The sequence below is a fragment of the Semicossyphus pulcher genome, unplaced genomic scaffold, assembly GCF_022749685.1.
Source record: "Semicossyphus pulcher isolate SPU_LCO1_2020_fin unplaced genomic scaffold, fSemPul1.0.p SCAF_8, whole genome shotgun sequence".
Lineage (NCBI taxonomy): Eukaryota > Metazoa > Chordata > Actinopteri > Labriformes > Labridae > Semicossyphus > Semicossyphus pulcher.
This window is the reverse complement of record NW_027211759.1, coordinates 17177098-17248592: the sequence shown is the minus strand read 5'-3', so window position 1 is coordinate 17248592 and position 71495 is coordinate 17177098. Positions and strand designations below refer to the sequence as shown.

General features: G+C 42.9%; 1 protein-coding gene across 1 annotated transcript; it reads right to left on the bottom strand.

The window, feature by feature from the left end:
• Positions 1–20251: 20251 nt before the first annotated feature.
• On the bottom strand, positions 20252–51050 carry sema3d (sema domain, immunoglobulin domain (Ig), short basic domain, secreted, (semaphorin) 3D). The gene is made up of 18 exons (XM_069685624.1): positions 50977–51050; positions 42907–43165; positions 39268–39428; positions 36604–36666; positions 36387–36506; positions 36200–36293; positions 35738–35866; positions 33572–33708; positions 32080–32194; positions 31900–31969; positions 31674–31818; positions 30966–31188; positions 30662–30744; positions 30368–30409; positions 29571–29728; positions 28004–28068; positions 27741–27880; positions 20252–22672 (listed from the first exon to the last, which is right to left on the bottom strand). Exons 2-18 carry the CDS (start codon positions 43112–43114, stop codon positions 22220–22222), a joined length of 2406 nt encoding a protein of 801 aa, XP_069541725.1. The 5' UTR covers positions 43115–43165; positions 50977–51050; the 3' UTR covers positions 20252–22219.
• Positions 51051–71495: the final 20445 nt, after the last annotated feature.

The window sequence follows — 71495 nt, the reverse complement described above, 5'->3', positions numbered from 1 at the left end:
CAACAAAATAAGTTATCACATTTTCAGACGTAGTTTGGCATTAGAGGCTGCTTCCATGAAAACAAAGGGATGTGTTGTGGATAAATGTCAAGTTTGCAGCTCCAGCAGTCATATGTCTCCTGTTGAACAGCCCATCCATCAGCAGGAGTCAGCCTGGCTGCAGGGCTCTGGGTCACCTTACACCACGTCTCACACCACAATCCCTGGCTGTCTCTCTCCACTTTTTACCCTTGTCGACTTCTTTCTTCTCCATCTTGTATCAATGCAGCAGTCCTTCCTCCTTTCATCCCGCTAACTCTCTCCCTATCCATACCTCTGTTTTTTCTCTCTATCTCGCTCTCTCTGGGCGTCTGTGCTTCTTTTTTCCCCCAGGCGCCACCACTCTCTCCCCTCCTCCTTCCCACAGGCCGAGCAGTAAAACAGGAGCGGGCTCATGGGAGGCCATTAACCACTAGAAATGTGGCAGTAGAGCTCTGGTGCAGAGCAGACGACTTCTGACTCTTTGACACAACCACTAAACCAGGTATGGTAGACCAGCACTGTGCAACTCACAGGACCTCTGGCCCTGCAGCTTTACACTGTGGACACTGATCAGCCATAGATCAAGTGTGCATTCTTAAATCCAACCTGCTGATTAAAGCAGCGATATCAGAGATCCCAGGTCCTTCCTGTTTGTCCAGAACTAGAGCAATAAACTGTAAGTGCACACGTTTTTTCTGCACCTCTCTCTGTATTAGATCCAAAGACAACTGTTTTTCTGTTTCTCTGGGTTTGCACTTGTTTTTGAAATTTCCTCGTAGCAGTCATCAGTCCTGTCTCTGTTCCTGTTCGGCCATTGTAACCGTTTACACTCAACTCCGCCTACTCTGACCGGCAGATCAACCAACACTGGGTGAAGGGTCCTACTTGAGTTTGTCCTGGTAATGACGACTATATACACAGTACATAATACCAAAGAATACTGCAAACACAAGGGTTTCCATCAGTGGCAACAGGCTCATGTACAATAGTGTTAGCTGTTGGAACTCTGTAACGGTTAACTCTGTAGCCTTCTTAAAATGAGCTAAGCTAGCTGTTTTTATTCACATTAAATGGAAACCTTTGCTCTGATGGTGAAGTATGACAAGTTGAAGTGGACCGCAGGAATCAGCGCAGCACCTGATTGAGGTTTTCCATCTCGCCACTGTCAGAGTCCGTTGACGTTTCCTTTTCCATTTACCGTATTTAAACACCGCCGTATCCTGTACTGTGTTCTGTTTAATGTTTACGTCATGTGCCATCTTCAGTTTTGAGGATCTCTCAGTCGTAGCCCGCAGTTTTCGCAGCGTTTAACCTTTATTGTTATCTCTCCGCTATTTTTTTTCATTTACCAGACTTGGCAGATTGATATGATTACGGTTAGTCCTAAGGGTTGCGTGATTTAGAGCCGCATCCCTAGCAACAGTCTGTCCTTGATAGCAACAGTTTGTTACCAAGAAATAGCAGACCTTGTTCAGTCAATCAGAATCAAGTATTTAACACAGCCGTGTAATAATAAACATTTCTTTAACAGTCAATATTATACCTTTGAGGCAGTCTGTAGAAGGCTGCACTGAGTATGTCAGACACAAAATGATCTTAAGTTAAAACATATAAATGAAAATAAAGACAGGAAAGTCATGTTGTACCACAATGACTGTGGGTGAACATTAATAATGGGTTTTCTTTTAGTTCTTCATCTTGTGTTCCTGCTTCTTGCAAACACCACTGCTTGACACTGGAGGGCATGGAGCCAATGATCCTTTGAATCTGCAGTTGTGGTTTGTAATTATTTTCCTCTGGTTTGGGGTTTTTGTAGCAGATTGACAATCAACAGAATGTGATCCAGGGAACTGCATAAGGGCTTTAAGGAGAACATTGATTACTGCAAATGTGAGGCTCTTGCACAGATTTATTGCAAAAAGCTTTGGAATTTAATAAATCCCCAAATTTATTTGATTAACCACGAGACATTTTAAGAGACAGAATCATCAGTGAATGTAAATTATCTTTGGCAAATCTCATTTGGCCAAACTGCTGAAGTACGTTATTGGTATAATAAAGAAGCGCCGTCTCCAATTCAGTTTAAAGGCAAACAAATAAATCATGAGAAATTAAAACTCTAAGGGTGAAACTATTTTAGGGGAAATTATTTTCCTTTTGCTCATTTTTTCTTTGCACACTGTTGCATTTTTTTCACAGCTGTTGTCTCACTGAATTAAATCAGAATAACTGAACTACAAAATATCACGATGCTAACACAGCAGGATCCTTTTAAGTTCCCTCCTGTCTTTAATAAGATATCTTTGACGAGGACCTGTTGCACAGAGCATGCAGCATGTGTGTCGGGCTGTTCATGTGTGTGAAGTTGCCTGGATAACTGCAGGATCACTTGGCCCCTAACGGTCAGGACAGCTGCACTGAGGACTAAAGCAGACCTCGGTCCTCGTCGTGTCCCTTCCTCTGCCACACACAGAGACACACTGCCCTCTCTGAGGCTTTAGTTCCATGGGTGCGATCCTGCGTGTGGTCTGTAAGGCAATGCCCTTGTTATGAAGTGCTACGTGCTCGAGACGCTTACCTAAGGATTTACATGAGAGGAGTCTCCACTGTACTCCTGACCCGGACATGTGAAGCCACACACACGCTCAACTGCCACATGAAGCCAGGTGGTACTGTGTCACTGATGAAAACAGGCAGGCGTATTCTCACATAGTGTGTGATAGGAGAAACATATCTGCTGTACAAAGTAGATTAAAGTCACAGGAGGATTGAGTTACCGTATCAAGTTATGAAGGGTTGAAGCAGGGGCGATAGCATCAATTTTCAGTGTTGTAATGTGATTTCAAAACTTTACTAAAGTACTGAACTTATGTTTGAATCTGAGGCACTTTGCTCAACTCCTTTCATTTCATGTCAGTCTTCTTCCTACTCCAGGAAAGTATTGTACTTTTTACTTCACTGCAATTATTGTATTTGACAGCTTTCATTACTAGTTACATTACAAATTATGATTTGCAGACAATATGTTATAGTAATAAGTAATAAAAGAGTCATACATAACAGCTGTGTAGGTCAGCAGTTTGTAGAAAAGAAAACAAATAACAGAAAATGCAATTTTATGGAAAAAACGGAGTGCTGTTCACGGTGGGGACGAGAGGGTTTTCCTATGCATGCCGTGAAGTGTAGTGTGTCGTATGACAGCTGTTTGGGTCAGAAAGTGCCGCGGCTCGCACAGACTGAAATCAAACTTCACTTTTCTGAGATATCACAGTTGGTGCTTGTTTTCTGTGCAAACAAAGTGTCCTAGTTATCTTACAGATTACACAAAGTTCTGTTTAGGTGTTAGATAGCGGTGGCTAGCTGCTCTGTGTAATGTAACCAACACTCCACGCGCAATACAGAGATAACTCCCAAATAACGCTGAATAATCCATCAAAACATTCACTCGATTATCCAAAAAATAATTAACAGATGAATCCATTATTAAAATATTCACTAGTTGCAGTCATATAACAGCTACCACAGTAAAGTTCTGCTTTTACAGAATGTCTAATAAGAATATCATGATGTAAAATAGTGGGAGTCACAGGAGTCTTTGGACTGCATTCAGTACTTTCAATATGTCGAATACATTTTCTGGTCATACTGCATAGTTTTACTTGATACGAAGTGTTTTCACCGTGTGGATATACTTTTACACAAGGATCACTTTTTGTGTTGATAAATCAAATGCAGAACTACGCTGGGGCAGCCTTCTGCTTCAAGCTGTCAACCTTCACCTCAACAACAAAACCAAGCAGGTTGCAGTGAGGAGCAAATGTGTTGATACAACCTGAGGCTGTCAGGATGTGAGGATGAGCCATGACTGGGGTCTGCATTCTCACCTCAAATTCATGCAGCATTTTTACTACCTGTGCTACTTTGTTAGACTGAAAAAACAGTTGTAAAGTAAAGAAAAAACTGCTTCAAGCCGGAGGCCGTCACCAGCTACATGCCAACTTCAGGGCGCCTGCTGAAGCAACCCAATCTACATACCACTCAATTGAGTTTTCAGTTGTGCTGGAACACGATCTCATACTTAGCGGGCTGTTCTTCAAATTAGTTTTAGACTTACGGTGCTTAGTAAGAGATCAAATAGAGATGTCTCCAGACACCTGTGTCCATGTGTGTGTGTGTGTGTGTGTGTGTGTGTGTGTGTGTGTGTGTGTGTGTCTGTGCGTAACGTAACAGAGACCCCTTGACTGCTCCCTGGAGACAGGCTTGACACAGAAGCTAAGAATAGCCCCGACTGTGTTACCGCCAGGAGGGGGGCAAGTGACACTATGCCTCATGGGAAATGACTTGTAGACATGGGACCCTTCGTCCTTCGGTGGACATCTCTTTTACCTGGCATCAATACATACACACAAACTAATGACCCCTCTGACCTCCAGAGAGAAACACACACACACACAGTCCATGTCAGGCATGCTCGAGTTATGTCGTTTGGAGTCTAACCTCTTATTTTTAGACTATGTAAACAGTGGTCTGTGCTTGAGATGTCCATCATCACCGGGTGTGATGCCATGAATTGTGGGAGGTGGGTGGAGAAGATGAAGACAAGGAGGAGGGGAAGGGGGAAAAGGATTTGGCAGGAGGGAGGAGATGGATAATCATCAGGAAGTGGGAGCGCTTAGAAGCATTCTTGACTTTAGATTCATGAAGACCTCGGGCTGTTATCGCTGATTAAAGGACAGAGAAAGCAATCTGTAGGACTGCTGTCATCTAAAAAGAACTTTAATTCATCCCAAAAACCTTACAAAGACATTTCTGTTGGGGTTCGAGGACAGACGGATGGACAGAAACAACATACCAGCGAATGCCGAACAGTGTGACCTGTGCGTCTCGCATGTCGCACACACACGTACACACACACTCGTCTCACATGTCGGGTTAGAGGTCGTGACCCTGCACTAACAGCTCTGTTTCCTTTGCCATCCAATACGACAGCTTCATCCAGGATCCCCGAACGGGTCAGAAAAGGAAACACCGCACTGACTGACCTGTCAAAGTAAAGGCCTATGACAGCAGGCCAAGGACTAAATGCATGAGTGTGTGTTTGCGCGCGTGTGTCTCTGTGTTGACACTTGGAAAATAGAGACATGAATAGCTATATTCAGCCCGACAAAATAACTCTAGAGGTGACGCTAGAGCAGCATTGGTGGTGATGTCTGATAATCACCCATCATTTGAGATAATTGGGTAATTGGGTTAATGTGTTTCACTGTGGTCCTTTAAGCTCATCGTTACAAACAGGTATGGACGGCTATTTTTATGCTATCTACACTAGCTGTGCTGGAGGTAATGGCTGCCGGCTGAATACAAAGCTTACTCAGACAAAGACAAAACCAGGATTTGAGGGAGACAGAGCTAAACACATTTAACAGAATGAAAAATAGAGAAAAATAACCAGGGAGCAGCCGCCAGGTGGTTAATGGTGGCTCAGGGCTGTAAAATGTACAACAGAGGGAGAGACGGAGTGCATTACAAAAGCAGCCGAACATTAAGGTCCCACAGCCATTATGGATTTAATGGCACGCTGGGTGGTGTCCAACTACATTTAACGCGCTCATCTGCATAATAGAGCCGCCCTTACAACACTCACAGGGAAGTATCACCTCTCTGTGATCAATCTCCCTCTCTTTATCTCTCTCAGACACACACAATCACACACGGGGATGAATGAACATTAGCATACACTTTGCATAAACAAAGCCAGTGAAAAAAGGTGCTGAGGACATTTGTGTAGCTGTATGAAATATGATCAGGCAAAATTAAACGCTGTTAAAAATGATCTATTTTGCCATTTAGTAGTAGTTGTTTATAGGTAAGGGATAATGTATATTGAGCAGGTTATTGCGTAATGGAACCCCCGACAGTATGAGCAGGTCTTGTGTCACCCTGAAGGGTATACATTATGCCCCTTATTACACCCCCACCTGCTTACAAAATCAATATTTTTAAACAAAATATTGATTTGGAAATGAAAGTAATAATTTATAAATTATTTCAGTTACACTCACAGTGAGAGCTGCATCCGTAACAACGGTTAATTATGTAGCCGTCTTAAAATGAGCTAAGCTAGCTGTTATTACTAACATTAAAATGAGCGAAGCAAGCTGTTATTACTCGCATTAAAACAAGCTAACCTAGCTGATTTTACTGACACTAAAATATGCTAACCTAGCTGTTATTACTCACACTGAAATTAGCTAACCTAGCTGTTATTACTCACATTAACATGGGCTAACCTAGCTATTATTACTCGCATTAAAATGAACTAACCTAGCTGTTTTTACTCACGTTAAAATGAGTTAATCAAGTTGTTTACTCAAATTAAAATTAGCTAACCTTGCTGTTTTTACTGACGTTAAAATGAGCTTACCTAGCTGTTATAACTAACATAAAATTTGCTAAACTTGCAGTTTTTACTGGCATTAAATGGAAACATTTCTACTGATGGTGAACAAGTTGATCTGGACCGCAGGAATCAGCGCAGCACCTGATTGAGGTTTTCTGTCTCGTCATTTTCAGAGTCTGTTGACATATTTTGTTTTCTATTCACTGTCTTTAAAGACCGCCGTTATAACACTCAATCAATCAATCAATCAATCAATCAAATTTTATTTGTAGAGACACTCTCGAGACACTTTACAAAAAGAGCAGGTCTAGACCGACTCTTTGTTATGTTATTTAAAGAGAGGCCCAACATGAATCACCATGAGTAGCACTTAGCAATATTCGGCACATTGGCAGAAATACTTCCTTTTAACAGGCAGAAACCTCGAGCAGAACCAGACTCATGTTGAACAGCCATTTGCCTCGACTGGATGGGCCGAAAATGGGATAGAAGGAGATGCAGGCTAGAGACAGGCAAAGAGAGCAACAACAACATATGTTCTTCACTGTGCTCCACTTAATGTTTACTTTTTGTGCCGTCTTCAGTTCTGTAGATCTCCTGTCCTAGCCTACAGTTTTTGCATTGTTTAACCATTATTGCTTTCTCCCTGCTGTTTCGTCTCTTTTCTGTTTTTCCCTCTTTAAACAGACCAATGTCAAATTTTCTGGACTTCTTTCGGCGGAGTGATATGATTGCAGTTAGTCCTCCGAATTGTGTGATTAGAGCCACAAGAAATAGCAGACCTCTGAATGCTGTAATTAACCAATCAGAGTCAAGTACTTCACACAGCCGTGTAATAATATATTACACATTTATATCAATATCTTTTTTTTTCTTTACCATAACGGAGACAAAAATCATAGCATTTGGGTGTTGTTTTTGGAAGGGAAAATTCAGTCGACAGTGATATATTGGTTGTAAATGCTGTTCTGTTAATGAGGCAGAAAGTACAGTTGAATGAGGTTAAAGTCCGTAGTCTTTTAAACAGTTTAGCACTCCCCAGGTAGATATCAGACACTATCGAAAGGAATAGTTAAGCCTTAATTCCATCATGCAGACCTGAACAGCTGGAAGGACTGAGACTCATGAATCTTCTAATTTGACACTTTCCACTGAGAATGTTCTACCATTTATCACGTTGATTGTGACTTTTATTTCATCCTCCTTTCTCTCTTTCCAGGTATCACACCTACACACACACACACACGCTGGCACACACGTATAAATCTACTGTGCAGGAATCTGAGCCACCATAAAATTCATAGCAGGTTGGATGTGACCTCCGTGTCTGGTGTGAAATACATTCTCTGCTTATTCTTCCACATATTTCAGCTTCAAGCATGGCTGAAGGAGCCATAAAATGGCAGTGAGTGCAGTCACCTGTCACTTGCAGAAGGTCTCCCTACATCCCCTGCTCTGATGGGAGCGCTGCCCTTCATGCCTGCCAAGACTGGTGCCTCGATACCTCGCGCTATGCAAGGACTTCATTGCAACCCTGCAATTCATTCAAGTATTGTTGTGATCTGCACGTCATGAGGCACTGTCTGATTCGCATGGAAGGCTGGTAAACAAAAAGTAGCTATAAATAATTCAGCTGGATTTCATATTTTTGCATATCACTTATCTTGCAAATGCAAATACTAATTTAGCAGCATTAACAGACGTATGGAGAAGGATATAAAAATTTTGATAAGACTCAGATGCTGACCGTGTGTGTATGTGTATGTGTATGGTGTGTGTGTGTGTGTGTGTGTGTTGTGAGGCCCTCACGCTGGAAGACAGGAATGTGCCTGCCATGAAGCAACAGGACAACCAACATGCACATGGATTTGGGAAAGACATCAAAGACAGAGCCATATGGGTAAGGTTACCAAAGCCACAGGAAGGAAGGAGGAAGGAAGAGAGGGAGGAAGGAAGGAAGGAAGAGAGGGGGGAAGGAAGAAAGAACAGTCCGTTTTACAGTCGACCATAAATAATAATCCTAATAGACTTCCATGTGTCGGCTGACGATTAAGGAAAGTAATTATCCAGAAATGAATGTAGAACGAGCTCATTAAGTGAAATGCTTATCACAGTACAGGCAGCTTCTCCTTTATGAAAGCACTGAATCATCCTTCATACAAATCAGTTTAAAACACAAGGAAGCTCTGTGGAGACCTGCTGTGATCACCACGCTACGGCATCAGTCTTATAAATGATGAGTTTGGGATGTCGAGCCACGGATGTCATTTTTCATTTGCAGCTGTACACAATGGGCCTCGCTTACTGGACTGTTTCTCTCCTGATGACTGGCATTCATTACTGGGACATCTGAATGGCCCCGAATGTGAAAAGGAAATTCAGTCAATAGCAGCACGGCCCTGCTATTCATCTTTTACACCGAGATTGATTAATACTTCTTGCTGCTTTTACACGGCTGCAGTATGCTGTGGTTTCTCGCAAGGTGCCAGCACCGAATCTTGTTAGCAATCGGAAATAGACATGTGACAAGTCGAATGCTCGTCTATATATATCTTAGTGTGGTGATGATATTGCACTTTGCATGCAGGGGTGTTAGTAACACTTAAGGTCACTTCAGATCTACCTGCTGGGTTTAATAGTCTGATTACAGCTATTATACACCCATCGTTCCCCCTTTTATTGCTCTCTATTGGAAGTAAACTTTGTCCAGATTTTTGTCTTATGCAACGCTGTTGTGAATTCTGCTTGGCACCTGGGGACTCAAATCAAACATTCCCTTGGTCTTCATAAAACAGCTCTGCTTGGAAGTCATCCATATTAAAACAGAGAGGCTCACTGTGTGTGAAAGAAAAACAGATTGTTTGCAAGCGTGGATCTTGTAAAAATGGAAGTGACGAACCAGGTAAACAAGTCTTTAAAATCTGCGAGTGTTTTTTAAAAGGAACCAGCTTTTCTTATTCCTCTTCACTCATCAGAGACGAAGAATAGAGGTGCCTTCAGTCTTCACTGGGCTCAGAAGTATCGCAGCGCTTCAGCTGTTATAGTGACAAACATTTCATCTGAGCTTTTGATCTCCCGACACTGGCAACTCATCAGCATTCACACCTCTGGAAAATACTTAGAGCGTGTGGAGCGTTCACACACGGTTACAAACAAACAGCCTTAAAAGCACTCGTGAGTCTCTGCTTGTTGATGTGTTAAACAGGGCTGTGATACCTGACAGTCATCAGCGTTTAAGCTCTATCACACCTTCCAATGTATGATTTGTAATATTTTTAGATGTTGATCTCCTTACCAGTGCCATTACCACAGTTAAAGAAAACAGATTTAAATAAAACTATAACAGCCCATCCTGGACCACGGCACAATCAATCCATGTCAATGAAAATACAAGAAATGCTCATGATCATCAATGAAAATCAGTTAAAAACACCCCCCAAAGTCCGCAAAACTGCCTGCCTCACACGCTGCCCCTCAGCTCAGTGTACCTGAATGAATGCGTGACTCCAACAGTCAAGTTTAAACCTATTGTTATCGGTCATAATGGATAATAAATAGGCTCACAAAAGGAGAAGGAATTTGTCTCACCCTGGAGTCAAGCAGAGGGAGTCGAGCCCAAGGGCGGTGTTGCAGGAGTGTTTGGTTTCAGCTGCCAAATCCTCAGTGGTATGAAGTGATGTGGTATGACTGAAGAGGCAGGGGATGCCATCAGGCTGCAGAGGGATACTAATCCCATTCAAGTACACACTTTTCTCTCTCTCTCTCGCTCTCTTCCTCTCACTCTCCTCACCCTCACATCGGATAACCCTGACCACTTGCCAAGTATCCTACTCAGTCTCTCAGATCAATACGATGAAAACGTCTCCCTCTTCATCTGTGTATCCCTTTCTGTCCCACTATTTCGTTGGTATACTTTTTGCTACTTCCAGTGTCCAACATTGTCACAGTGCTGGAGCATTAAAATAAATATGACATACAGTAGTGATGATTTAAGCTTGTTACCAAGAATCAACCTCCGGAGCTGAGAAATGAAGCCAATGCAGAGATGCCAAACACTGCAGTTCCTCAAGTGGCCACTTGAGGCTGGCTCCAAAGATGAGTAAATCCCCCTTAGAGCCCAAACATGCCAAACTTTACAGCAGAATTAAGATGTTTACAGCCTGGTGCAACTTCAAGGGAGTTTAATTTTTACATAACACATAACCTATTTATTATATTAAGTCTAAAGTTATGCATAATTAGGGGCGTGGTCATCATCTCAGGTAATTCAGTCACTGAACTTAAACTATGTTTGTGTCATTTCTGCCTTTTGTGATTTTTTGCATGCATACATTAGACACAAAATATATACTAAGGTGCTAAGAACTAAGAAAGTTGTGCTCAAACTTTCTGGTGAGTGTATTATTGTATTAATATGTCTAATTAGCAGGTATACTGCAATGGCCATTACTGTTAGCTCGTTTAGTGTTTATCATACATTTATGTATTTGTTAGCTTTTGGAAAGGAGTCACAATTGTTGTTGGCCTTTAACCAGAGATTACGGTGGATTGCACTAATGAGAAGAAGAGTTATTATAAGTTATGTGTCGTTCACCCACCACTCTCGCACTGGCAATTCGGGCAATAGAGCGGCGAATCAGCTACGTTCCACAAGCTCTCTTAGCTTCTTTTGTCTGCTAAATAGGCAACTGCAGTCAGCCACCAACACGTTAAAGATCTCTCTCTTTGGGAAACATGAGGGCAAATTAGCTAATGAATTAGCCATGTGCGTAGACTGTTTAGCTTTGATAACTTGCTGTCTGCCAACCCCTCGCTGTTCTCCAGCCAAGCTTTTAGTCCAAATTTGGTCTCTTCTGGCTGAAGAAAATCAACATGGCGACAGCCTGTAGCTATGTCAAACTTGTGGCTTCATATATGATGTAGAGAAACCAATGGGTGACATCATGGTGCCTACGTCCGTGATTTATACAGTCTATGCTCGTTACGCACATGAATATATAGCGGTATATAAATAGATAGACATGGTATGAGTGTCAGCCACGTTTCTTTCCTTTCACTTGATATCTGCTATACAAATACTTTCAAAATGACATTAGTCAAGTTAATGTGGCAGCAGAGCAAAACAAGGACGAAAAAGAGATATGTGACCAATTGGAAAAACCGATTGAAAGGCTAAAGGTCAATGAGGTGCGGCATCAAACTGTACTGAAAGCTGTATCCATTTCATGCACACGCACACTGTGTTTGCCCTGGGGATCAGTGAATGCCAGCAGCAATATGAGACACACACACACAAACACACAGACATGCAAACACACATACTCAAACCAAAACACATACAGTAAGGAATGTGGTCTAGTCAAGTGTTGCATACACATATATATACCCAGCTATACATTGTAATCCCTAATGCAATTAGCCTCATGCAGATGCTACACGATATGCCCATTCATTAAGTGCTTTATATTAACCCTTTAATTTGACAGCAATGTATGTGAATGTATCTATCCTCCTCTCTACAACCACATCATGTAAATTTATCAGTGTGTAAGGGCTACTATTACTGTAATAATTCAGTACTGTTATTAAAGTGTGACACTATCGTGAGAGCAGTTATTAGATTAGTGTAACCCTGAATTTGTACTCATGACTATGAATGAAGTTTAATGGACCAAGATACTTACCTGTCTTGTCTTTTAATTTGTAGATTCTTTATAATACTTGTAAAATGTGTTGCTTTATATGTTTTCTCTTTTCTTATTGTTTTTTGTTGTCACTCTAATATTTTTATTTTGCAATGCTGCAAATAGATTACATTGTGTGTGTTCTCTTAGGGCCTGTGCACACTAATGGTGCATTTTGCGCTGGCAGGTCCTATTTTCTAAACAAAACCAATGCATTTCAGTGTTTTCAGCGAAAAACATCCTCCGCCTCAGCAGTTTTTTGTCGCTGTTTGTTGCTCTCAGTTAAAATATTTCAACTTTTGGAACTCCACCGTGCTTGTAAATGTCACTTTTCCCTCACCGACCAATCAAAATCGAGAAGGGACGGGACTTCCAATATCAACGTTGTCAACAACAATGGCAGAGGAGAAACTAATCCCATGTTTTTTCGAGGGTACAATTTCCAGGTCTAGTGCTGCTGCTGATGTCAGGACACGATTTCCTTTCCATCATTTTGATGTTTTCTTTGTAAAATTTCCTTGAATAAAAGCAAATATTAAGCATACAGAGCGATTTTAAACAGACTTAACGGTCACTACCGAGGGAAGCGGAATGCTGCAACTTTCGCAGCATAGCAACAGTTAGCGCAGGTGAGAAGCCCTCTGAAGTTGAATAGATGGGTGCTGCCAGCACAAAAAACAATGTTAGTGGACACAGGCCCTTAGTATGCTTTGCTTCTGGGTCCTGCTTAACCTGTCAGGGTTCCATTATGCTATAACAACTTTATATTGTCCTTTACTTACGTGTTACCACAATGCTTTTTTGTGTCATTTCATGCCATAAAGTTCCTACCAAAATATATTGTGCAGAGATAGCATTTTAGTTTTATGCACAAATATAATGGAGAAAAACTGGAGAAAAAAGAATAACTTTTCACAAGCAAAGATATCACTCTTTATTTTTGACAGGGGCAGAACTTACAAATTCGATTGTCTGTAAAATATTTGTGCAGATTTAACATGATTCTCTTGACTTAGCTGCACCAATAAAACTTGATGAGGGTAAACATGTCCTCTGTGTGAGAGTGTAAGAACACTGAAAACGAATACAAGCTAAAACAGACAAAGCATGATTTTTATCCAATATATGATCAACCCAATTCCAACATTTGCAAACACAAACCTTTGGATTATTTTGAACCTTCTAAATGATACAAACGTTCAGTCATATTTTATCCTCCCTATTTTCACACCTTAGTCTGAACTTTGTGGGTCAATCTGAGGCCAGAGCAGCCCTAATGCACTCTGCCTGGAAGTCAAACCAACCCTGAGCTGTTTGAATAGGGGCGACTGTTTGTACGCTGATCTACAAAATCAAGCTTGAAATTTGAGCGCTTTCTTCACACCCAGTCATGGAAAATAGCAGAAAATCCTCGCTGGCCCACAATGTTCTGGAAGATTTCCATGTTTGCTGGGCTCATTAACCTTCATGGCTGAGGTTACTCTCTTGTGGGTTTGGGTTTCCACAATACACAGCCGACACGGGGCAGCCACAGAGGTTGTTGTTAATCATGCACAACACTGTCCACTCTCTCTCTGCCTTCATTTACTATTTCACTTTCTCTTAACTCTCAGCGGGGCCTTGCCCCTTCACCGGGAAAAACAACACATTTATGACCATGCCTGAGGGAATAACCTATACAGATACATGGGGAAAAAAACAACGTTACAATGGGAGGAGGTTGTTTACATTTAGATTTGTAAAGGTACTGTGTGTTAAGAATCACAATAAGAAGCTGCAACAAGCAACCTTATTCATAGATCCCTTAAAGATGGGATTCTGGAAAAGAGACCATTTGACTTTTATTTAAAGAGAGTAAAATAAAACTTGATAAATCTATGAGCCCCAAATAGCAGATTTTATTCCATAATTGCAATGCTGTTATGATTAATTAGCCCTGGAAACCTGATCACTGCATACAGAGTGTTGCTCCTCTGTAATCCTTTTCACGTGTCTGTCTGTAGCATGAGCTTTACCATCAACCACCTCCATGGATGAATGGGTTATACATTATATAATAAGGTGAAACAATGGCCAGACTTTATTAAAAGAAGGCAGTTTTTTTTCAATACAAACATTTTGGATGTATCCATGTATCCATGTTCAATTTAAAGGGATAGTTCAGATAACAGTCAGCACAGCCCCTATAGGAGAACATTATTATTATTATTATTTTATTATTAACCTACATTATATTGTATTTTCTTTTATTTGTTCTCTTCTACAAACCGCTGACTCAAACAGCTGTTGTGATATCGTGCGCCGCATGCGTACGTATGCAGGGCCGTTGTGCAGAGTGAGACATAGTGCAGAGGGAAGGGGCTGTCTGACGCCAAGGTGAAGTGGTGACAAAAAAATAAAATCCAGCGTACACTTAAAGTTAAATGTTTATTTATATGCATGCCTCTTTTAAGTGGCTAAAGTGCGTGGTACTCCTGACCCTGTCTGCAGCGGTGCTTAGCTTAGCTTCCATGTAGGAACTCCAGCCGTCTTCTCCTAACAGGAGCCGTGCTGATTTATTATTGATAAATACCTTATACAGCCCCACTTCAAAAAACCTGAACTTTCCCTTTAATGTCCTGTCAATACCTTAAATATGAGAAAAACTTCCAAGTAACACGTTTCTGTAGATTGATTCCATCTAGTGTAATGAAATGGTTTTAGTGAGTGATTCTTGCCCCTCAGGCTACATCCACACTAATATGGTTTCATTTAATAGTAATTTATAAGTAATTAACAACAAGTATTTTAGCAGCAGTCCTTCCCATATCACATGATGATTCACATACACTGGGCATGGTGTACACAGGATGTATCAGAACAACAATGGGAAAAAAGTATGACCTGAAAGATCTGGTGGGGCAGTAAACGTGTCGACTGAAGATTTTATATTTGTTTATTTAGGTTTAATAAAGATGAGGCAGAGAATTCAAGGAGACAGAGAGGATGGCATGCAGCAAAGTTCAGTTGGAATATAACCCTGGCCGCTATGCTGAGGACTCAGCCTTAAATGGTGAGTAACCAGCATTCCCCAGAGCTTTCAGTTTAAAGTGGGGTCAGCAGCGCTTTCAGCCGGGAGAAGGCGAGAGATTAGTGTAAATGTGGCTAAAATTACAAGTTTTAAAATGAAGACATACATGTAGACATAGCCTTAGAGGATATTAGGATTTGTGTCTGATCTCTTAACTGTTACCAATAGTTGTAGTCGCAGCACTTGTGGCACAATCAAAATGAAGACCACTGTTCTCCTGTTTAAAAAAGGTCTGTGGGACTGATATTCTGATGCTTCATGAAATGAGACACTTTCCCACGTGCCAGTAGAGAAACACTAAACTCGTTTCTAAAACCACAGGCCAGACAGACAAACTACTGTTACACATACATTAAGTATAAATATAAATACATTTACATGTATTTTAAATCTGATTATTCTCAAGGCACCCAGGTACAATTAGCATTCCTGCTGTTTTTTTAACCATGCCTGTACTTTTAAAATAAATCTGAAGTAGTATTCCCTGAACTCTGGTACTTTGATACCACAGATGTCTGATCCCAACAGCCTCTTCGGTGACCTTTGACCTCTAATGAGAAGAACATGCCCCTGATCAAAACCTCTGTTAAAGCAGATATGCATGGATGCACAAGGCAAAGTGACACCCGATATCCAATCAGCAGAGATGACCCCACAGACCATGCAGGAAAACATACATCCTGATTCAGTCACATCATCAAAGAACAGAAGGTCAGGGAGCATTCAGAGGAGGTATCTCATTTAGCTGGATTTTCAAAGCAGCCCTTTACACAAACATCCATCAGAGGGTGTGCTGAGGATATTCACTGCATCCTGCCTGTCCTGCCACAAATCCTGGAGTGAGGAGAGATTATGTATGTCCGTAAATCAGGCAGAGGGAGCACAGGTAGTCATTACTCTCAGGGAACAACTGTTTCTAGCTCACACACAAATACCTCTCGCCTTCAAATAACCCCAGGCGACCATCAATACCGCCCAGGCCGACGGCTCCCATCCCGGGCCCAGTGGTTCACTGTCAACGCCTGACAAACACACACATCTGCACAGCTGTAAATACCCTGTAATATAGAAGCAGAAACACCTCTGCGGTCTGACATCTCAATTCCGCTCTCTTTCGCTCCCTCTAGTCTTCCTGTCCGGGTGTTTGATATCTTGATTGCGGCGTGGCGCTGTGAAAGTTCGCTATGGGACGGTGTTTATTGGAAAACACCTTTGCTTTAAATTCTCGCACCTGGACACACAAATATGTGCTCACGGGTGTTAAGATAATGGATGCAGACAGAATGACAGATTTGGGTCGACAGATATTGGAGCAATCTGTGGGGTGATTTGTGTGTGCCAGCTAACAGCAGGCGGTGACTCTCACACTCTTCATAATTGTTTCCGAGACAGACGTACTTTGAAGATTGAGCCTCATTTTAACCTCCCTAAATCAAAATATACACGAGAAGTTCTTACTAATCCATTAGGTAATATCACACTCGAGGTTGTGCCGTTAGACTGAATATCAGCACGGCTGTGATTCAGTTATAGGCATGATAGGCTGTATGCAGAGTGCTGAAGTTAATCAAAGCCGTGCTGATATTCGGTAAAGCGGCACAACCTTGAGTGTGATATTGCTTTTATACAACAGTCTTACAAGCGGCATTTAGTGCTGAAAACAATAAATTATTATTTAATCTTTTATTCTGCTCCGCCAACATAACTAGTTTCGCAAATTGACTGGAACTAAACCATTGTCAAACAGTACCACTGAACATTTACCTTCCATCTTTCCTACTTTGTCTACATGACCAGCAGACCACATACTTTGTATTATGTACTTCTATCAGTATTTTTTCCATTTATCACGGCACCAGTAAAATACAAGTGTGGTGACAGATGCTTTGGTGCATGTGTGGTTCCAAGGTACCAGCTTAATCATTATAGACAAAGACGGTCTGCTGTGGTTAAAGGTATAATGAGTAGACTTTTACAAATATCATATAATATAAATCATCACTTATGGGCCTCTATACATGTGTGTTGATGAGTGTGTGTGCAGACCCTTGTGAGACCCTTCCCTCTGCGTCTACTCTGTTGTTTTGCTTTGCAAGGGATTTTTTCAGGAGGGGCGCTGTTGTGGTTCCCTGAGCCAGTCACAGCGTATAGGTGAGTGTGGGAGTGGTTCAAATGAACAACTGGGCCCCATTCAGACCGGCGAACATGGCGAAAGAGTGATGCAGAGTTGGCCTTCTTTCTGTTGGACAGGTAGTAGCCTCAAACCGGGTAGGACAAGCTAAACGGCGGTTAGCATGCTAGCGCAAAGGTAACCGTGATGCTGTCGGTGTTAGCTCGACCGGGTGGGTGTGTTCTCGCATGAGTGAGTGAGAGTGAGCTTCTGGTGACGAAGAGCCCAGGAGGAGGGGCCTACTTTGATTGTGTTGTTGACAAAATGCAAGGAAAAATCCTACTTATTATACCTGTAATTAACAGTACTCAGAAAACCTGAGGTGGAGTGATACATAAAGTTAAAAGTCCCAGTGCTGTTGTACTCTATATCAGCACTCATTGAATGCCTCTTGTCCAATCAGATTTCGTGGTCAGAACTTACTGTTGTCTATTGTCATATAATGCATTCTAATTAATTGCTGCACAGAGGCTCTGTTGGGGCTCCAGTATGTTGCAGCACACGGCTCTCCCTTATTACTGCAATAGTTTTTAATCAATGTAAAGATGGATCCCTGATGCAGAGGGAAATTAAAAATGCTATAAACCCCTTTGACCACTTTTTAAAAGCAGGCATAGTCAATATAGTCTAATTAGAGCGTCCAACCTCTTCCACCTACTGTGAGGACCTGACCCCAGTCCCATGCTGTATCTGATCTTGATGTGGCTGTGTGGGTCACTGGACACAGGAAAAAATAGAGACAGCTGAAAATGAGTGTACTGTGAATTAGCTTTTGTCTGCGTGGGAGTATCCTGTAAGGACACCACAGGGGTCCTCAGCAGACTTGCTTGCTCATTACACCGATCACATCAGATTAGGCACTTCCTTCCGTAAAATCTGATTTGTTTCCATGAATTCTGTTTCCTTGTTCGACCCCCGCTGTGTCTGTGTGCACGTCTATTGCTGCAAGTCATCTTTACTCACCGGTTCATCTCCAGCCAAATGTAAAGGTCGAGTTAACTTTGTGCACAGTGGAGTCCTGGGTGTCTGCCTGACGCACAACTGTGTCTACCTTGTGAGGAGCTCCTTATGAGGAAGGAAAACAGACAACAATGGAGCTTTTGTGTTGGAAAGGACTTTTTACGTCATTTACAAATTTCAAATTTATGGAAAAATAACCTGCAGGAAGAATGACTCGTGATAATGTTGTTTATTAGTACCCGTAGGCAGATTTGGTTTACAGTGAGTGAATCAGCTTCCTTTTACACACACACAATCAACAAGACAAGAGAGGCTTATACACAAAGTGATGACAGTGCTCATGACTAAAAGGGTAAACTTAATAACCCTTAGCTTCAACCCTAAGCTAAGATTAAAGTTTGGTTCAAGATATACATTTCTAAGTTTTGCAACTAACAGGGTGTGGCAACGGGTGTTGATTTCACACGCCACCAAAAACAATAACTTTATTCTATAGCGTATAGCACTTGTGATTAGTGCTGTCGCCTTACAGCTAGAAGGTTACTGGTTCGAATCCCGGTTTGCATGTTCTCCCCCTGCATGCGTGGGTTCCCTTCAAGTACTCCAGCTTCCTCCCACAGTCCAAAGACATGCTCGTCAGGTTAAGTGGTGACTCTAGGCGTGAATGTGAGCATGAAAGGTTGTCTGTCTCTGTGTGTAGTCATGGAGTTCCACAAGGTTCTGTGCTCGGACCAATTCTTTTCACCTTATATGCTTCCTCTGGGTTGATTGACTGCCTATCTCTGTGTGTCAGCCCTGTGATTGACTGGCGATCAGTCCAGGGTGTACCCTGCCTCTCGCCCAATCACAGCTGGGATATAGGCTCCAGGATCCAGGATAAGCGGTACAGATAACGGATGTATTTTTGTTGTTGGTAGGCAACTAAAAACAGCAGAAGGGATCACATGAAGCTGATTTTATTAGTCTAATTTCCACCAGCAGGCCCTTCCACATCACAGGCGCTCTATCAGAGAAAGCACAGTCACTTGATCCTGGAAGGCAGAACAAATTAAAAAGGGTCTTGCATGAGGATCTTAGGCTGCGACATGGCTCATAAACAGTTATATGGTTAGCAATACAGCTCGGAGCCAGAGCCTTTCCTTGTGCTGTATGTGTGATCTTCACAGGACACAGTTTATCAATGTTCTCATCCGGCCTCTCCCAGGCCTTTTGTGCTCTCTCCGTCCTTTCAGATATCTTTCTCTTTTGTGATTTTTGCCTGATGATGACTTAAAAGTGTTTCTATAAGTTGTACACATTCATTGCTGTCCTCCTCCAACAAATTATACTCTGATTATTGCAGAATGTGTCATATTTTTAGAGTAAGGCTGTCTCAAAACCTGTCCCAGTCCTGTCCTGCTGTCCCTTTGCTGTTTCCCATTTGGGGAGATGTAGTTTGTTCTGTGCAGCTGACTGATAAATAAACTATAGACAAGGAGGAAGTGCTTGAAATATTTATTGTCTTTGTTTCAAGAAACATGAAGAAATCACTGTGGAGAGAGACAGAATGGGAGACTTGAAGGCTGTCCCTATGTATGTATTGTATATATACAGAAGGCAAATAAAGGTAGTAAAATGTTCAGCATGGAGGCTTCTGTGTGAGACAGTTATAGGTGCGGGATGATGAGCTCTACGTACGGGACTGAATTATACGGCTTTTGAGGAATACGATCTTTATATTCTACATTACAGCACACGTGTACCTTGTGCACTGTGTGTTATGAAAGTCTAAACTACTTTTCAAGTCACCTACATTGACTTGCATAATGCTTCTTTCACGTGCCTCTTATGTTGAAGCCTTTACAGCTTCACCAGTTCATTCTAGGCAACTTGTTAGCTTCCCTTGTCTGAGGACAAGCTTTTATATTTTGCATGGGTACCCTTTAGGACGCCCACTTTCTATCGCTATCTCATTCACACACACACACACACACACTAAACAGGAGAGCAGCTGGTCCTGAATCATCCTGACATCTGCATACAGTGCGCAGGGACTTGTGTTGCTATATCAGGAGAGGCTCAGCTGATCTAACCCTAACCCATTCTCAACCTGTCTGCTTCAGACTGCCTGGAACCGCACTCATAAGTTATCCGTGTATAGATCTTATCTCTTCACAGAAAGTCAGGAAGCGATTCAGGGAACCGAGACTAGAAGACAAATTTATTTAAATAACTTTTAAAAACAGCAGTAAAGAAAACATCTAGTAACGCTACAGTACAGAGGAGTGAAAAGTTTGTACAAAAATAAGTCATTTTGTTAGTCCACACATAATACATGATTATCATTAAAGTTATACAGATCAGTAATAAGACTAAAATGAGCATGCGGTATCTCCTGTACATGTTATAAAAATATTTACAGTCATTCAACATGAATACATTCTTATCCCCACAAGCAAACTCTGTTTTTATTTGACCAGTCTCACTAATCCAAATTAGGTTTTTCATATCATTAGATTATGGCCATTTTCAACCATCAGTGTGAACTGCTTGGCCCGTGTAAAGAGGAATGGGTCATGAATTTGTAATATTCCAATAGTCAGTCATTTATAAAAAATCACCCTCCGAGTCCATGTGACTAATCGAGTTGATGCGGAACCACCACCAAACGGTGTCTGTGGTGCATGTCTGTAGCGCTGTTTGCTAACCGCCATTAAAAAACAAAAGAAGAAGAAGAAAGCATTAGTGCCAGGTGCCGGTAAAACCTGTAGGAAAATGCAGAGACTTCTGCAGCCGTCAAAGAGTTCTTTGTGGAACTCCTTTGATGAAATGAAGTCAAGTGTAAACTTTGAAAGGCAAAACTAGCATATCATAAGTCTACAACAACCATGCACAGCATGACAGGCTGATTCTCACTCTAAGAGAAATGATCCATGTCTGTGTATTATGCAGGGAAGATGCACAGTTTATTATACTCCGTGTTTTGTAGGAGCTTTTTTGGAACACAATTTGAAATCAAAGTTATAATCTCAAAGATTTTCATTTAAATAAATGTCTGTTAAGTTAATATTGATCGCCAGAAGAGGTAACACAATGGTGATTAAGCCTATGGCCCACTGATGAAAGCCTTTGCATTTGCAGAATTATGGACTGGGTGTCTGTGGCGACTTTTGCGGAAAAAATCACAAGCGGCGCCCAGTTAGTGACGCGTTTTCCATCAGCCAACTGTGGTTGGTCTGCCAGAGAAAGTAGGCGGAGCTAAGCGGCTGCTTTTCTGGTCTCTGCGAGTATTGCGAGTAAACAGTAATCTACTTTGGCTGAACAAAAACAGAAAAGATCGATGACTACAGATACAACTTCAACAATAAGTGAAAATCCAAAGAAAAAGAAACAAATTTGACGCTGAGATGAAGGCAAACGAAAAAGGAAAACGACCGTCAGCGAGGAAAATCAAGAGTTGGACGTCACACACGCCGCACTGTCTGGATATCTGGAAAGTTTGCTCTTGCAATTACCGTTTATCGCCATGGTTGCTGCCAAAGACAACGAAAAAGAAATCTTCGAGATTAGCACTTTAAAATAAAACCAACAGAGTTGTGAAAAAGTAAGCTCTGTCTCTCTTTGAAGAATTGTCAAAAAGTTCCCAGTGAATATCAAATAGTATTTTAGCTTGAAATGCCCATCCCTAATAGGAAAGAGTGATCATGTTGCAGTCCTTCATTTGGTCAGCTCACCTCCAGTAGCACTTACTAAAACAGAAGTCGATGGAAGATGAGCAAATAGAGGCTTTTATTTCGAAGGTTTGAACTTTATATTTCTTCGTCAGTATTTAATACCTATTCAGATTTTCTTGCCCATGGATGATTTGTCTTTGCAATTTTGCATCACACCTTCTTATTTATAGAACCACAGGAAGCTAACCCTGAATGTTTCACTCACTGCGTCGCCGTCCTCACCCCCCTCCCTGTTTTCCCCCACTCTTCCTCCCTCTCTCTGTGGTGTCTCCTGTTCCTGCTCTTCTTCATTTCCTGCATATGTTTCCACTTGCCCGCTCCTAAGCCTCTTCCTCGCGCCCTGGACGGCCTCTTCTCCAGCCACAGAGAGTCGCAGTACTCCTCCAGAGTGCCGAAGGGAGCGCTCATCACTCGCAGGTAGTCTTTGTAGCGCTGGCGGGACTCGGCACCGTGACGCAGCTCCACCACAGGGTCTTCGCTGGGTTTGGGCTTCCCGTCCAGGTGTGTTACAAGTTGTAGAGTGAGGCGGAGGAGGGTGTGTGTGAAGTGCGAGTGCTCTTGGGCCACGCAGATGTACACACCGGCATCGGAGGCGTGGAGGGAGCGGATTAGGAGGCCTCGATCTGTGTGAACGACACGATCATCCAGCCGGACCTGGGAGAGAAAGAAACAGCACAATGTAACAGAAAATTATGTGAAATACTCCTTTTTTTATCGCTAAAGATTCAAAAACAACATCATTCTTCAATCAGAATGACAGCACTTTCCAAAACGCAGCGTTGATACCCGTCACCCTGTTTACACACACACATTTACACGCCTGATTTGTATCCAGGGTGCGTTAAACACGGTAATGACCCTTGAAACAGGAAACATATTGAACAAGGTGTGGTGAGAGTCAACCGCAGTGTGGGGGGCAAAAAGTCATTACGTGGTGTGGAGAGATCTTTAGCGGCATGATGAGTGTCAAAGGCAAAAGATGGCGTGTGTGTGTGTGTGTGTGTGTGTGTGCGTGTGAGGTATGAGGAGCATGCTGATGTTTACGGTCCCCTCTTTTCATTTAACATCCAGCATGATTCATCAGGTGGCATTGCTGCTGTCAGGGCCTGAAACAACACAGCTGCGTTAAAAAGACAGAGAAAGAGCAGAATAATGTGTGTCAAGCGTGTGTGTGCATGCATGTGTGGATGCTTCAAAAGAAAGCCTCCTCCAGCCCTGCTCTGACCCCCCAGAGGTGCAAGATAGCTGCAGAAGGAGGCCCAGGCGTAACTTTATTTTAAAAAGCATGAATATTAGCGTGTGTGTGTGTGTGTGCTGTGACTTCTTCTACATTTCATGTGCGTCTACATAGCTCTGTGGAGGCTTCCAGGCCTGACACTGATGATGTGTTGTCCAGCCAGACGCAGACCCACAGGCCTCGCAGGCTCTTTGGACCTTGACCCTTACCAACATTACGCTTTTAGCCCGTCTACTATCACATCCTCATTCCCCGTCACGTCTCACAGACCCGACAAAGCACCTGGGATTTATGTTAAAATCATCAAATCTCACTTATGTAAAGTCTGCGGGAAGAAGTTTGGCAATTTTAAAATCATTAAATCAGAATTTAGAAGCTTTTTTGTTCGCCTTCGAGGCCTCTGCTTTTCAAAATAAAGGCATGCGTGACTAAATGGCAATGCCAGACATTTAAAGTCACCCAGATGGTCTGTCTTTGTTTGTGTAACTGCGTGTGTGCGTGTGTGTCTCCCCCTGCAAATAATTTTGATTGTCTAGAGATCTGTGTTTGTAGGGACACTAAGGTGCATATTTGTACGTGTGAACAAGTGTGGATTCATGTTGAGCAACCCAATGAAACACAGATTTTAATAGTCAATTAAATTAAGAATGGTATTAGGATAAGAACTTCCCAAGCTTTCAGGAAGCCTCTGCTTTGTTGCAATGAGCTAAATGGATGAAGTTCAACATAATCCATTCTGTTCTTATTACAAGTTGTCTAATAGGCCAGCATTCCAGGCTCCGGGAGGTGAATACACACACACATGCTGCGAGAAAGACAAACAAATCTCTCCCAGTTCGCATCTTTAATAGCAGACTTTTTACGAGGAGATAAGAGGAGGGAGTGTGTGTGTGCGTCTGTGATGAGAGTTTGTGTGGTGGTGGGCTGCAGGTGCTGTGAGCAGCTGGTGGAGGATGTCTTGATCAAAACCCATCAGGAGGCAGAGAGCGTGGAGTGAAATGCAGAAGGGAAGAGACTGTGGGAAACTTGGGGACAACAGGAAGAGCGTGAGGCAACAAAGTAGACGGATGGAGGAGGATGACTGGGAGGAATTAAGTGAGGAGAGATTAAGGTGAGGCTGATGAGGGACGGGAGAGGAGAGGGGATGACAGACAGAAGGAAGCAGAGAGGGCACAGGACGGGAGAGGTTGATATGAGGCAGAGACTTCACAGACAGCACATGTCCAGCTGTGATGGCAGGTAGACCACCTACTCCTGCGCAAGAAACTCTGAATCACTTGTACCCAAGATGCAACACTTTAAATCAACAGATATCTTGTTCATGGCGACTCTTTGAAAATCTTCCTACCAACACGACCCAGACGAAGACAAATCAGGTCATACCTAATCTGTCCCATCACCCGACAAACTACACGGTGTGTCTTTGACCTCCAGCCTGATGTGGTTCACTTGACCTCCTTTACTTTGTCTGGACTGTCAGCAGCGTTGCTAATGTTCAGGGCAGACAACAATCAATCATGTGCTTAATGTGACACACATGGAAAAGATGCAACCAACTGAAAAACTAACAGCACCTATGGGAGCACCATGGGTATCAAACAAATCTTACAAAATGAAGAAAATATATCCCTAAAACTAACCTCCATTTTTTTCCCGGCCCTTTTTTTGTAGTCTTTGTAGGGCTTAATGTATAGTGAACAGACGTCAAATTTACCAGACTTCTTCCGGTGGATTGATATGATTACAGTTGGTCCTCTAGATTCTGTGATTAGAGCCGCATCCCTAGCAACGGTCTCTTCTTCATAGCAACGGTCTGTTATCGAGAATTATATAACAGTTAGTTCTGACCAAGTAATCTAATTGGACAAGAGGCATTCCATGGGTGCTGATATAGAGCACAACATCACTGGGACTTTTCACTCTGTGTATCAATCCGCCTCAGCCAGGTGTTCTGAACACTGTTAATTAACATTACAGCAGACTGTGTATGTCTACACTGATCGAGCTGGTACCTCTGAATCACACAGCAGACTCTTACTTTGCTGGTTGATGATAAAACATACAGATAAATGTACATGATAAAAACAGCTGATCTGTGGTGACCTGTAGACACAGATTGCAGGAGAATGTTTGTGTTGCTTGGCAACAAAAGTCCGGTTTCAGTTAAGTTGTTGAACTAGTTGAGTCGGAGGAGCAAAAAATTATCTGTTGATTATTACTTTTTACTGCTATTTGTCGCTTGTGTAACTGTTGAATAAAAGCAATATCAGACTCGTCCGGCGGCCTCGTGCCTACGACCGAATCACAGTCGTGATGATATTTGTTATAAAATCACTCCCTCTAATGTGATATTGCTTAATTAGCAGACCTCGGAATGTCGTAATTAACCAATCAGAATCAAAAATTTAACACAGTCGTGTAATAAGGTTGAATTAAATGTTAATTTCATAGGTAAGAAACTAATTCTTTCAGCCATGTATGATTACTTAAAGGTGCAATCATTTGTGCTGCAGTTTCCTTTTGTCTTATTTGAGATATTTACTGGCTGCATTGCCAGTGTTTATTTATCCTAGTAAAGGCTATCGTACAATTAATCATCCATCCATCCATCCATTATCTATACCGCTTATCCTTTTAGGGGTGGTGGGGGGGTCTGGAGCCTATCCCAGCTGTCATTGGGCGAGAGGTGATGTACACCTTGGACTGATCGCCATGTCAATTACAGGGCTGACACATGGAGACAGACAATCAATCAACCCAGAGGAAGCATATAAGGTGAAAAGTACTGGTCCAAGCACAGGACCTTGTGGAACTCCATGACTAACTTTGTGGGGTGTGCATAGTGGACACATCCTTAACATGAGCAAACTGAGATCGATCTGACAGTTATAGTCCGATAGATATAAACCTAATGAGCATGTTTGGGAGGAAGCCGAAGTACTCCAGGGAGAACATGCAAACTTAAAGTTTTCACATTATTATTATATTTTTTTTCCTGTATACGTTGGATTTTCAGTCATAAACAGGGCCTTTTTCAAACATTAAATTAGCCTTTGTTAGTTATGCCATGACGACATTGGTCAGTAAGTCAAACAAAAGGTCTGTGTTATTATAATTAAATTATAAGGCATCCGTAAACACCACTGAACTTGCTGTTGATTTATCATATTGTGCACAATATTCTTTAGCTTCTCTGTCTATGACATAAGAAATCCTAAGGGAGGAAGAACTCCTGCTTTCTCTCCTTCATCACTTCATCCAGAGTACAATAGGTCACATATCATTGCATGCCTACGCACACAAACACAGAAAACACCCCAGTGTGTTCATCCCCCCCAAAACACATGGCTGTCCCCAGGGAGCGCTCTGTTATGATTTCTGCTGTGAGGGATCATAAAGAAACACACACACACACACACACACACACACACAGAGGAAAACTGCAGTGCGGGCCCATAAAGGAACACATGGGTCTTGGCTGACCTCTGCACCTGTCAGTGTGTTTACACTCCCCCCCCCGGGAGAGAGGACAGGGGACCAGTTGTGGGCGTAAATAAGTGTTTTGGGAAGAAGGAAGAGAGAGTTGTGTGGTAATGAAGCCACTCGCATTGGGTGGAGGAAAGTTTGTATGTTTGGATAGGGGAGGGGGGGGCACTGAGGTGCTGAGTAAGCAGGTCTCTGTTGTCTCATTCAGGAGACGAGTGTCATCATAAACGAGCTCCTTTCAACGCCTCAAACACAAACACGTCAGTGCTCTGTCCCTGTGTGTCCTTTTCTGTCCACCATCCTTTAGCCTCTACGCAATGACAATAAGCAAAAGTCTTCCCTTAAGAAATCTACGGTGGCCCACAAGGAAAAGCAGTTGGCTAATCATTGAAAAAGGGGGGTATCTACAGATTAAAAGCCATCTACATGTTCCTTTGCAATCCTTCTCTTGAGATGGATAATGTCTTGTCCCCTCCGGTGGGTCTGGTTTAAGTTATCCCCCCCTTCCTCAAAAACAGAAGAGATGCAGAAGATTTCAGAAAGCCCTGGACACTCATAAATACCTAATTTGAGGAACTAGTGAGACCCTGGATTACTCAGTTATTATCTATCATCCCAGAATGATAGATGTGACGTTTTGGTATGCAGCTTTGTATACAAGCTGTGTTCTGTGGGCTCATTTGAAGATAAGCAGGACCTGCTGAGATGTGATTAGTGGCAGGATCAGTTGCTGATGGGTTCACTGCTCAGACTGTACAAAAGGTGAGGCTGATGTCAAGTATGATGTTTGAGGATGCTTTGAAGCTCTTATGTAAGGGATGAGTGTTCCAGTGACAAACACCTTTGACTTTGACTCATAACTTCCCTGTTTTCTGACCTGGGATGAAAAATGTCACACCTCAGGAACAGTAAATTCAAGAAAAGCAAAAACAAGGCCCTCAAAAACAAAGCTTCAGGCTTCAGAGAGAGGAGAAGGAAAAGGTGTGTGACCTCGCTGACCTCCTCCTTGCGTTCAGATCCTGGTCTCTGTTTGTACCATCGGATCTGGGCCTGTTGGGATTTGGGGATGCACTCGAGGAAGGTGGTGTTGCTCTGCACCCCAAAAAGGACCCTCTCCTCCGACCTTCCCCCAACAAGACCTAAAGGAAACACTGTTATTGATCTTAGAGGGTCTTAAAAAAGGGGTATCATGCAGATTTCCTTTAGTGGTTGTGGCTTTTATAAAGTCAGTAACAGGCTGAATCTCTGAAGGATGCGCTTACTGTCCTCTGTGTCCCAGCACTGACTGGCAGGGTCTCCGTGCTTGATGTCCTGCCTTCTGGCTCGCCTGCAGAACAAACACAAGTTGTTTAGCATAAGTTAATGTCATGTTGTGTCTCTGAAAGTACCGTAGTTATCAGGGCAACTTAGTGACAACAAATTAAAATAAGTTCTTGATCAAATTTTGAGGGAAATGTCACAAAGTTTGTTTTAACTTGACAGAAAAATGTGTCCCAGCTTCCATCGATGTTCAAACGTAAACAGATGCAACATTAAACAAGCTGAAAATTCAGCAGTGATTCAGTTTGGATTTTCTTTCCGACACATAAACTAAAAAGGATCAAGCTTAGATAAAATAACTAAATATGTGGACAACATTAAACCGCATTTATGTTATAATAACTATACAGATGGTTTGAATCCCTGTTTGGAATTGGGGGGTCTTTCTGTGTAAAGTTTGGATGTTCTCCCCCTGCATGCGCGGGTTCCCTCCGGGTACTCTGGCTTCCTCCCGCAGTCCAAAGACATGCTCGTTAGGTTCATTCTAGGTGTCTCTAAAATCGCCTGTAGGTGTGAATGTGAGCTTGAAAGGTCGTCTGTCTCTGTGTGTCAGCCCTGTGATTGACTGGCGATCAGTTCGGGGCGTACCCCGCCTCTTGCCCAATGACAGCTGGGATCGACTCCAACCCCCCTGCGACCCTGAACAGGGTAGGCGTTATAGATAATGGATGGATGGATGGAAAAATGGCATGCGGGTGAACATGTGAAAAAGTTGCGTGACTTCAACCTGCAAGCAACAATTTTTCAAAATCACTCCAACTGTGATTTAAGACGACCTCAGATTGCTGTTAACCCTCAGAGTCTTCCTCTGGTTGACAACTATTGAGCCTGCATGCACTACAAACCTCTCGAGTCCCTCTGACTATCACTGACTATAACCAACACTCACATGCCATCTTCTTGCAGAAATTACTCTTTGGGTTAAAAAAAAAAAAGTGTCCTTGGCCTCTCGCTGGGTGTTGCTCACTTGGACTCCTTCAGTTTGTATTGATTTCACCTCCTCCACCTCCTGTCAGTACTGTGTGAAGGGACATCTGCAGCCTACACTCACTGACACTGCGAAGATCAGCTTTCAAAGAGCCAGAGAGAGAAAAGCAGGGCCTCCTCTACTCCACAAACCATAACAGCATCCCCACTGGACAATAATATGGCAGTGTGACCTCTCACTGTGGGGTATGCATTCTGTAGAGCCTCGATTTGTACATGCTAGCACGCAACAACAGGAAAAAACAGACACGCTTTTGCATCTCGGGGAGTAGACTGTCGAGCTGTAGAATGACATGCGCATTAATCAGCTGAGGATGAACATCTGTAATCAATGCCTCAAATGGACTTAGACCCTCAGGCAAGGAAAGATGTTGAAGAGTTTGTTGATATTTTGTTCTTTTCAAAGTTAGAGTCTGATTTTGTTGACAATGTCAGTGCTATATAACTTAGATTGTTCTTGACTGGATGCCTCTAAAGAATAAAAGATATGTACTCCTATTAGTACTGTAATGACAAGCATACCTCTTGGATGCAGGGATGTATCGTGAGCATGTGTGTCCGTCCCAGGCGCAGTACGGGTCACGGGCCAGGCAGCACTCAGAGCAGGCTTGACCGTACAGGTGACACCGACTGAGTGACACCTGGGCCAGACCTTCGCTTGAACCCACGTAGAGCTGTTGCTAGAGTGAAACACACACACACTCTGCTTTAGGGAAGGTAGACATACAGATCAATTTCAAGGTCAGGTTTAGTTTCGCTAAAGAGATTAGTTTGATTAAAGGGGGGGTAAATATGTACATAGAGGAAGCAGAGCGACAGAAGCAGCAGCACTCGACATTGTTCTTGTTTGTTATACGAAAAAGGAAATTTTCTCCTATGATGAAAGAAGCTCAAGACTAATGGGGGTCAGATTTTAGGATTTCTCAATGTAAGGAATTTTTACAGAAAGGGGACTCAAAAAGATCTGCTCCGACTCGTCTGAAGTTATGGAGATTCCTAAACAAGACCACTAAAAACACTAGCAAACATGCACATACAGACTCGCACATACAGGTCACACGCTGCTGGAGATTAATGGAAGCTGTGATTGGGCCTGAAGTGTCTACTGACACCACTGACCCCAAGCATAATGAGGCAGAAAGAGGGAGAGAGAGCCTCAAGAAAATGATGAAGACAGAGGAGAGAGAGGAAAATAAACACATGAATGATGCTGGGTTAGAAAACTGCATGTCTTACAGCACATGAGGGACATGCACGGCTGAAGGGAGGCTGCAGAAAGGACGGAGCAAGAAGAGAATGAACGGGGAATAAGGCCGAACCTGTTTTGAAGACATCTCCATACTGAGGATGGGAGTGGGCGCCTGCAGGAAGTAGAACAAACAGTAACAGCTCAGTAAACCTACATTGAGTTAAAGCAATATATGAGGTTCAGAGAAGTCCATCAGTGTAGAAGAGTTTGTACAAAAAAGGCATGGTGAGTATTTCCTATTTGATGAGTCAGCAGACCCGCAGAGCATGGCTGGAGAAAAGTTGGCAATGTGGATAAAAAAGCAGCGAAAGGAAGTGTGTGTGTGTGTGTGTGTGTGTGTGTGTGGCTGTGTTTTGCAGAAAACCTGGAAAACTTGAAGTTCCTCGAGCACCACTGTGGACCAATTCTCCTGGGTGATGCTCACCACCTTCAGAATGGAGCCAGCATCTATGAAGGAGAGTGAGACAGGGAGGGGTGAGTGAATAATGTAAACCAGCAGAGTGTGAGTGCTGTGTTGTTTTTAGTACACTAACGATATGTTATAAAATGTAGAAAAGAGTCGGTGCTCGATTCTGGATCCAAATGCAACAGCAAACTCTGGCTGAGGAAAACTCATAGTGATCTACTGCCCTCTGCTGGCCCGAATATGAAACTTGTGTGTGTCTCACCTGTTCCCAGGAACATGACCTCATACTGTCCATCCTCTGCCATAACTCTGTCCACCACAATCTGAGTCAGCGTGTAGTCCACACGCACACGTGTGAACACGGGCCGGCCCGTCAGAGGGGAGACAGAGCGATACATGAGAGGGTGGAATCGAATGAAGCTGACCACCTCATCTGGGAAGTCTTTGGTGGTCTTGATCCTCGGATCATAAGTCTTGCTTGGACACTAAAAGAGGAAGTAAAAGTAATGTTGATCTTGTACAAAGGGTTCCAAAATCACAGGATAATGTCACTCCCTATGAGTGTTGGTTAACTGGTGCATGTCTCCCTCTGGTGGTCAAATGCAGAACAGCAGCAGGATGAGCACATCTGGAACATCTGTGTCACCGCTGCTCCCCCTCTCTGTGTAAACTATAGCTCACTCAGCCGAGCACCTGAAGCACTCTCTATAGATCCCTTTCCTTCCTCTTGATTAGGTTATTCAAACAAAATGAGAATCAAGAATCTGATTAACATGTCGAATAACCTCATCGCAGCTGAGGCTGCGTCATGCATCAGGAGGCTGTGTGCAGATGTGAGCATGAATACCCTGCAGCATCCAGGCACACTTTTAAACTTGGCCATGTTTATTATTTTGTAATTAGTAAGAACATTGAGGGTTGAATTAATTTAAGTTGTGGAAAAAGTGCTCTTTGTTCGTCTTAAACGCACCGTTCCAGGACGGGGGTACGGGATCCTCCCCTCGTATTCAACCCAGCGGTGGTCGGGCCCTTCCTTGTGGGCGTAGGGTCCGTTGAATGCAGCCCTTATGTCCGCCATGCTGTACACACACACTGCTGACCCGCGGAAGACGGAGCTGAGAATAAAGGACACAAGAAAGCAGGTTAAGGCTGAGGATGAAAAGGAGGTGTTGATGATAAAGGGGAAGAAGCTTTACCTGGAGGTGGTGAAGACTGCATACACTTTGGGGTTCTTGTCATCTCTGGTCGGGAGGAGGAACACATCCTCTAAAGGGAAGAGGAGAAGGTCAGTCCTTTTCTGAAGTGCACTCAACAAGTAGTTCCCAGAATATAAAACTCTGTTTACTGGCTTAGATTTTCACTTTTGATTCACTTACGGAGCTCATCAAAGTGTGTGTCCACTCCGTCAGGTCCAGGAATGGAACACACAAGTCTTGTTTTGAGGAAGGTGGTCCATTTATTTGTCAGACTCCTCAGCCCACCTACATCATTCTGAAACAAACCAAGGTCAGGGTTGAGCAGCTTTGCAGCATGGCCACGAGACAACCACAATAAAACAAATACACTAACCACAATGTGACTGTAATCCATCTAATAGACTTAAACACAGAGACGCAGCCTGACTCTGATTTCCTGCTCTCATTAGGAAAATAAACAGGTGAGCCGCATGCCTCGACTGTGGATCTGCTTATTTAACCAGCACAACGGAGACCTTCTTGTTAGTATAATGACAGGCGAGAGTAATTGCAAAGGTAGAGGGAAAAGAATGAGAGGAAACAGAGTGAAAACATCAAAGGAGAAGAGAAACAAACGCAGCACTACAAAAAAGAAACCCTTGTCATCTTAGCATATGAATCGCTGCTTTAAACATCGACCTCTGATTGAGCTTCGGTAAGAGCGTTCAAGTGCTCCTCTTTGTGCTGCTTAGAAAACTTACGAGAGCCTCCTTATTAAAGTTGGCCTAACTAAGTGGTATGGAAAAGGCCGTTAAGGTTCAACACACACAATAACACACTTGTGATCAAGAGACAAAAAAAAAATGTAAGCACTTAATGAGGATGTTTCACAATGGTGATTATCTTCAAAGAGGATTGAAGCGAAGGGGCCTGATTCCTTTTCCATGCAGGGGAAAACACACACTCGGAGATAATGAAAGTGAAGGAGGAATACAAAGACGAGAGGAGAGAGAGAGAGAGAGAAAGAAAGAGGGCTGTAATCCAGAGGATTCTCCTTCCAGTCTGCCTTACAGCTTACTCTCAAGTCATAAAGACGCTGAAAGCTTTCCTCTAAGAATGTAGCAATAGGCCTCTGAATGCTAATGGCAAACTGCTGTGTGGGATAGTCCCGCTGGAATGACTCATGGCTACAAAATGTAGTGTAATGGAGCTTCAAATGTAAGCTCTGTCATGCAAATTACATCTGTTAAAAGTCAAAATGTGAGATTTGAAATGTACTTTCTTCTACTTTCAACCGTTTATTAGAGACAAAGATTTTTCAACCCCACGGACGATGCACAAAGACTGCCCCGTCAGCACAGCACAAAGGGGCTGAAAGCATGATTTACTGCCCCGACAGACTCTTTCAGATGACAACAAGGAAAGAATGTATCAGGAAGACCTCCTCCTGGGAGACATAAAACACTTCTGTAGCGGCCGACACAGAGATCCTTATCCGATCCGATCACTGCAGGGGTTATGAATCAACCACACACTGTAAGAGGTCCCTACACTCCTACTGTCTTTCTCTATAGTCCCACCATGATGCACCGCTTCCCAGCACCATGTCTCTCAACATAAAGTGGGCTTAAACTCAACATCCATCCGCTGAATACCTCCCACTTTCACTACCCCTCTTTCTGTAATATCTCACCTTGCACACACGAGCCACCCGGGACACGATGCTTTTATCGTTGCCTTCCCACGACACCTCCCGGAAGAAAAAGTATATCTTGTCATCATCTGGATTGTAGGTGTCTGCGATGGGATGAGCGGATATAAACCTGGCCTCTGAAGACACAGAGAGGAAGAGAAAGAGAGAGAAGGGAGAGTGTTAAAATGAGTCAGGTAATGGCTTTACCATGCAATGTTGCCTCCAGGTAGCATTAACACTTATTAAACACTGAACCGATCTGATGCCTTTTTTCTCATGACATTAAGCGAGATCAGCTGCAGGTCTCTGTCACTGGTCAATAGGATACAAATAAATTACAATATCACAGTACTTAACAGTATGTGTAAACAAGTGGAGACTATTTTTACATCTATTTATTCTTCTTTTATTCCCATAAATTTGAACTTGGGGCTGCATGGTTTTAGCTCTGTTGTCTCACAGATAGATGGTCTCTAGATCGAATCCTAGTTCGGAAGAAGTAGGCCTTTCTTAGTGGAGTTTGCAAGTTCTCCCTTTGCATGCTTTATGCTTCATACTCCCTATACAAATAAACATTAAATAAAATAACTGCATGGATTCCCTCCGGGTACTCCGGCGTCCTCCCACAGTCCAAAGACATGCTCGTTAGGTTGCTTGGTGACTCTAAAATTGCCCGTTGAATGTGAACGTGAGCGTGAAAGGTTGTCTGTCTCAGCCCTGTAATTGACTGGCAGTCAGTCCAGGGTGTACCCCGCCTGGGATAGGCTCCTGCGACCCTGAACAGGATAAGCAGTATAGATAATGGATGGATGGAGGAAAATTTGAACTTGAATGTAATGTAAGATTTTCTGCCCCCTGTGACAAACAACAAGAAGTGAAAACAAACAGGCTTGTTAGCTGGAAAATGCTCCAAGATGTTTAGCAGCTTACTTTGTTTGTCTCATTTTTCAGTTGAAAACAGCTGCGTGCTGCAACTTGAAATAAGGTCGATTAAAGCTCCTTAAAGTGAACAAAATGAATGTAAATGAAAGTAACAGCTAATCAGGTAGCCAAGAAGCTAAAATGCTCCAAAACCACACAGTTATTTGGACTTTTTAATAGGAAAATATGGATTGTCGCAGCTTTAAAGCTTTAAAAAAACACGTTCTGAGCATTAAAGTCCTGTAACAATATATAACATTCTATATTTTAAACCAATTTAAAACCATAATCTGCAAAGTAGATAGCTGTCAAACAACTCAACTGAGTAAATAGTACACTATTGTGGTAGAGTAGGCATGAGTTTTACTAATATCAGTGCTATCAGAGGGTTTCTGTGCTGATCTTAGGTCAATTGAAACATCTGGAAAACAATGTGACATGATTTTAAAAACTGCTCTTCATGTAGGACACAGCAGTGAGGAAAGGAGAAAATAACCAGCATGTTGCCATCAGAGTCACAGCTCAGAAGGAGGAGGAGGGGGGGGCGAGTCGAAAAGCTTAAGTCTTGCAGTGACATTACATCAACACTAGCTCAACGCCTAGAAGCCGAGCCAACCACCAGAGGCTGATTCCCCGACTGGAACTGCTTAATGTACGACTGCTAGCACTTTGGACAGAAGGTCATTGTTACAAAGATGTTCCACAGGCTCACAGGGAACAGAAACACGGCGAGAAATTATTTGCTCCGTGCCCGCCCTGGGCCAACACACACACACGCTGTAAACACTGCGAGAGAGAGAGAGAGACGTAATTGCTCCAAACATCTCTGACTGTGTGGTTGTGAAATGTGGAGACCATGTGTAAGGATTTAGATCCCGGTGACAACCGCTGATACACGACAAGCCATCACTGGCTGTAAAACACAGGAGACTGGAGATGTATACAGAGCGAGATGATGACTGTGCAAGCCTGTGTGTGTGTGACTAAGACTTAAAACGTGAACTTTGTGGCACACTGTAAATTCCCCTGTAGGTGTGGTCCCTGCTCAGCTTTGGCATTCATATAAAAGTTCCAGCGAAATGAATAAGTGGGCTGTTTCCTCCACGCTGGAATGCCAATAACCATCCTGAGGGCACAGAGAGGCTCTTTGTGTCGCTGGAGAGGCTGGAAGTTTGGAGAAATAGCAATAACAAGTTTTGAGTGCACTCGGCGTGTTAATGTGGATGTGTGCAAGCATGTGTGTACCGTTGATCCAGTAGTCCTCAGAGATGTCTGTGCGTATGTAGTGCTGGTCAGGGGGAGGGCCCAGGGAGCGTGTGAACGTTGTGTCTTTGCCCAGGAAGTCGGAGGATGTGCCCGCGTACAGGTACTGATCTGGAGCAGTGACACAGAACAGGCAGTCGATCATTACATGAAATAATCAGAAAAGGAATCCAGAACATATGGTTCATTATTTTAAGTTAATTTAAAGATAGACTGAGAATTCAGGAAACAAACACATAAAATAGAGACACGGTTTCTTAATTCTCTGTCGAGTAACTTCTGCTTGTGTACTTGACCAAAATGCTTTGCAGAAAGGTTCTGGAATAAAAAACATGTGTATGCACACACAGTTACTTAAAGAGAAACAACATTTACTCCTGGGTAAATGTTGCATGAGAGATAAGGCCAGCAGAGGAACGCCTGAGTGCTGATTCCTCATCTTACCTGTGAGGATTGAGGTGAATGGCTGCAAGGGATCAAAAGGACATTTCAAGCGGCCAGACTCCACTGTAGCAGACAGCAGTTGGAACAGGCCATCCTGAGGCGGAAAGGAAGAAATGTTACACTTTGAAAAATGTAAATCAACCTCCTTAACTTGTGCGAAAATGATTTTCACTCGTATCTACTTCACCTCTCTGCGACCAGCGATTTCAATGAAAGCACAGCTGGGATGGAAGGCTCCGGTCCCACAGGCGTAGACATGTGTGCGATTGTAGTTGTGGAGGACCCGGACAAAGTTAGCACACTCCAACTATATCGGGCAGGGGCAGAAAAAGAGCAAGGATGAAGTATTACAGAAAGTGTGATAGAACAGATAGACTGTACTTTTTGTCAAGAAGAGCGCTTACGTTTGCATTTTTGCCTGCCAGTCTGCACATTTCCACTCGGTCCCGGTGAGCAGGCCAGTGAATCTAATGAAGGTCAAACAAAAGGAGAAATCTCATAGTGTAGCATGTGAGCCTTAAACCTCAGAACTTATTCCTTTTAAGGTTATTTTCCATTTATATTTATGAATCATATTTTTACATGGAAGCATGATATACTTTTATACCTGTTTAAGCCAATAAAATAACAATATAATGGAGCTGGGTCGATTTGTATAACTTGCCTCGATGCTTTGCTGGGACAAGATGCTTTTTATAAAATAATAGGTGTCCAATAAAACATAATCTTCTTGACTATACAGTCATCCTATTTTGTATCTACTTATTGTCTCTATCAATCGGACACCTCAACACAACAGATATTGAGGATGACTTATTTGCTTTGCCTGCCGCATGCTGCAGAAGAATTACCAGAATTACTTAAAAAATCCAGCTGGATCATTCGGCGTTGGTTTTGCATAATCCTCTTTAGAAAAATGATCGGTGCAGGCGTATAGCTGTCTCAGTGTTGCACCTGGAGTGTTGATGTTAACATTATCACTAACAGTATAAAACACTTCACACATGAAGGAAAAACAATGTCCCCTGGTCCCCACTGTGAACGGCACTTTGTTGTTTCCATAATATTGTATTTTCTTTCATTTGTTCTACAAAGCGCTGACACAAACAGCTGATCCGACACCACACGCTGCAGGAGAAGTAACATATATGTGTTGCAGTCCGCACAAATTAGTGCCAAATATAGAGATGTTCTTACTGAAATGTTAAACGTGGTGAATTATTCAAATATACCGTGCAATTGAAACCACTATTTATAGGAGAGACGTCCTTATAAGTGGGTAAATTACGAGTGAAATTGACCCTATCTGCAGCAGCATAACCAAGCTTCCGAGCTGGCACTCCAGCCGGTTTCTAAACACAGAGGCCGTACTGATCGGCATCCACTGTATGTAGTACACTTACTATTGATAAGTATCTCATGCAACCCCACTTCAAACAAACCGAACTATCCCTTTAAGAGAAGAAAAAAAGGTACTGCTGAGTAAGTTCCTGACCCCCCAACCTGATAGGAGCCTAAGTGCAGCCCGAGATCCACCAGAAGGACCTTTTTAGTGTCTCTTTAGTGTTAAAAACAAGAGTGTGTGTCCCAACATCTTCAAACTGTTGAAGAAGTTCAGTTTTGTCTTCTGTTTGTTTTGATTTCCAGTGAGTTTATTAAAATATGCTTTACAAAATAATGTTTACTCTGCAACATCATGGGAATCATGAAAGAACAGATCTTAATAATGCAATACTTCACTCCTCCTGTTGCTGGTAGGGGTATAACATCCAGCGTCCCTGCAATGTACCCCACCATCCATGTTCACACATGTGTTATAACAGGCTTATGTGCTTAGCCTGTTACCTCGCCTAAATCCTACCATGGAGAGCTATCGCCAAACTTATTCATGGGTCGACAGAGCCGGAATACGCATGCAAACACACCAGAGCAATTATTAATACAACTCATGATGTTAAATCATTGCATGCCACTGAGGAATTCATACAGAAAGTGAGTGATGCAGCATGATGTGTCGACTGTGTACGGGCTTGAATGCAGAATATGAAATGATGAATGGCCTAGTTTCAACACAGCACTTTGGGATATTTAAAGACTGTGGTAATGTTTGCAATGTAGCAGCTATCTGGTGCCCCGGGGTCCTTTTTCAGGTATGCGTCTTTGTGAACTGATAAACACCAAGTTTGCGTTTCTAGATCGAATTCGCTATCAAGGGCCGGGAGAGAATTGGACTTATCTCCGTGGCATCAGTATCAATGACCGGAGAGGCTACAAAAAGGCAACACTTTGAGAGCGAGACGAAGAGTTAAAACAACCAGATAAGAATCAAATAAACACACTGTCCCCCCTTCTTGGTATCAACCTCAGCTGCACAAACACACACTCACTACAAACTTTCACATATGGCATCAGTCCAAATGCATTTGTGTATATGTCTAAGCATGAGCATGTGTGTGTGTGTGCGTGTTCCCTCCGACAGGATGACCCTGACCTCACCAGACAGACACTCTCAGACCGCTGTTGACTGAAAGGTGAGCTCTCCTCTAAAACAATACACGGCTGAGTGCATTTCAGCTTCGCGACGCGGTAATGGAAAAAAATACCTTACATCATCCCACTTAATGGCAAGACAGGTATAAGTGCCCTGAGCTGCAGCTAAATGAGTGTTTCTGTAATAATGAGCTATTCACAGCAAATAACAGAGGTTATTAGAGCGTCTCAAGTGACTCCAAGCATGAGTTTGCATGTCTGGGGATCGGGCCGGTTAGTGTGTGTGTGTGTGGAGGAGATTCTCTGTCTTCTGTTCTGTTGGAGCCGTCTGTCAGAGAGTGTGCGGACTCTTGAAACTGCTGTAAACACTCCACAGTCTACCTAAACAACCCTTCAAGAGTAGTAAATGGCTTAAAAAGCTACATAACAAAAGCTTCTCTGCTCTCTGTTTATTTATCACGCTAAACTCCTTCTTGACCTTGTTTTTCTGCGCTAAAATCTAAGTTCGGATCAGCCCTGTATATCCGCCCATACCGGTATATAATTTGCACATTCCTATTATGCACAGCGTGGCGTACCTTCCTGGGGGCTCTGGCCAGATTGTCAGGGTCAAGCAGGTAGATGTGATCCCTGGTTCCCAGCAGAAGGCGACCTTTCTCCTCGTCCAACAGCAGCGAGTGGGAGTGGAGGCCATCGGAGGGGCCCAGAAACAGAGACACGCTGCCGGCTTGCAGCAGATCTGGTTCAAAGAGAGTGACAGACAAACACCGAGACAAAGAAAGAGATGAACAAATCACTGCAGTACAGTGTGTGCGCATATCTCAGGGTCGCACCATCTAGCATTGAATTACAGCACGTTACTCCGTCAAGCTGTGTTTATCCACCGCAGTTCACTCATAGCAAAATCCAAAGACAAGCGCTAAGAAAAACGTGTCTTGGCTTGACTTGAAACTACCTAATCCTTTGGGGTTCAGCACCTTAGCTGAGAGCGCTGATAGAGAAGAGATACAGTAGCAGTGGATTTGAAGGATTTGACACTGCAGCGCTTCAGTTTATGCATCATCAGATATGTTTATGAGGGTGTTTTCATAGCTACTTCATTGACCATGAAGATATCATGGGGGGATTATGTTTTCCCAAACTACCCGTCTCTCTACCCGTACTTTCCTGACCAGACCTCATTTGCAGACATCTTGATAAACATGATCTGAGAAGATCAGAAAAGGGGCAGGTGGACTGTATGTAAAGAGGTCAAATATACTGTATAATGCGTTTTCTAACTATACAAAGGCCCATTTCTGGGAGCCGAACACAGACTACATTCTCTGTCTAGTATTGTGTCCTTGATCTGGCTGATCTGAGGAAATCTCTTCTATCACCAGCTTCTTTTCACTGCCCCAGTATAGCAACATGCCCTGGATAAACACAGGCTCAATGCGGGGGAGTCCTGTGGGAGTCACTCTGAAAGGATTGACATTGTGATTACCCTCTTGGTGTGAAGGATTGGAGAGGTTACCAACCTTCAATATTTGAACTTCGAGGAGCCCTCTGCACCACGCAATCCCGCTTAATACCTCCTCCTATACATAGGCTCACACACACACACGGCCCCCCCACACAGGCTCATATCTCTCACTCCTACACATGCATCATGCCTCAAGCAGACTAAACCCTACAGAGAGATTAGGGCCTGCTAGCCCCTCAGCTAACGCTAATCTGTTCTGTAAACACGCCGCACTATGAGCCCATTGAAACGGGCCTGCTTAGCTGTTGCAGCTTAGCATAGAGCTCTACACCTCTCTGCAGAAAGAGAGCCCTCAACCGGCTAAAATACTCTTGATTAGCTCTTCTGATGGAGCTCTGAGGCCGACTCAGCCGCAGATTTATTTGACATCACTATGCTGGCTTTCTGCCAACAGGTTTAAGCCCTGCTGATAAAGTAGATCTAAGTTCTGTAATACTATTATATCTGTTACATCAACGTGCAGGCCAACTAACATGGAAAGGATGTGTGAGTCACACTTCATCATCCACATTGTTGCCTTTTGTTTGAGTTGAAATCCGAGCAATAAATGGAAGAGAAACAATGATCAAATGATCCTTCATTTATCTGCAGGGACAAGCATGAAGTAGCCGTACTTAGCATTTAAGCTAGCTGAGATAAGGTTGTTGTTCTCATGTTTTAAGCCCCAGCCTGCCATTAATATGCAGCGTAGGATGTTCCCACTGTGGTTTCAGGATACACAGAGTACCGTCACAGCCGTGTGTCACATGCTAAACAAACAGTTATGTTAATGTGAAACTGATTCAGATTTAAATCACTCATATGTTTGGATTTGCTGCTTCCAGGCATACTTTATAATTAAATTGAGGTTGGGTATGAAGCAACTGTTAACAAGTCGAAGAAATATTTCCCATAAATTGTCTCTCTACTGTAAATGATTTATTAACTGCAGTAATGAAAACAAGCCACAGAACTATGGCGAGAATGCATGTGGTGTAACTTCATCCCTTTGGTCACACATTAAGAATATAAGGGCATAACAACAATCTGAATGTGCAGCGTGTTAAAACGACGCTGAACACCAGATGATTGTACTTTTCTTCTGGCAGGAGGCCACACGTCCGTGTTTTGACTCTGGATGAAACTTGAACTTGCCCCTAAAGATGTGTTTTCCAGAGGAAAGTCTGACTTTTGGAGCAGACGCCGGTTGTTTTGGAGGTGTTCACTCAATCGGGACTGATTTCACTTTGATCGCTTCCCCCCTCACTCATTGGAGCTGTGCTCTCGCAGACGGGCGATGCGATGTTTGAGGAGTGATCACTTCTGGCTGGTGTTGCTTTTGAACGAGTGTGCACTGATGAGACGATGACAAGATGTGTGCATGATGTGTGTGCGCTGGGTCGGAGGGCAATTTTGCCTTTGATTGATTCTTTTTTGCATCAGTCAATCTTAGGGAAAGAACCAAACATGGACATTGTTCTACTGTTGTTATTGGAGCTCCAAAGAAAACCATTGAATGAACAGTAAAGTTTAGTCAGCCGCGCTCAGAGTCAAAGCCAAGAGACGTCCTGATAGAGAATCAGAAAAAGAAGCCGTCTCAGAAATATGGCCCCATTAAAACGCAATCGTGTAAGAAATGATGAACTGCTTTGTTTTATCTACTGGTTGCTTTGGAGCAAACATAAAATGAGACAAACTGTAGCGCTAAGTACAAGCCTAACTGCTGCGTAAACACTGTCTCTAGCAATCATTATTCCTGCAGCTACTTGCATGTATTTATGTTGGAAACCCATGCATGACATACATCTATTTCCAGCCAGCCTGTGACCATGAAGAGAGCTCTCTCTCAGAAGTGGAAGTCAAAGTGAGTTTACTTTTAGGTCACAGTGGGGATTCACTTTTATGGAGCAGGACTGAAGTTCATTTGTGTGGTTTCTTGCGGCCGATACATCGCATGAGGGATGGAGACTTTGAAGTGAAGTTTGCGCTGGAGTTGAGGACGGGTTTTAAGGGGAGCAATAATTTGGCTTTTCCCCTGGTGGCACAAAGCAAACAGGCGAAACACATGGACGCAGTGCTGAGACCTGCTAATGCACACACAATAGACTGAATGACAACATTTAGTGTATGTTCTGCTTAAGGGAGGGCTGCGACAACACTGTGAGTTATTAAACTGACTGCAGATTTATATAACAGGATGTGTCAATGAGAGGATTAAGAGATTGCGTTTCGACTATTCTTTTGCCTATCAAAAGTGACAACAAATGATTATGAAGTGGGTTTACGGAGCAGCAAGTGAGTCTTAAATCTCTCATTGTACTTTACAGAGATGTTTCGGAGACCATTTACTTTAACAGCGCAACAGAGTCTACTAATCTCTCTCTTTATTTTCCCTCTTGGCTATGTGCTCAAAGCCAGGAGAGAAATAGAGACATAATGTTTCAGAGAGAGACACATATTGCTAGACATCTGAATGCCTGAAATGCTTAGGGATAAGGAAATTCAAGGGAATCATGTGGGTCAAGAGAGTCCTAAATCTTCTGTAGCTTTAAATACAACGGCAGCTAGGTCAAGTGCACTGATGATAAATGCTGTTTGCATGACATAAAATATCAAACATTACGTTACTTTACTCTTAGGCTGTCCATGACGCACACAATAGTAAACGTATCTCTGTAACAACAGACAAACTTAACAGTATTTCACGTCTTACCTCTGTGGCTGAGTTTGACCCTGGGGACGCTCTGTTTGATGCTCGCTCCAAAAGGGATGACGGCCAACAACATCAATCCCACTAATGGGACCCCTGGATGGGACAGCACCTTAATCCTCTTCCCTTTGCCGTCATAATTACTGCCAGACGTGCAGCGCGGAGCCCCGACGTCATTCAGCCTCTGATTAAAGGAGTCTTCTCCCCTCATGGTGTGTGGAGTGGGTCCTGTTCTGATTTCACTCTGTCCTTCTCCGCAACCCTGGAGGGAGACCCGGGAAGAGAGTCAAGCTAGGGAGGAGCAATCATAAGTGTGCGTGTGCGTGAGTGCGTGTGAAGTCTCATCTAACTTCACGCAAGGATATGCATACAGGTTTGTGTTGGGACTATTGAGCTGTTTCACCATGGAGCCCTGCAGGCATGTCCCCTCTCTTTACCCGTCCTACATCAGCTGTTGCCTGTCGCTGCCTCTCCCTTTGTGTCGCCTTTAAATCTGTTTGCCCAAAACAAAGGTCAGGCTAACAAAACAGTCACATTCTCCTATCTTTCACCCCGCCATGCCTCTTTCAGTGTCTCTCTCTCCTCTGTCTTCTTTTGACTCGGATAACTCATTTAGTTCTTCAGCCGAATGATACTTGCCAATAGTTTTAGCATTGGAGGATGACCCTGTCAGCTCCTCCTTTATGTGATGTAAAAAAATGGGCCTTGTCTTGTTTAGGGCTTCACAGTGCATTTAAGAGGCCTGTAGCACAGACATTAATTCACACTCAATGAAAAGTGAGGCGATGAGGGCACAGTCATGGGAACACTCACTGGCTTTTCTGTTACTAATAAGCAAGGCGAACTTGAGCGATGTGCGCTAATTGAACACGGGAGTGAAATCGCTGTGGAAGAAACTTGCCGATTTTCAGCAGGGAACTTAACACATTGCAAACATGCAAATATAGTTAAAAGCAGGTGTTACTCTTTTCATTGATTTTGAATTACCTTTAAACAACATGTGATGTGCATCTGACTCGCTCAAACTTTCAATGTCATCATCCCAGGATGTTTTGAAGGACATGCTAACTGATAATATGGGTGCAAGAGGTTTGTATTTTCTTTGATGATACTTAATATTGTAACGCTGGGTATAAGTAACGCTGGGAGGGAAGAGGGAGTTATTGTGAGGAAGCTACTTTTAAGCAGGAGTACGGCGTTCTGGGGAGAAGAGGGCGCATGTTGAGCGAGCGACAGCTAAATGAGAAAAGCAGTTAGCGAACCTGTTTGTTGTTTTTCTTCGCCTCAACCTTGGGTTAGCTGTTAGCTGCGGCCAGGAAATAAATGTAGGCTCTGTTGAGCTAGCGACGCACATCGCCTCTTCCTCATTCTTCCTCCATCCGTCTAGCTACCCCGCAATGCTACAATATTAAGAGATGAGTTAGGAACTTAATAAATGGTTTGTTATAAAGTAGTGCCTTAATAACTCTGCTTTCAATGTTTTCAATGTTCGATTATATTTCAATATTTGCATTTGTACTTAAAATAAATGTCCAATGTTTTTGTCAGATTCCAAATATTTTTTAGAAAAAATAGTCCCGTTTTTTTATTGGCAGAAGCACCAAATGAGCACAATTAAATACAAGCCAACCAAAGTAGCTTACCAGTTGAGAATTAACAGCTACCTGGCGACTGACTCGACCATCGATGAAGAAATTGATGAATGCATCAAAAGAATGCCAGATTGCTACATCTCCCTCATTACTTTCCTGCCACCCCCATCCCAGATAACACACATCAACCTGTCTCGTGACAACATAAACAATGTCAGCCCAGATTAATTGATCCAATGTGCCTCACACACATTCACATATCTCAAATACTGAACGTAAGCATGCTGCTCGGAGCAATTGGACTTACAGACATGAGACACGATCACGATTTAGAACACATACATGGTACGTGCGCATACTCTGTATTGCATGATCCAATGAAAACATCATATTGGCAGACAGATACAAGCTGTCAAAGTCCAACTTATTTCCCCTGTCCTGTTTTATCATCTGTCTTTTAACAATTGAGTTCATTACTGAGAATCAGGGCGGAGAGGACCCCCTCCAAGTGCTCCAAAGCTTTAAACCAGAGAGGATTAAAGTCTGATAAACAGACCACTGTTTATTTAAGATGACAAATTGAGGCACCTTCACACCTCCGGGGTTAGAAATACAGATATAGAGCTGTGTGTGATGGATGGGCAATCAGCAAAGAGGGTGTGAAAGTGAGACGCTTCAACTCTCAGCAGTCTTTGCACACTCCGAGAGCGACAGCGATAGTGCCTTCGGTGGGGCTCATCCTCCCTACTGTATCTTCAGGGGAGCAGTGACACGATTCTACCCAAGCGAGTTGCGTTCGAGTAATGTATCTCTCTTTGCCGCTTGAGTGCCCACATCTATCAGCAGTACAGGCCTGTGCAGCACCCCAAACAAAGGAGAGAGAATAAAAAAACTCTCCATCTGTTGAGAAAAGGATGACAGCAGCAGATTGTCGCACGGGGAAAGACATAATATGTGTTGCCGGTAAGTCAATACTTCGGAAAGAGTGGTTAATAGAGATGTAAAGAGAGATAGAGCGAAAGAGAGAGAGTGGGAGGTGAAACGGAGAAGAAACAGACAGCTTGTGCCACGTGGGTTAAGCTAACACCCCTGTTTCCTGGCCGCTACAGTGCCTGTTGTCTTTGGCATGCATGGCCGGCACACGGTGCAGGGGGTGATGGGAAACAATCCTGACGGTGATGGTGACAGATTTAAAGCTAGCAGCCGATATGGTGCTGCTGGCTTCTGATCTCAGCCGACGTACAGGATCTCGTAGATGTCAACTCCTCAAATATACCGCCCTATTCCACGTTTGGACTCAACATCAAACGAATTTAGCGTAAAACAACGAACAGAATCGAGATGCTGCATAAGAAGTTTCAAGTAGCTGAACTTTTAAAGGACACAATATTCCCATTAGAAGTTGTCAGCGGACATGAGGACGGAGCAGATGGTGAGGAAGTGCTCCGGCCATGGGCACTTTCTCGCAAAGACCACCCCTAATGAGGCATTTAGCAACACCCAGGTGTCCTGCAGAGCACTCCATTATCAAAGCCTCCATCTCTAAAGGACAGAGTGCATTAGCGCCGTTATTTGTCTGTATTCCCTGACCGCAGGCACTGACCTGGCAGAACAACATAGGTAATTGTTTCTAACTCTCGAGACATTCGTTGTTTTTCTTGGCAACATCAGTCAATCTTTTTTTTTTTCACTTTGTATTTAAGCAAGCATGTAACTCCCTGTGAGTCTGTGTGAGTTCGCGTATCACAGGGAAACTACATGACGGCCACTGTTTGTATTTTAACAGCATACAAACTATAAAGCATATACAAGGAGCTTTAAATCTTTAGCTGTAATGTAAGTTATAGATGGCAATAAAGATGGAAACACAACACTGTTCAAATACAGACAAGCACCACTCTTTCTCTTTATAGTCTGGCACTGTACTATTGTGTATATTTTAGAGGAAAGGTGATATATTTCACTTTCTTTAACAAGCTAAAAGAAACAGGCCCGACAGGCTACTATTATGTTGATCTGAAGGGTCCAACATCCGTAAATCTTCTAACTTCTGTCTGAACTATTTCTCTTAAGTGAACACGACACATTTACTACAGATCTCACTGTGTTTAACTTTACTCTCAGAATTAACTGTTTGCAGTCAATATGAAACATGTGACCCCTGTGGCGGTGTAAGATTATTCTAGACTGAGATCAAAAATCTCAACCTACATATGCTTGAGCTTTCTGGCAACAGCATCACCGACTCATTTGTTTACTCAGGGTTATAAAGTAAACATCAAGGCAGCAAGCTGTGTTTCATTTTGGATTTAAACCTCAATCAGCCTTATCTCAGCGAAACACAGCATCTATCAGCACAGCATGTGTATCTCCTGGGAAATTATATCACTCAAAAGAATATATATTTCCTAATCCCAAATGTTCCTCACACACAAAATGTAATCGCCATTAGCGTCAAAATAAGCCCCAAATAAAGAATGAACACATAGTACAAAACATGTTAGGTAAGGATACCCGATACCTCTACATGGAGGGGAACATTTGATCCCTGCCATTAGGTAAGTCTGTGTTTCCTGCAGCCGTTTACCTTCTAATAAATCCTATAAATCAGAAATCCACAGGCAGTCTGTTACACACAACACACACAACCTAACAACAGTGCGGTCCTGAGAGTTAACTCCACTGCCCTAGTTTTAGGGAGCAGATGAGGTTTTCTCAAAGCCAATCGTTAAGGCCCTGTTTTGCATCACATAAACATAATCCAATCCAAACACCACATCAAAAATGGCAGACACCTCAGGACAATCACATTTTTCTTTGCGGGAAATTTAATGACTGGGAATGCCAGGATAAGAGGACATTCCTGTGGAATTCCAAGTGAAGAGAAGGTCTTTGGGGAAAACCCAAAGGAGATGGATAAAATTCCAACCCTGAGGTCTTGTCCGTCCACATTTTGTCCCTCCCTACGCTGTTATCTGAAAACACTGGTAAGAGAATACTCAGGGAACCTGCTGGTATGGTAACCAGATACACCAAAGACTGATAATAGACAAATAAACTATTCTGTCTCCCTCTATCCCACTTTGTCGGCCCATCCAGTCGTGGCAGATGGCTGTTCACCAATGAGTCTGGCTGTGCGCGAGTTTTCTGCCTGTTAAAGGACGTTTTTCCTTGATGCCGTTGACAAGTGCTTGTCCATAAATATTGACCATATTAACGCTGCCATTTTCCTCTGACGCCACGCTCAGGGTGGGAAACTCAAATGCCGAAATGCTCTAGGTTGTAAATTAATTCAATCATCTTACAAACTGTTGTAATTTTACCGCTTCTTTATTGCTCAGTAACAGAAAAGACAATAGACAGTATAGCTAACAAGCTAACAATATTCAGAACTGATAGCTAGCTAACATTATCGTTAGCTATGAACTTACACTTTTTGTTTTTCGTATTGTATAACACTACTAGCTGTCTTGTTAGCTAAGAGGTGGTTAAATGCTAACGTTAGCTGTTGTGTAACGGTAGCAAATGTGTATCAAATATGTTGAAATATACGGCCCAATCACCCTCTAGAGTTCACTATCTATTGTTTTTTCAGTTATTGATCAACCGAGAAGCTGTGAAATGCTAACAATTTGTCAAATTCCCTTACGTCAATATGATTTGCAAATGGGAACAAAACAGTCAAACATTATAATATAATTTGAGTCGGAGGAAAATGGCCGCCATGTGAATATGAATATATAATAACTCAGGGGCTGCATTCTTCGAAGGATGCAGGCTATGAAGGATGAGTCATTCGTAGCCCATGTAGACAGCTAAGGACAGCTGAAATGAGACGATCTGGTCTACAGAGGATTTCCTGTTTGCTTCACCAGCTGTTCCTGCAGTTAACCTTGCGTCACCAAGCGCACCTCCTGTCGCCTAGCAACAGGAAGCTAGCGGGCTAACTAGCATAACTAACATCACATAACTTAACCTGTTATTATTGTGTGGTTTGAAGCCCACAGCTTCACTGCTGCTCCGTCTGCTACCAAGAGTGAATGGGAAGGTGGAAGAGGGGTTACGAGAAGTGATACTGGATCTGCTGTTTGACTCTTTTCAATAGAAAACATGGAAACAGGAAAACAACAAGTGAAAACAAAGCGGAGTGACTGTTCACGACCCAGAAGCAACCCTGTAACTGAGACAACACCATATAGATATACATGCTGATAGGGACAGCAAAACAAGTAACTCTACACATGCAGAACAGGGCATGGCCTCTGTAGTGTGTGCATGTATGAACATATGTGCACATGTAAGCTGATACCATGCTAAGGTAAGCAGATGGGACCAGGAGGATATGAAAACAGTGACTGACAGTCGTAAGTGCTCTCACTTGTCTCCTGACAGCCTGAGGATACAGGGGTACACCCATCTATGCAATGCAACAACTCCTCTGAAGAGCATTAAAGTCTTCTACAAATGTGGGTAGTATCCTCTATTGTTCTCTCAGTCCTGGAAAGGATTTAGTAATGTGGTTACCTCCACAGCAGCTCCAGTACAGTTCAGTAAAGACAGAGGAAACACAGAGAGCTGCAGGGCAGGCTGACCCAGCCGGGCTGTCTGTCTGCAAGTCATTGGCACCTAGCTGTTGTAGACTCTCTAAACACACTAACATCAGCACTGCAGTAAAGGTGGTTGAGCTGCTTTGTCTGCTCTGAGGGATTCTGGAAACATGACCTTATAAGGCTAGGCTAGTGTGCCGTACGGCTACAAGTGTGTTTTAATAACACTTTCTACCCAAATCCTGTTGAGTTTTGAGAAAGCGCTCCATCAGTTTTTAGTTTTCATCACCGTCCAGGAAAGAGCCGCGGCGTGAACTGCATGACGCTGCCTCAGAGCGCAGAGACGGTGAAGTAAGCCATTCAAAACACAGCTGAATATTGATGCTGTGTCCTTCCACACATGCCATACAGAACAAGAGAGAATGAGAGCACCCAGGAGGCTCGGGGTTTAAGCACAGCATGGAGTTGAATTTATTGATATAGTGATCAAAGGAACCCACATTACCCACCTAAACCCTTCAACGAGTCTCACATTTTAGAGTGCATCTGTTCCGCTTTCACAGAAATGAGATAAAGACACAGTTTCATCTTCAAAGACTGTTGTCACTTTTCAAAAGTCCTTAAATCTCACAAGTGCAGCTCTCAAGGCTTTGATTTCAGCTGCAGCATCTGCAGTAAACCTGTAACTGCTTGTGTAAATATGCAGCAGTCTGTGTTGAGCACACTGTGCAGACAACACTTCAGGGACACAATGATTGTACAGATAGGACACAATCAGATGTTTCTTTCCGTGGGCCAAAAACACAAACTTTTCTTTTTTGCCTCAGTCAGGCTGATCAAAAGCCCAGAAACACTGCCAGAGAAATCAATACCACACAATCCAATCTTAACCTCCCTCACAACAACCCATCAACCCAAGCCTGCTTGTAGGGAGTCTGATAAAACTTTCAAAGTGCAGTAAATGGAGAGTGGCTCCTTTGGACTGCTGGATATACAGGCAGGGGATGATAACTTCACCTCTAAACCCACTGAGCTGTGTCTTTTTCTTATAAAGCAAAGAAATACACACATTGTAAAAAATACACTCACTGCAACATGTTTGATGCACTGTAGAAAGGCAATGTGGATGTTTTAATCTGGAAAAGGACTTGCTTTAAGTGACATTCAATTGGAGAGTATTTGGAGCCCACATGTCAGACATGTTCTACCACTCAGCCAACCTCTAATACATATGTCTGCCTCTCCACCTCCAAATATCTCTCAGTGGTGTAATTATTATTGCAAGGCATCAAATCCAGCAGCATGGAATGAAGTGTTTGAATAGATTTGTATTACATTAATGCACTTATATTCATTAAAACACCATCAGCCCATTGCTGTTTGCACATAATAAACACATTACTGCTGTGTAATGACAAGCATTGCAATACAAAGACTGTTTATTGTTACAATTCCAGTCATTCTAAAGGATTACATGCTCCTGATAAGTTGAGAAAATTCTTCTTAGGATCATAAAATCTTTTCAGAATGCACTGTATTGTGTGAAAAATTAGTTAGCATGCTTTAAGCACATTTTTCTGTGTAGTTTCTGAAGGGCTGGATTTAGAACAGTTTGTTTCTGCAGAACATAGAGTTGGTTTAAATGTCCAAATATGATACTGAAAGATGAAATCTACAAACTTTATTGTATCAAACATCATCTATACATTACATTAAATGAAAACTTCTATATGTTAAACGTCTTTCCACAATCAAATATACCCTCTTTAATACCCTTTATTAGCTGGAGAACATCATATAACCTGTTCATTTCTATAGCCTAACGCAACAGATGGGAGAGGCAGTAACAAACAGTAAACGGTAACCTGAAACAAAGTTGTAAGTTTTAAATAAACTGGAAACTCTGATCTCGATATTAAAGTGTTTCATCTTACCTGTTCACCCAGCTCTGTCTCCTGTCTCACATGCAACACATGCCCGCGTGCGGCCAGCAGCGTCACTCTTCTTAATTGGCTGACGAACACAGAAAAGTCACCAAAAGTATGACACTCGCTCAACCGCGTCCCGACCAACAGAAAAGTGGATGAATAAACAGAATACTTCCCCAAAATAATACTTCCACTCTCCCTAATTGTAGTTAAACGCACACTGGCGCTCTTGAACTCTCGGTGCACTCTGTGCGTGTGTGTGGGTGTGGGTTGGATGGCTGGTTCCTCTGTGGCAGTTCGCTCCGGGAAGACAGACAGTAAACTCCCAATTACGCTGCTGCTGGAGGGGAGGGGCCCTCAGCATCTGCACCGCTGCCAGACTGGAATGAGATCTTCCAGTGGTCACTGTGGGCTACTTCCTTTACTTATATGCATCATTGTTCTTTTATTTTTTTAACAGAATGCTTCTTTTTCTTTTTTTAAACAATGCAGTGTATAGTTGTTAGAGTATGTGGAGTATAGACACATAAAAAAATATAAAAAATTACTTGAATCATATTTTTTTCATTTAAATAATGAGGTTTCAATGACGTAAGGCACGGTTACCTATGACCTTTGCTGCTTGTTATTAAAGTTGATTGTTGGTTTCGTATCACTGCACATGATAGCATTTATGTCCTAGAGTTACACGTGTCGAATCGATTCATTAAAAACAAAAAGTTTGTGCTAATCACGTGGTTTTGTGCACGTTTATTTTGTTATCGATAGCTAAGGAGGGAGAGTGGATGACGTCATTGTGACTACTCAAATTGCTAATAGCTAACGTCGTGGAGAACTTGGGGATGCTAAACATGGAGGATAAGGAGGACGGTAAAGAGGACAACTGTTCTGTTGGAACAAGCTGCATTAAAACTGTAAGTTAGCATCATGAGCTGAAAGTAAGCTACTGTGCTGTGTGGCTCGAGCTAACGTTAGCTACAGCTGAGAGGTAGCTGCTTTATTCAACTCTAGCCAGTGTCGTTTTTCTTCACAACAGAAGTATTTTGTATTTATCTGCAGATGCTTTTTGTGGTGACTTTGACTTGAATCGCAATTGTTTGTGGTTGTTTTTGTTTACTTTTTGTCTGCATTTGTTTTGCTCAATAGTTAAATCCTGCTTTTATGGTGAATTTATTATCTCTAATATTATTTGTTTTGCTTGTTTTGACATCTGTTTTGGACAAATCATTAGCACTAGCTACAAACAATTCAGCCCCCCCAATCGCAATTCCTTTGCCTTGCTACTACATGCTGGTGGGGAGTTTTTTCACAACCTGGCAAAAGAAAACTTCATGCATAAGAATATAATAAAATAGGAGGAGAGATAAAGACCCTTGCATGACATATTTTCCGTAAACTGAAGTGACTGACGTGGATTTGAGCATGAAATGTCTCATACGTCTTGCACAATCCTATAATTGTTATGTTTAGGATATTTGAGCATGTCCAGTCAAGGCCTGTGCCGATTATCTTTATGAACCTGGTGTTTGCTCCTCAGGCGCTGGTGAGAGGAATGAACCAGCGGCTGCCTTTGAGGTCAGGCAGCAGTTCCTGCTGGGTGGGATAACTTGGCTGCGTCTCTGCTAGAAGAGGAGCGTGCGGACCCAATCCCCTGCTGGATTTTGAAGTAAACATGGATTTCTTTGGCACCCTCCTACATGCACACACAGACATGAACCAGTCCAAATCCACACCGACTTGTTTTCTTTGTGGCAGGGTCAGAGCCAAGTACATACAGAGGTCAGATTCATTCGAGGTGAGAGCTGTAATGTTGGACCTAGAAAAGAGAGTTGCAGCGTGTCCCACTCAAAGAGTGAGTTGGGATATGTTTGTCATTGCCCTTTGGCGGGCCGTGGGTGTGTGTCTTTAGAGAGGTGTAACTGGTCCAAGTTAGCGAAGAGAATCAGGTTATAGGTTAACAGGTTAAAAAAGTGTCCTCCCTTGCTGTCAGGGTGTGCACATCCTGAGAACAACTGACAAAATATGACAATTTTCACTCTGGGACAGAGGCCAAATTCACAAGCCTCAGACTGGTGATAACCACTAAAGTCTGAGTATATTTTATGTTGCTTAAATATTTACTATATGGGAGGGCATCTAATTACATAGTAGTTTGGAGATAACAGGGCATGAGGAAGAAAGATGAGTATCAAAGGTCCGCTGTTAGATCTAAAGTGTTGATGTTGCAGTTCATAATCAGTAACTTGACCTCTGAGCCACTGCAGCACCCGAAAATATTTTTAGGTAGCTCCTTTGTAAGGCTTTGGGTCTTAAAATACCTTGTCTGGTAACATCACATTGTCTTTTTTGTTGCAAATTAATTGAGAACTGTTTTAGTTTAGAGGTCGAAACGATTTTGGCAAAGTTCCCAGAACATCTGCCAAGTTCTTTAAAAATCAGGAGCAAAGTCCAACAACAGCCCAGCAAGGGGTCCATTCGTTCAATTAGGGGCTGGAGCAGTTAATTTGACATCTGAGGGAAGGAAAAAAAATGTTAATCATCTATTGTTCAGCCTCCTTCAAGGGACAGTTGTCTCATGAAAATGTTTTCTGAGGCCTGTCACGCAAAGTGAAAGAGTCACACAGCAAACAATGGTTACATTTCTGATTAAGGATGGTTTTAATTTTGGTGTTTGGGATTATAAAAGTAAGACTTTACACTCACACAGTCACGCCACATGCATATGCTAATTCTGCTTCTCCCCATTTGTTTTTCTATCCCTGTCCCTTGATATATGGAGTGTGAGTGAATGGAGAGGATTTGGCACTGCAAGACATGATAAAGAAAACCAAAGAATAGCCTTTTAATCCCCACTCACTTCTACAGCGCTCTTATCCAGGTGATCCTCCATTAAGGAGGATCAACCGCTCACTGTGGACGAGGTGGAAAGCTGCAGAAATGGGAGATCTGCATTAAGTGGTTTTGTGAAGAATATATCATCCTGGATAGTTGGCGATTTTTCTCCCTTCAAAATTGTGACAGTAAACAGCAGACGATGGTGGACATTGGAGGAGGAAGAGTATGTTATCTGAAGCTGTAGAGGAGCAGAAGTAGTCTGTAAGCCAAAGGGATTAACTGTGTAAAAAATTGGAAACACTTTCACCAGTGCACGATGTGTTTGGTTTATGTAAGTGTCCAATAATTCACTTCAGTGTTTGGTCCGTATCTCCCTGTCGTGTTCTTCATGTTGTGCTCAAGCGCTTGACAGTTGGTAAACCAGTGAAGGTTGACTTAGAGTGAAATGAGGTGCAGAAATTTCTTATAAACTTGGGCATTAATGTTCCATTTCATCCGTCCGTTTGTCCTCTCCTGTTGTTCAAAGACAAACAGCTTTTCTTACATGCTTGTGTGAGAAGGCCTTTTGCACGATCGCACAAACAGTCCATTAGGGGACAGAAAGCAGCGCAATCTGTGAGTAATTTCTTACAGTAATCGGGAAGATCTCCAGCGAGAGGGCAGGCAGCCAGGCCTGGTCACCCAGGGAGTCTACTTGGGACACACACACACACACGCACACACACACACACACACACACACACACACACACACACACACACACACACACACACACACATTAATGGAGGCCTCTTAACTTTAGTGGCAATAGACTTGAACTGATTAACTAATCTCGATTACATGAGCTGCCACCAGGCTCGTAGTGCTCTAAAACAAGCGGAGCAGAGCTAATTATCAGTGATTGTTACTTATCGATGATTAGGCATAAAGATCATTAATTAGATCTCAACTAGACATGTCAGCAAAGATAGAAGGACTGTGAGGGTCCTGAGAAAAGTGCAACAGACCTCAAAAAGCATGAATTCTGATCTATAAAAACTTATACAGACGATGTGATGATGTGATGCACCTGATTTACTATGCTATTTCGCTACTTGCTTATAAGTGGTAAACTCATTTTATTTTAAACATACATGTTAATCTGGACTCTGCCTTATTGTTTAAGGATCCCTTCAGTATGCACATACATACACAATAATGCACAGTCTTTCTTAAGCTTCTCCATCCCTTATTCTGGAGCAGGTAACCATGAAAGTCTTTAGTGTAGCGTGAAATTATGAATGGCAGACAACACACTAAAACTTTATGACGAACAACTTTCAACTTATTCCAGGAAACGTCTCTTTTGGGATATCGTACTGTTTATTATATAAAGCCACTCTTCTATGTCAAACTGTAAAGGCCTCTCTGTACTATCTTCTGAATCCTATCTAAATAAATGTTTTGCCATTACATACAATGTAGCAGCGAACTTCAGAGTACATATGGTCAAGTAATGTAATTATTTTAAGAATGCTTTGTTGCTTAGAGTTTATTCTTCTCTATTATAATGAGATGAGGGGCTGCACAGTGGTGCAGTGGTTAGCACTGTTGCCTCACAGCTAGACTGGTTCGAATCCCGGTTCAGATATATGGGGCCTTTCTGCGTGGTGGTCTTCCCGTGGGTTCCCACCGCGTACTCCAGCTTCCTCCCACAGTCCAAAGACATGCTCGGTAGGTTTCGTGGTGAATCTAAATTGCCTGTAGGTGTGAATGTGAGCGTTAAAAGTCACCTTTCACACACTCACGGCTCATTTCCCGACATTTTCCGGGTGGGCTGCATGTGTGAACGCAAACAGACAAATTTTTGACCCCGACTTTATCCCGACTTTTTCATGCCAGCGGCCTAGTAAAATGTCAAGAAGGAGTTTGGGTCAGCCGATGTGTGAACGCAGCAGGAAATACTCAGGAAAGTTCACAGTGAGTGAGTGACAGGGGAAACATTTAAAGAAAGTTATACTGTAATACAATTACAGCTGTGCTTCATTCTTCTCCGCCATATGTTAGCGTTTGTTCACAAAACTACTTCAATCTGCTCACCCTGCATCCCTTCAGGTATACTTCTTATACAACTTCACCTGTTGTAACTGCACACAGCGGCTCTTTCTGTTTCTCTCTGCCTATACTGTACTTGTCTGTATGTGTCAGCCCTGTGATTGACAGGCCATCAGTCCAGGGTGTACCCTGCCTCACGCCCAATGACAGCTGGGATCGACTCCAGCCTCCAGCGCCCCTGAACAGGATGAGCGGTACAGATAATGGGTGGATGGATAATGAGATGACATCACTACATTCAGAGGACCGTCTTATTTCGGTGTGACTGAAACGTTATCTTTAAACAAATGGTAGACTTCGTACCACCTGAACTTTATACAGCATACATTATATACAGCAATGTTTATGCAAGGAATACATTTTGGTACTATTTCCATCACTGCTAAGAAGGCCATTGTGCTGCATTACCCATTAACACATCACCTCATCATCGCTTGTTTTCTCTCTGTAACTTCCCATGAACACTTCCTTTCATCTCAATAGTTTTGTAACTTTCAAACAAACATTAGTTCATCTCGGGCATAAAATATTTTCTTTGTCACCACCCCGTTAAGTCTTCTCTCTCCCTTTCTCTCTCCACTGCTCACAAAATGACCCAAACAAAACACAGGCAGACTGCTTCTCCCTGACTAAATGGGAGGCGAACAGCTTCAAACATCGCACTCGAGCAGTCTAAACAATAAACCCACAGCCCAATCAAGTGCATTTCACAAACACACACACTTCAACACAAACACTTCGAAACTCACCAAGCCATACTGCCAAAGGTAAACACTAAACATGTCGGCCCATTAAGCTTCGACTGCAGCGAAAGGATACGAGCAGAAGAGGTAGAAAGCGAGCGCTCGCTTCTTCTCTCCGTCTCCATTTTGTTTATTTATGTTTGGCGTTTGTTACTCGTTGTCGAGTGTCTGAGCGTGGGATTATTTATTTATTTTTGTGGCTTTCAGTGCAGCGAGCTCTACAGTGGGAGTGAAGTGACCTGAGAGTGGGAACAGGTGGGATGAACGGCAGCTAAGAGAAGAGAAGGACAGAAAGTGTGACACATGAAGAGGTATTTTATTGCTGTAAAAGAAAAAGAACGTACACTAAAGATGCAATTATTTTGAAGCGATTACTTCCTGTTGAATGCAGATACTGTAGAGGTAATGGAACAGACACAAGCCCATGAAACTATTTTCTCTATTCCTCCTGTTACATCTCCTCTTTCTTATTACTTCCATCCCAGGCCCGTGCTGGATACCAGCCGCCGATCAGAGTATCCCACTGTGAACACTTAAAGACGTTAGGATCGCTGAAATTCTTCTGTGCAGGAAATAACCGAGAGGGAAACCGCAACCGTCTGACTCAGGTAGGCCCAAGCCTTTCAGAGTGAAGTGCTGCCAATATCAGCATTGCTTTTCTCTGAATCATTTATCTTTTCAGGGCAGCAGAGAGGAGGAAAGTAATGATCATGAAGCAGGGAGGGTCTGCACTAGGAAATGGATGGCTGTTATCTTGCCATGTCTTTTAAAAATGAATGTTTTTCTAAGTGGAAATCATGAGCAGAAATGGGTGTAACAGAAATTCAAACTCACGCATCACAGATGTTAAGTTGCGCTTAGTATTTGACAGAATAGAAAGAGGATCATGCTGCCTCTTCTATACCTCCAACCTGTACTAAAGGTACTTCAAATCCAGACAAACTCTGTGATACTGTCCATGTCTTTTGGCGTGTTACCCAGTCTAAATAGTTGAGTGAGCGTCTGTCTGAAATCTTGATCGGCCTCAACATTCCTCTCTAGTGAAATAAACATCTGTGGATCTCATCGGCACTTCTAAGGAAGAGAAGACAGAAGGAGCGACTGATAGAAGGATAGAGTGTAAATGAGACCTGCAGGGGAGGAGGCCGACGTGCAGCCTCGGATGATCTGCGAGTCTCCGAACAAAAACACATTTAACAACATCCTCCCCTGTGTAGTTTGTGCGTGTCTGTGTGATACGGCGCAGCTGGGAGACCTCTCCTCCCTTGATCAGCTGTTCTGGCTGTGTAAAATAAATCCTAAATGTGGAGTAGCGGTGCAAACACATGAGGTGTTCAGCTGCTCTTCCCATTACGTTAAACTGTTAAGTGTTAAACAAAGATGATGGCTAGTAAATTCAAACTGGATCCACGTGTCAGGAGTTGCTGTGAGGTACGAGTGAAAAGACAAACAAGCGTGTGTTTTTTGTGATTTATCCAAAGCAGAACCAGATATGAAGAGACAACGCCGTGATGACGCCATGATGTTACGGTGTTTTAACTTGTGTTGTTATCAGATTCAGAGAGGGTCAGATGTTGGCAGCAGGGAGAGGAAGTGAAGGCAGGAGGCATGTGCACTCAGCTTCCTGTCAGAGGGCTTAATTGTTGTGTGCCAGAGGGAATGATGGAGTTTTTTCCTGTGTCTCTCTTGAGCTGGAGATATACTTGCTTTTAACTGCACGTGCGCATGATGGCTGCCACGCGTTCCCCGTGTCTGAGCGTCGGCTGTGCACATCCTCAAACATTAAAGCTACGCGTGTGCGAGATGCACATGATAGGGGTAGTGCAGAGGCAGAGGGGATGGGTCAACACAGCAGCAGGGACAACAATGGCAGAAAGTTCTGAAGACAAGCTGATAAACCAAGTCCGCAATATCCACATCTGTATGTGTGTCATTGTCACTGCGACAAACATGCCTGTCAAAAACCTGCATGACTAAATGGAAACAAGCCTGGGACTGTTACATCCGTGCATGGAGGAAAATGTTAGAGAAATGGAGCGGGGACGGTGCTGACAGTCTGTTCTGTCCACCGAACACACAAGAGCTGTCGCTTTTTCTGCCGTGATCTCAGAACTAACATAATAGAAAACTTCCTTGAATGTCGTCTGTTGTTTACATCCCTCTATAGTCCCTCTATAGTGCATGAGCCAGACCCCCAGAATTTGGCCGTCATGCAAATTTGGAGGGGCCATGTCTCATAGTGATTTTTATAAAGGTGTGTGTCCCTAGTGTTGGAAAATGTATGATAGCATTGCAGCAGTGGTAGCTGTCTATGTGCTATCACTCCTTTTTTCATCCCTCTATCATGACATTTTTCATGTAGTTGAGCCAGTATAAAAAATGGTAACCTACACAGAATATCATGAAGTCATATATCATTGTAAAGCTTAGATTGTAATCTATCTACCAGTTGCACTTTCGTGACGCTGAGGACAACAGAATTTGACCTTTGACCTCTAATGCTGTAATAGGGCAAATTCTGCATGCCTCTGCAAATTCCCTCATAACTACCTTCATATTGATCTGATGTGCGTCTGGATAGCTCCATCATAAAGAGCACAAAAAGACTAAAACGGACAGACGGACGGTCGGTCAGCATCATGAAAATGTGAATAGTAGATAGATTACATATTAGCTTTACAATGATATATGACTCAATGATATTCTGTGTATGTTGTGTATGTATGTGATCAATTACGTTCATGACGCAGCCGGTTGTGTTTACGCAAGGTTAAAAAGCAAGTACATCTCCGGCCTCATTCACCTTCTCCCTCTCCATCTCCAGGCGCTTCTTTTTTTTCCTGCTACATTGTTGACATATGATTCATATCTACACTTTGAGGCCATCAAACAGGCGGAGGTAGGATAGATCAGGAGCGAGAGAGAGGGCTGCAGAGAGAGATAGAGCAATGCCTGTGGCCCAATAGGCTATATTTACAGCAGCGCTCTCACAGCTTATCAAACATCACAGTTCACTCAGTCAGGGGTGGTGAGGAGGACGAGAAGGGGGGGTGGTGGGGGCTGGTCCCCTCAGGTGGTCCCACAAACATTGAGACAGGTCCTCTTCAAAGATGGAGTCAGGATTTGACATGCCAGAGTAAACAGTGTGAGGTCTGATTCCAGTGAGCGAACGCTTGCGTGTGGTAACGCCGGAGAAAAACATCATGTTGGAACACAAGAAAAACATATTTCCTTATTATCTGATCTTAAGGAAAGTTTTTTTATCGCGTGTTTCTTTGAGAGGGACTTGTGTTTAGTCAATCAATACCTGTTGCAATACAGTTTAAGCGTGGCTCTAACATTTAATGTTTTTCAGTGTATGTGGGTGGGATGCAGCGCTGCGGTGGGAGTATGCGTTTCAGCGTGTCAGCTCTCCGCATTCCCTAAATGAATCATTTTAAATCACTGCTGCATCCTGTGCCGGCTACAGCTTGTAATTGTGGTCACTCAAGCATAGAGAGAGAGAGAGAGAGACGGAGAGAGAGAGAGGGGCAGACAGAGGAGAAAAATAGAGTGAGAGATGGATTCTATGATAACCTCGCTACCCTTACTGAAGTACAGTAAAGTTTGTGGTCCGGAGGCTGCATGCCGATGGATTTTCTGTACGACTTTTTTTTCTCTGCTGTCGCTGTTGTTGAATCCTGTCAGCAAATACCAGGAACTATGATATACTTTACATTATTGAGAAAACGGTTCCTCTCCTCCAGCCTGCCAGTCCTTCATTGGAAGTCAGAGGAGACATGCCAACATACCGGAGCCAGACTTGGCCTTTATGATCAAATTACTGATACAGCATCGACTCTGCTGTTATTTCTAATCTTCTTAACCGCTCCACTGACTCCCTCATTCAGCCCGTTATTATTAGGCGTTCATTCCTGCAACTCCTCATTATAACAATGGGATGCATTTACCACACTTTCATTTGGTCTCAGAGGATCGTATCGAGGATAATGTGCGTGCCACTGAAGCATGACTTCCACATCCCAAAAGTCTACCTCAAGACTGTTTCTAATCTGCGGCTTTATTCTATTCTTGATGTCTGGTGCTGGCTTGCCCGCTGAAGGCCATAAATCACTCTATTACTGTATTTCACACAACTGAGAACAATTAAGAGCAGTTAAGCACCCAATTACCAACACGTTCATAATATAGAGGAACCTCAGCTTCATTACGGAGAAGTTCAATGCGAGTACGGTCACCATCCAGGCCGAGGTGACTCAGTAAGTCACTTGCTTCCACTATAAACCTAAGATTTAACTGACCAATTTAGACTAATTGGAAACAATTCGCAGCAGTTAGGAGTTTCAATAAAAGCAAGGCCACTTATAGAGAGCTTCGGCAGAGGCTCACAATTGGGGCGAATAGTAAAGTGCTGGGTGAAAGGGTGCAAACCCCGGGGTCCAGGCAGGGTGGGAGACATGAGGAGTTACAGGTATGTGTTGTGTGAGGAGATTTGTAATAAGGCCCTCAGAGAGAGTCTTGTGTGGCACCTGACGGGCCGAATGGGCCAGACCGAGCCATAAAAACACCTTCAACCCCATTAGGCCATAATGAGCGCTGTGTCAGGCCGGTGGGTTCTGCATTCTGGCTGCTACCACACAGCTACAGCCTTCAGTGCAGAGGAAATGAGGAGTGATCGGTACAATGACTCACTGTGAAGTGAAAGTGGCACTGGGACAAGCCAGGGATAGATTCAGCGGCAGGGTTTCCAACCACCGTGGTGCTTATTAACCTGCAGGATGTTGGTGCCGAAACAGGAAGCAACTTGTAGCCTTTGTGCGTGTGTGTCTGCGTGTGTGGGAGCGATAAATGTAGCAGAGCGATGTTTTAAATATGGAAAATTACACTCTGGCACCATTCTCCGCATTGCTCCTTGTTAGCTCCCTTTTCAACACTGTCACAGGCTGGTAACACCTAATTGTGTCATGCAACTATAATCTTAAACGGCTGATTGCATGAATACAGATGGATTATTGTGTGGAAGCATATAGAAAAAACCTCAGCAGCTGAAGCATGTGACGTGGAGTCAAACTACATTATAGCCAGTTCAATGTATATTTACATTGCGAGCAAATCCTGGGAAGTTAATTGTTTTGTAATCATATTATTCTCATACTAAAGTATTGGTTTCTTTGCATCACGTAAAATCTAGATGGGAGTCTGGGGCTCTAAGCTGCTTGACTTTGACACCCATAACAAGAGAAATGGACAATAAATAGAGAAGAAGGAAGCAAGAGGAGCAGAGAAAAAGGAGTAAAGTAGTGATAAAGTTTGGAAAATGAAACCCTTTATCTGCTTTTCATTTGCAGTAAGGGTCATTACCAGAGTTTGCGCTAGCCTGCAATAAAAAATTTAACCTTTCAATCACGGGGTCATTCCTTAGAATCAGTAGAAGGAGCCGGTTATAAATCTAAAGGGTTTTATTTTTGTACACATGGGAAAGCTCATTAGATTGGAGCAGTGCAACTGAAACCAATACCATATGGCTGTTAACAGCAGAAACTCAATTAGCAAGCTTACGGGGTCATACAAGGGCGTTGGGTTTCAAGGGAGAGATGGACGGAAAGAGAAGAGGAAGTTTTATATAATGGTGGACCAAAACAAACCGAGAGGTAGTCTCTATGTGTGTTTATTTAGAAAAATAAAGATATGTCTGTCTATTAGGAAGAGGACACAAAATACCAATGAGAAAAATATAAATCAAATATGTAAAGTATCGCCATATTTAGTTTAAGAAAGTTTGAGATTTAAGTTAAGAGATTTATTCAGTTTCCTAATAAGTTAAAAGCCTTTATGAAGCTACAGCAAGACGGTGATTAGATTAGCTTAGCTTAGCATAAAGGCCAGAAACTGGAAAACAAACAAGCATACCAGCATTTGCCTTCACTAATTAGACGCATAATTGAGCTGGCAGTGCTGATAGTAGGGTTTTTAACCTGCCAGGCGAGCTTTTTCACCCTGCTTCCTTCCTCTATGCTAAGCTATGCTAATTATCCGCTGGCTGTTGCAACATAATTAGCGAGGCAACAGTTTTTTTCAAACTCTCAGCAAAAGGCTTATCGTCATTTTGAAAGTGTTCATCATATTGCCTGAAGATTTTTCAACAGTTTGACAATCTGCAATCTGAAGTTGCATCCTTTCATCTTGCATAGGAAACTAATTAACAGAAGAGACCATAACTTGTGCAAACCCTTTGCCCTCTTGAGGAAAATATATCCCTGTTATCCTCACCTTCCATTTCTCTGGCCCCAACCCAGACCTTAACCTTAAACCCCAACAAATAACCGGTGGCTTTCCTCCATGCCCACCCCCCTCAACCTCTAAGCAAGACCACCTGGTAAACTGTCTCCATAGTCTCTGGTCCAACTTCTACCTGTTTGAAGACCCCAGCATGAATCATGACCTCATTCCGGTGTGAGTTAATCACATCACAAAGGCAATGATCCTTGCAGGAAACACGACTTAAAAACCAGGAAGTTCAGACACGGGGATACCCTGAGGCTGGTAATCAGTCATGAGGTGTCTGCTGTAAGGTCACTTGTGTGTGTAAGTGTGTGCTTTGAGCATTATTGTCGTACATACTGAGGTCTCACAGAATATCAGACTTTGGGAATTGCTCATGCATAAGAGATGACCATGTTAAACCGTTGTAAAATAGCAGATGGGGTAAGGCCTTTATGTTGCCATAGTTACCGCCAGCTCAGTAATGGCTTCACTGAAATTTGGAGCCATTCTGATGGAATCGCTTATTTTTACTGACCTGCAGTAACAGGAAAAAAGGATGTTTTAGTAACCTTCATCACTGTGGTTTGGGAATTTAGCGTGATCCCTTGTTTCCAAAGTTACACCCTGGCATGTTCAGACTGAGAAGTAGACACAGGAAGAGGACTAATATTCTCCCTCTGACAGCGGAGCAGCTTGGCTTTATGTCTGAGGTTTACATGCAAAGATTGTGTCATGTAACGCTTCTTCTTTTGAATTGTATTCAAACAGGAGACTTTGTGTTTACATTCATCATTCACTGTAAAACTAGAGTAGACCTCTTCCATCCCACGATCGCTCGGGGCCAAACAGACGAACACAAGCTGTCAGCAAAGCAGAAAAACAACACATCCTGCGGCCTGTGGCATGTGTCGTTAGTGAGAATTGAAATAGATTCATTCCCTGTGCTGACGGTCGGCAAGATCCGATTTTGGCTACACAGCAGTCGTAAATCACATTAATAAGGAATGTATTTCATTTGATTAGCTTCCTGCCTTCATGTGCGCACACACAGATGCATGCGCTCATATGCAGACACACTTTTCAGGGAACAGCTCTGGAAAAAAGTGCTCAGGTTAAGTCATATACAGCTTGATACAGCCCACCTGTTACTGGGACACATTGGCTGAATGAAAGAACAGGACAGCTTTGCTGGAACCCACCGTCTGCCTTCCTCTCCCTCCCTTTAAGCTGTTTCAGTCAGGCCTTTCTATGTAGCTGGTAGCCTTGGTAAATGTAGCGTATCATCATATGTGACACGTCCTCCTTTCATCAGACCTCTTTACCGTCCGCCAAATGTGTGTGCATTATGTGCTTTAGTGTGATAGAATCCAAAGCCTGGAGCAGATTGTTTTCATAGTGTCTCCATTACCGTCAGCCCCTGTACAGGTCTGAGAAAGCGTATAACATGCTGTCAATTACACTGTTCAAAAAACAGCAACTATACTAAAAGATCTACGTTTACCCTTTTCACACACTCATGAGATGAATGCCCTCAAAGCTGTCTTGTAAAGACTTATAACCCTAATTGAATTTCCTCAGGAGAGAGTTTTTAAGTCAGTAAAACATCATGTTGTGTGCAATTTCACATGCACTGCATATTGTTCGTGCTGTACGAGCTCGTTCCAACACATAAGCTCCATCTCAGACAGGAATACTTTGCAATTACAGTTTGGCAAGAGAAGCATGAGAAAATCAATACCAAACACACATTAGCGCGTTCAACACGTCTAGCCAGAAGAGAGTTGATTAGCTTAACAAAAAAGATTGTAATAGGGGAAACAGCCCGCCACTAATATACATGTTATTTCTGTCAAAGTGTCAAAGCACTGCTGTATTACAGGGGGCGTCTGTGCGGGACTATTTCTTGGCCCGATTTAGCGACTTTCAGATTGTACATGTCTGTTTTTTTTAATGGATTTAACAGGCAATATATAATCTATTCAATAAAAAAATATACACATATTCGAGGCGCTGGTTTAACTCAGCGGTTAAATCATGCTTCCCATATACAGAGGCCACAGTCCTCGATGCAGCGGCCCCCGGTTCAACCCCCACTCTTAGCCTCTTGCCGCGTGTTGTTCCAACTCTCTCTTCCCCTGTTTCCAACTCTATCCACTGTCCTCTCTCTCAGATAAAGGCCCAAATAAAAGGCCCAGAAATAATCTAAAATACATATTTTGTAGATTGTAATTCCAAACAATGGAATAACAGATGATGAACACAGAGAAGAGTAAGGTTAAAACAGGCTTAATGTCCAGTCCAAGTTCGGTACACAGGTAATCAGACAGGTGATAAATCCAAATGGTCGGCAGAAAGGCAGAATCACATAAGAAGCATTGGTGAAAACACGACAACACTCATGAGGACAAGAAAAGAGGTGACACAAAAAAACAGAACAAACTGGCAACGAGATGGAAGACAGACAGGGGCCATGTCTACACGTACACGAGTATTTTTCAAAACAGAGTTTTTCCCTCCTTCGTTTCCAAAAAAACCCCACGCTGTCATGAGAATGCCACACCAACAGGCGGCGATATAACCCGGTCATGCAAAGAAGAAAAAGAAAATTGCGGGCAATCAAAAGTCTGAGATAATATTGCCGGTAGTAGTGCATCCTGCCGCCTCTGTTCCTCAATATAGTGGATGAGTAACTGTACATATATGTGTAAACATGTAAAAAGTCCTGTTAGCAAGGTCAGAAGCATCACTGTTTTTGTCACCTCCGTCATTTTGCAAGAATGTCTCCTTATTTGTGACGCCTCACAAAGGAGATAATAGCGCACACCCTGACGTCACGAGCCAAAAATGCCATTTACCCCCATCTAAAAGTCTTCACCCTGGCCGGAGTTTTACAAAAGATCCGCTTTCAGTGACTTAAACCGGCGTTTGTGTGTGGACAAAAGTCTACGTTTTTGAAAAATACCCACGTACGTGTTGACATGGACAGGAGATATATAAAGACAATCAGGGGAAGACGAGACACAGGTGAGGCCAATTAGGACGGGGCTGACACAGGTGGCAGGAAAACGTAGGAGAATACTAGGAGACAGAGACACGGTTGTGTTTCAAAATTAACAAGAAGGAAAAAATAAAAATATAAGAAAGAAAAACATGACCTCAGGTAACTTGAGTGTGTCAGATACAGAGAGGGAGACTTAAAGAAAAAGGTTTCAGCTGCTTTTATAAGATAAGGATTTATAACTGACATAGGGCCGAACAAATTGCATTCCTTAGTAACTAAGATTTGGTGTATTACTTTTTAATTCCACCGTTGTATTACTGCAGTTTGTTGTTGCACTCTTCTTTATGTAAGAGCTTAGAGGTAATCAAAGACGGTTATTTGCTCTTTGCCCTGCTACAGTATCCCTTGAGCCACCTGGCTATCCTTATGGCCAGTGTCTGTATATAACATCTGTTTTACTTTCTTAAAATTTCGCCATACAAGTAAAATAGTGGTCAAGATTGCACAATATTTAAACATGTGCTGTTAAAAGCTGAAAATATAGTTTCCAGGTGAGGTTCTTTACCTACTGTACAACCTGTACAGTGAGGAGAAAGATGTAGTGATGGATGATAACTACTTTACCTTTCGGGGCTGCAGTCAAGGAGAATCGAACAAAGCAGCGGCCCTGAGGTGGACATGCAGAGGATTAAACATCTCTATTGTGTCAGAGCAGTCTTCGGGCTGTTTCCAAAATCTGTAAGCTGCACCTCTGCTGACTTTAGCCACAGCATTTTGTAGCCTCTATGAATGAAGTGGATGTTGTAAACCTGTTTCATGGACTCACTCTCCTCCTTAGGCCAGTGAGTTTTATTGTGACTTTAAAAGGAAGTGCTCTGTTGACTGCCTGTCCCAAAGAGCTGACGCAGTCCCTCTGGGCCGGGGGGGTGGGGGTGGTGACTGGAGGGAATGAAAGGACAGATGGAGCCAGAAAGGAGTGAGACCTTTGATGTGGGGTTAGTGATAGAGCTTCAGGTTGATGTGTTTGATGTGTGCGAGCTGGTCTGAGCCCAGCAGGTCAAACAGTCAAACTCAGAGCGCACACCTGGAACACTGCAAAGAAGAGGTTTTATCAAAGGGTCCATATACAGTAAAGAAAATCCATGTGCAATAAAGCCCACATGTGTGTTATTTAAAGTAATATCTCCATCATAAAATATACAACATACATACATTTTTATTATAAGCATTGGCTGCCTTTTGATGAACGAAAAGAAGACGAGATGATACAAGACGTTTGATTAATAGTCCTTATTTACTGAGACATTAGAAACAAGCTGTTTGAACACTTAATGTGACATTTTTTATAATTCATTTGATTAATATTTTTAATTTTGTCAACTTCTAATGAAATGAAGGTTCTTCAAAAACACTTGGAGACAAAGGAAACATTAGCAGCAGCAATAACGTCCGCTATCTCTCCCTTTGGAAATCTAGAAGGGGGTTCACTTCCTTTGTACAGTATTTTTGTTGCAGTTTTAAAAGCGTATTTATCACACAAATGGATCTGATAGTGTCAAAACTGCAACATATTTTTTATATTCATTGTTTTGTCTGATGAATTTACCCTTAATTCTTAATAAAACACGACACAAAACTGTGCAGAAACGCAGCTCGAGTCCTCCAGATGTTGACATTGAAGATGTTTCCTGACTCCGATATAGAAGCTCATTTATGTTGTTTTTAATAGCACGCTAAGTGTGCTCACTAAGGGTGAAGCAGTTTAAGAGAGCTCCGTTTGTAGTCGTCATAAAAGTGTCCTAGCAAAGCTTCTTTGACAGTAAAACAGTGGGACTCCTTATATAGACACAAAGACACGCGCGCACACACACACACATATACCTGTAAATGCACAAAGACAGACAGACATACAGATTCAAAGACTCCCCTGACGATGCCCCAATTAAGCTCTACCATATGGAAGCCATTGAGTGTGAAATTGAAAACAGGGATAGAAACTCCATTATGATGTCAGTGCGCTAACTTCACAATGGTAGTTCAGCACAATAGTGCAGACAGCGAGATCTGTGACACTTTTCAACAGATGAATCAGTGGGTTCTCCGGTCGGGAGTTGATACTGATAGATTTAACCCGAAGAAATCATCATGTTTGGTGTGACATAGAAAGCAGGACTGTAAAGTTTAGGGCAGGAGCTGCTGCAGAAGAGGAACTCAATTTTGGCAGCACAATATGTGATACACGAACGGAGAGGCAATTACCCTTAAAGCGCTCTAAACAGCGCAGCTTAAGTTCAAGTGGTTGATATAAATAAGCAAAAGCAGCTGTTGCTTAGCCAGAGTCGCCGCAGTGATTAACCATATCGCTGTTAGGGGGCCTGAAAAGAATTAAGCAAAAAATAATTAAAGACGAGAAAAAGACTGAAGAGGTTTTTCTAATGAGCTCTTTGACGAAATCAGGGAAGGATTACAGACGGGGAGACATAGCGAAGGAGCGGCTTCAAAACACCCGAAATGTTGGGTCATATCTTATAATGTTCTGCACCCTGTGGACAAAACACAAACTTATCTTGTTTTCCCAGTTAAATTTGACACAGAAATTAAGCTCAAGCTTTAATAAAATAATACTGTACTAATAATATTGTTCTGTATATTCATTATAACTAGGGGTGTCCTCTTTTCCCCTTTATATTAGTGTTCTTCTTCTGTCCTCTTGGAAATGTAGATGTTTTTCCTTTCTGCCTCAAGGCTCCAAAATCTCTCCTGTGCCAGGTTACAAAGGAGGGGTCAGAGAGGTTGGTTGCACCCAGCTCCAGGGGTCAAACTATCTCCTGGGCTCTTGTCTTCTAAGGAATACCCCGGGGAACCACAACTTTCTCCCTCTTTTAACCCTCCTTCCCCTCGTTTGTCACTGAGCCACTCTGCTGACAGCGCACCCACTGCGCTGCTCACACTGTGGGATCCTCCACACGGAAGGTGCTGGGCTGTATGTTCACACGTCCACACCTCGCATCCACCATATCCTGGATACTATCTTCTCTTTAACTGGCCTTAGTTGAAACTGTCAACGCAAAGTCACAAAACTGTTACCTCTCCTGTTTACCTCCAGGATTTTATAGAGAGGAGGGAGTGTGAGAGACAGCGCTGTCAGCTGGGGGATTCATACGACCTCTGAGGCCGAGCCATTGATATACTGATCTGTCATCTCTTCCTGTCTTCCTCTGTTCCATCTGTCTGTCCGCTCCCTGTTGGGGTTGTGATGCGCCTCCTAATGTGTATTTAACATCTCGTCTGCCCTGTCATCACATAGTTAGGCTGATGTCTGCCCTGCCGTTCTGCAGGACGCGCTGTGGTTTTGATGACAGAGGAACCGCTGCTGTACAAGCTGCCGGGGCCTGAAGCTCTCTGTCTGTCTGCCTTTTTCATCCCCTCCATCCGCCCTGTCCCTCCATCCCACCATCCTTCCTCTCCTGGGGTTTATAGCTCATCGTCCCCCCCTTTGTCACAGCTTGTCCTGTCATTACTCACCCCGGCTATCCGATGACAGAAGAGTACAGACGACAGAAACATGTTTGTGTGTGTGTGTGTGTAAGAGTGAGTGTGTGTGTGTACTCTCAGCATCTTATTACATCGTAATCAGTAGTGTAGCAGCCAACAGCAGGGAGCAAATCACATTAAGATAATTGGGAAACACTTCATGTTGGACAGCTGGGGTTGAGCTGGATTGATTAAATAAATTTGATGTCACAGAGGAAAACCAGCCTTCCCAGAGCTACTGACACCGAGTGTGTGTGTGTTTGTGTGTGCTTGTGCGTACATGCAGTGATTAAAGACCCAAGAGAGAAACAAGATAAAGGTTTATTGGCTTGCCAGTGAAAAAAAACACAAAGTACAATCAAAGCTGGGAAGCTGGAGAGAAACTCTTGCACACACAGTGGAACAAAAGTTGTTAAAACTTAGAGGTAAGGAGCGCTGTTGTTTGTCTGCTCTTACTCAACACTAAAGCCTTATAACTCTCCTCAGTGACCACTAGATGGCACTAGTATCTGTGTGTTAAATCTCCCTACTGCCCTTACTGACATGCTTGGCTCACACTGATTTGTTGCCGAATTTGACACACTGCATTACACTGCTGTTTTCAGCACACTTCCCTTCGATGAATGACCCTGTGACCGTTTATCTTAATGGTCGCACAGCAGATGATGACTTCCGCATGTCTGCAAACACCACTCATAATTACAAAAAAATGCGAACGTATGTGATAAATGTGCAACTTGTGCCTTTTGTTTTAACATTTCTTGTAAGGTCACCCCAACTTTACCGGCGCACGAGCACACCGGCTTGAAATAAGAGTATGCAAATGAGCAGCAAGTAATCAAAGTTCAAGCTGAATTGTTTAAGAGTTCATTGAACTGGAATAAAAAGATGTGGAGGAAATTACTTCAGTTTGTCATCGCCGTGGCAAATTAGGCAAGGACTGAATAAATGGATTAGCAGAATGTGTGCGTGTGCTTGGTGTGTGTGTGTGTGTGTTGGAGGTTGGATTATAAGTGTAGGTGTGTGTGTGTGTGTGTGTCCTGTGGTTGTGCGCGTGCATTTCATATAGACTAATGTATGTTTTGGTGCTCACATTAGAGATGAGATACCAGGTTGCACAACATTGCTTCCATGTTTTTTTTTTTGTGGCGTACGTCCTACTCCTCCCTGTGTTGTCATGGTGATGTGTCCCTTCCCAACCTTTTTTTAGAAAGGTATGCAGGGTTTGTTCCTCCTTTGCAATCCGACACACATACAGCAGAGCTACCATGAATGTACAGCATGTTTCAGACTCATTTGGGAAGTATCGACAAATCCAAATTCCAAACTTATTCTGAGTTCATTCTGACAGGCTAAACTTAAACCCAGGACTATGATAGACCTTATGTTAAACCTTAACAAACCTTGAAGGGATTTTACCTTGAAAATAACATTTCCCTTTGAGTTATTTCAAGTCATGTCGGCCCTCCTCGCTCAAAGTTCTTCTAATTTGAACTCTCCTCTTGTATAAATCCACCTTGCTCCACCCCCTGAGGTGCAACTTAACAGCGCAGAACTCTTTTTCGCAAGGCGTCAGTAATCGATTAGGAGGAGAAACGAGGACTTGGCCGCAGCCAAACTTGAAACACCCAGCTGATCTTATTTAGATTTAGTCAAGGACAAGAGAAGGGATAAAAGAGAGGTGTGGATAGACAGGCTTGACTGTCTTATCTGCAGCCTGTGGTAACATCCTCTTTTCACACCTGCTGTTCTATCTGCTGCCCACACAAACACGTAAACACACATGAGGACACACACACACACACACTTGAAGACATGGTGGGTAATGGAAACGTTGCTGGATGATTAATTATCACATGTATTGGAGATGATTTAACCCTGTTAATACATTTACCGGAGCAATTGGTTTTCATCAAGATCCTCCTGCTTACTTGGCTCGCATGATTGTATCACTGATTTGTTCATTATTGGTTCAGACAAAAGAGAAATGATTATAACATTGTTAGTATGTGCAAAATTTAACGCACCTGTACCAACACTATTATCTCCAACCG

Bases quoted from the DNA above. Each gene is read 5' to 3' on its own strand.
- sema3d (XM_069685624.1), bottom strand. From the start codon at position 43,114: ATGAGGGGAGAAGACTCCTTTAATCAGAGGCTGAATGACGTCGGGGCT. The intron at 33,709-35,737 runs GTACACACATGC...CTGTGTCTTCAG, and splicing joins TGAGGACTACTGGATCAACG to AGGCCAGGTTTATATCCGCT. The intron at 31,189-31,673 runs GTGCGTTTAAGA...TTCCTCTTTTAG, and splicing joins CGTACCCCCGTCCTGGAACG to TGTCCAAGCAAGACTTATGA.